Here is a 71868-nt window from a genome sequence, read left to right on the forward strand (position 1 = left end):
GTTGCTTGTGATAGAATTCTAAAGGGGTGTCTGAGGAATCTACCCCTATGACCCTCCAAGAAATAGTGGGTTGGAGAAGATGACCGGATGGATATATATATATGTATATATATATAGATGGTGCTGGTGTGACCATGATGGTTAAGAAATCACACTTTTCAATTTCATGCTTTTGAGTTCAATTTCATTGCGTGCCACCTTAGGCAAGCACCTTTTATTATCATTCTAGGCCAATCAAGAATGTGTATAAGTCTATATATGGGAGAGTAGGTAGATAAACGAGGGTGAGTCAAAAAATAATACCATTTTGTTTAGGATAGGTATAATTACCAACACAGGAACATGTATCATACATCAAAATGAAGCTGGTCCTCTGCAGATCACATCCCTCCTTCTCAACATAGTCACCGTTTCTCTCAATGGCAATGTTCCACCTTCAAATGAGAGCATAAAATTTCCCATAAAATTCTGTTGACTGTTCTTTGAGCCACTTCTTCACTACCTCGTCACTGGAATAATGTTTGCTTCTTAAACCTTCTTTCATGGGGCCGAAGAGATGATAGTCTGAAGGCGCTAAGTCTGGTGATTGTGGAGGTAGTGAAGAAGTGGCTCAAAGAACAGTCAACAGAATTTTATGAGGCAGGGATGCACACTCTAATTCGAAGGTGGAACATTGCTATTGAGAGAAATGTTGAGAAGTAGGGATGTGATCCACAGAGGACCACCTTCATTTTGATGCATGATACATGTTCCTGTGTTGGTAATTATACCTGTCCTAAACAAAATGGCATTACCTTTTGACTCACCCTCAAATGTAAAAAAAAAATTGTGTATCCCAGCATCTGTCCTGTTCATATTCATTGCAACTCCTAAAATTGTGAAATATGGGTTTTGTTTTTTGTTCTCTTGAAAAAGTGCAAGTTTAACCCAGATCCTCTAATTGCAGTGTTTAGCTGTTTCCTTTTGAAAATCCCAGTGGTTGATATCTGCTCCATTTCTATGTAACAGAATCTTGATAACGATGCAATGCTAACTACGTGTTTTCCCTTAAAATCACAATCATTCTCATGTTTCGTTTACCGACTAATGATAACGAATTACTCAAAGTGATCTGTGTTATTTCCTTTCATATGGGGCTAGAGTTACACTTGAATTACAGGTGCATTGAAATAGCCATCGATGTATTATACTTAATGTAGATACAACATTGATAGGCCAGTTACTACAGTATTTTTCCTGAGATAACATCTCTATCAGAGACAGGAAAAGTCATCCCAGCAGCAGCAGCAGCTAGCAAGGGTGCCTGTTGCATTTTGGTCTCTCTGGGCATTCTCAGTGGCACATTGCCAGCTCCTTCCAATCCGTCCAATCTTTGCCAGCATTGAAGAAGGACATGAAATGGTAGTGATGATGATGATGATGATGGTGCAGTTAGCCACATGCTCGGACAAGAATTCATCATCTTTTATATCTTTTATCATCATCATCATCCTCATCGTTTAACGTCTGCCTTCCATGCTAGCATGGGTTGGACGATTTGACTGAGGGCTGGCGAACCAGATGGCTGCACCAGGCTCCAGTCTTGATCTGGCAGAGTTTCTACAGCTCGATGCCCTTCCCAACACCAACCACTCCAAGAGTGTAGTGGGTGCTTTTATGTCCCACCGGCACGGGGTCAGTCAGGCGGCACTGGCAATGATCTCGCTTTCACTTGTTTCAGTTATTGGACTGTGGCCAAGCTGGGGCACTGCCTTGAAGAATTTTTTGCTGATTGAATTAACCCCAGTAGATATTTTTTTTTAATGCTTGGCACTTGTTCTCTTTGTCTCTTTTGCCGAACCACTAATGCACATGGTTGTAAACACACCAACACCGGTTGTCAAGCAGTTGTGGGAGACAAACACAAAGGTACACATAAATATATGCATATATATATGATAGGCGTCTTTCAGTTTTCATCTACCAAATCCACTCACAAGGCTTTGGTCAGCATGTGTCTATAGTAGAAGATACATGCCTAAGGTGCCATGCAGCGGGACTGAACCCAGAACCATGTGATTTGGAAATAAGCTTCTTACCACAACCATGCGTGTACTTATATATATATATCTGCCAGCATGGAAAGCGGACATTAAACAGTGATGATAATGATGATGATACATACATACATATATAAATAATCATCATTTAACGTCCGCTTTCCATGCTGGCATGGGTTGGACAATTTGACTGAGGTCTGGAGAGCCAGCAGTTGCACCAGGCTCCAATCGGCTCTATCAAGGTGGATGCCCTTCCTAACGGCAACCACTCTGAGAGTGTAGTGGGCGGTTTTTATGTGCCACTGGCACGGGAGCCAGTCAGGGAGCACTGGCATTGACCATGTTTGGATGGTGCTTTTTACATGCTGCCAGCACAGGAGCCAGTCAAGGGTACTGGCATCAACCACGTTCAGATGGTGCTTTTTACGTTCCACTGGCACGAGAGCCAGTCAGGCGGCACTTTCTTCAACCCACACTTGAATGGTGCTTATTACATGCTACTAGCACAGGTGCCAGTCAAGCAGCACTAGCATTTGCCACAACTTCGATTTCACTTGACTCAACAGGTCTTCTCAAGCACAGCGTGTTGCCCAGAAATTCAAGGGTACTTTTAAATGGGCTGGTCATGTGACACTGGTATAGGCCACAGCTGTGATCTCACTTTACTTGCTGAGTCTTCTCAATCACAGCATATCTCCAAAAGTCTCAGTCTCTTGTCATTGCCCCTGTGAGGCTCAATGTTTGAAGGTCATGCTTCACCATCTCATCCCATGTCTTCCTGGGTCTACCTTTTCCACAGGTTTCTTTCACTGTTAGGGTGTGACATTTCTTCACACAGCTGTCCTCATCCATATGCAGCATGACCATACCAGCACAGTCGTTTCTCTTGCACACCACATCTGATGCTTCCTATGTCCAGTTTTTTTCTCAAGGCACTTACACTGTCATGTATGCACACTGACATTACACATCCAGCGGATCATACTAACTTCCTTTCTTTCAAGCCTATGCATGTCCTCAACAGTCACGGCCCATGTTTCACTGTTGTGTAGCATGGCTGTTCACACAGAGACATCATATAGTCTACCTTTCACTCTGAGCAAGAAGCCCTTTGTTATCAGCAGAGGTAGGAGCTTTCTAAACTTTGCCCAGGCTATTCATATTCTAGTGACTGTGCTCTCCATGCATCCACCCCCACTACAATACATTGCAAGAATATATTGGTGCTCTCTTAAATGTTAACACAGGCGCAGGAGTGGCTGTGTGGTAAGTAGCTTGCTTACCAACCACATGGTCCTGGGTTCAGTCCCACTACGTGGCATTTTGGGCAAGTGTCTTCTGCTATAGCCTCGGGCTGACCAAAGCCTTGTGAGTGGATTTGGTAGACAGAAACTGGAAGAATCCCATTGTATATGTGTGTGTGTGTGTTTGTCCCTCCAACATCGCTTGACAACCAATGCTGGTGTGTTTATGTCCCCCATAACTTAGCGGTTCGGCAAAAGAGACTGATAAAATAAATACTAGGCTTACAAAAGAATAAGCTCTGGGATCGATTTGCTCGACTAAAAGCACTGCTCCAGCATGGCCGCAATCAAATAACTGAAACAAGTAAAATAAAATAAAAAATAAATAAATAATCTGTTAGAGCAAGCTGTTATCTCCTCATTATGAACTAGGATCTTCTCTCTGTAGATTCAAAACCATGAAGAGCCATTTTGGTCTTTCATGTGCTGCCCATTCTCTATATTCTAAGGCTGTCCAATTCCTCATATTACCTTCTATCGACATAATTCTTGGTTTCCCTCACTCCCTTTTTATCACATTCATTTTCTCTTCTATTAACAATCTCTTCTTTTCTCTCATATCCAAAATATCCTAATTGTCTTTCTTTGATCATGTCCAGTAAAATTTTCTTAGTTTTTTTGCCATTCTTAGTCCTTATTTCAGTGTTGGTTTTGTGTTCTGTCAGCTCATCAAATTCTCATACCTTAAAGGTTTGTCACCTTCATCATTATTTTAATGTCCACTTTTCCATGTTTGTGTGGGCTGGATGGAACTTGTTGAAGATTTCAATGTATCAGTTCTTATATATTTCTTTATTGCCCACAAGGGGCTAAACATAGAGGGGACAAACAAGGACAGACAAACGGATTAAGTCGATTACATCGACCCAGTGCATAACTGGTATTTATTTAATCGACCTCGAAAGGATGAAAGGCAAAGTCAACCTCGGCGGAATTTGAACTTAGAACGTAACGACAGACGAAATACCACAAAGCATTTCGCCCGGTGTGCTAACGATTCTGCCAGATCACCACCTTTATATCAGTTCTTATAATCTATTCATGTCATTTAGAGTTGATGCTATGGAGAATAACCTTTCTTCCTTTGTTTTAGTAAACCATCCGGTTGGAATGTAACCAAGTAATAATTTTATTCTCATATTTATATATTGCCATCCTACCACTGTAAACAACTTGTAGAGTTACCATATTTTTACCTGGTGCCAGTGCTACATAATAAAGCACCTATGCCAGAAACATTTATAAAACGTCCATGCCGATTCTGTATAAAAAGCACCTGTGCTGGCACCTTGTAAAAATCACCCAGTACACTCTGCAAAATGGTTGGCGTTAGGAAGAGCATCCAGCCGTAGAAACCATTCTGAAATAGACTGAAGCCTGGTATAGCCCTCTGGCTGCCAGCTCCTGTCAAATCGTCCAACCCATGCCAGCATGGAAAATTTTACGTCAAATGATGATGTCGTAGTAGCAGTAAAAGACGCATGGGGTATATTAGACCCACCCCAATTCCAGCTGTGCATATGCAAGGGAAGAGTTTTTAGGGCATTGAACTTTATAGGAGACCCCAACTTCGCATATGGAACAATGGGATGATTTCTCGAGACACTTTTTTGGAAAAAAGAGTGCGTCTTCATGCCACCTGATACCATGGTTTGGCACTTCACTGAGCCTTTTTCTTTTCCTTCCCTTTTTACCTACTTAATGCCAAGTCATCTCTGATCGAGCAAATTTATCAAAAGCGTTCCACCCATGTCCATCCTTTCGTTTCGTATATCAGAAACTACACTGTGTGATGATGATGAGGATTTGGCTGTTATTACATGCAGGTCTTCGTTCAAACAGATGTGTCTTGTATTATTTTCAGTGCATAAGGAAGCAAGCTAGCAGAATCGTTAGCACAACGGGCGAAATGCTGAGTGGTATTTCGTTTGCCACTATGTTCTGAGTTCAACTTTGCCTTTCATCCTTTCGGGGTCAATTAAATAAGTACCAGTTATGCACTGGGGTCGATATATTCGACTTAATCCATTTGTCTTTCCTTGTTTGTCCTCCCTGTGTTTAGCCCCTTGTGGGTAGTAAAGAAATAAGTATTTCGTCTGTCTTTACATTCTGAGTTCAAATTCCACCGAGGTCGACTTTGCCTTTCATCCTTTCGGGGTCGATCAAAAATAGTTACCAGTTATGCACTCGGGTCGATATAATCGACTTAATCCGTTTGTCTGTCCCCTCTGTGTGTAGCCCCTTGTGGGCAGTAAAGAAATAGGTATTTCGTTTGTCTTTACATTCTGAGTTCAAATTCCGCCGAGGTCGACTTTGCATTTCATCCTTCCGGGGTCGATAAATTAAGTACCAGTGGTGTACAGGGGTCGATCTAATCGACTGCCTGGTTTCCCCAAAAATTCTGAGCCTTGTGCCTAGAGTAGAAAAAAATTATTTTCAGTGCCTACCGAATATTTGCAAAAGTTGTGTTGCTAAATGTGCCATATTACCTAACTCGAAGATCGAACTTCAGTACTAAACTTAATGAACGTTTACACCCTGCTTCCGTTAATCCTCTAAAAAAGAAAAAAAAAAAAAGCGATCCAGTTGTAGAATACTAAACCGACATGAGAAGTATAGAATCTTGTTTTCACCATACAAAAGGTCTCGGATTTATAGAGAAATAAACATGAGATGTTGTGAAATTCATGCCTGTTCCAAAGTTTATCAGTGCAACTGTAGTAGTTCCAAGCAGTACTCGAAGCTGCAGATTCGGATAGGTCTGGGATTACCTCTTAACTTGCCTTTTCGGATCTTTTCGGTTTGAACGGCAGTTTTTTCTAGTGGTGTCATATGAAATTGTCACCTATAATTATGACCCTAGTATTGATCTATTGCATTTCAATCTGTTTTAGGGTTAGGGTTAGTGTTAGGGGTGGAGGGAAGGGTATCTTTTTTTTTCTTCAGAAATGTAAATAGACCCAATTTGTTTCTTAAACGAGGGACATATTCATACGGCGCAGAATGTTTTTTTTTTTTTACCTCAATAGACGCCATTGATTGGTTGAAATTGCAGAAATTGAAGAAAAAAAACAACAAATATCTTACAAAGTATAGAATTTTCTCAATAAAACCAAAAGAAAAAGATGCTTTTATAAACAGATTCTACCAGTATACGAAGTTTTAAAAGTGTTTAGTTAGGTGGAAATTATTTAAAAAAAAAAACTGCCGTTCAAACCGAAAAAGATCGTAAATATTTAATAGATGTTCGGCCGGGATGGCATTTGTGGAAGCGTTGGAATGGAGTGGCCCGAGAGTCAGAGAGAGTGAGAGAGTGAAGAACGGCCGCCGGTGACGACCGAATGCCGACCTTTGCACACTGCTCTCAATCGACGAAGAAAGCACCAGGCCGAAGAAATCGTGTGCAAAAAATGTCCTACACACGGCACTTAGTTTTCAGCCGAACCCACTCTCGCTGGACGTAGTTAAGGGTTTATCTTGCTCCGCTGTTTATCTCGAGCGTTATCTCCCAACTGAATTCAAAAAAACTTCTATAATTATCTGTGATAATCCAACGTTTTTCCTGCTCGCAACGTAAGTAAACGTTACCGCCATCCTCTCACAACCAACTATTACGCTCTCCTCTGACGGTGATAAGTATTTTCTAGTCTCCTATTCTCTTTTCACCCTTCACTAACTACATCCACTGTTCGCCTTTTAAATGTACTCCGTTAAAGATGTATATATATTCAATGTTGTTTGTGTAGAAAAGAAGAAATAGGGAAGTGTCCTTTCTACATATGTTTTTCCTTTTGGTAATAACCTCATCTCTTGTGTAATTTGCGTCGTCACGTAATATCCGTTATGCTTCTCTTCAACCACCAACCGGTGCACTTTCCCTTTATAAATCATTCCTTTTACAACACTGAAATATTTTTTATCTATGTTTATTTTACTGTTTAAATTATTATTATTATTAATATTATTATAGGTTGGGAACGTTAAAAAAGGGGGGAAAAATACTAATGCTGCATCGATTTAGAAGGTCTCTACTCTCTAGAGTGATAAATCGGAAATGATTAAGAGTACTTGCCAATTAACCGTCTTGGTGCGTGTTTCTATTACTGAGAAACGAATGAGTGTCACAGCCTCCATTTTCCCCCTCCTAACAATCTTTCATCGTAATTCTCGTTTATGTAAGAGATAAACAATAAATATTTCTCCTCTCCTTCGTCATGGCCTTTCCCCGTTAGCCGTGGCTAGCATCTTAGTTCGATAAATGTTTAAAAAAAAATCAAAACCGGACTCTATTTACAAGTAAGCCTCTCACACACTTTTCTCTCCGTAATATTTTCCAAAGCCGCAACTGACTTGAAAACCCAAGACGATGTGGCCAGAGCTAATACCAATAATAACTGAATAAACGATTTAATCATAAACCAGTTTGACTTTACATATAATAAAATATATCCTGCGCCTCTCTCTCTCCCCTCCTCTTTATTCTCTACGTTCAAGCTCTCTTTATTCTCTCTCTCATGACCCATCACATTTATCATTTATTTTCTCTCGCTTTTTTATTTCTCTAAACCCGTAATGTACACGATAATACTCGTTCTCTTTACATATTTATTGGGTTGTGTGAGTAAATTGCTTGTCAAATTATTTGGCTTCTCTTTGTAAGACACGTTACAATCCCCCTCTTTCTCCTATATAGGTGCGTGTGTTTGTCTCTTAGAGATGTGTGAATGTAAGTAGTGTATAGCTTTGTAAATGTATGTGTGAAAGTTAATATATATATATGTATGTATGTGTAATGTATACGTGATCACGCTATTATGTGTGCGTTTATCTTTCAACTTATATCCTACTCCATGACATGTCTTATCACGAGGTGTTATTAAATGGTTGTGGGAGTGGAGTGGGGGGATAACGTAATTATTCTACTCTTGTCTTCGTTTATGTATCTATTATACGATAATGGGGAAGGGGGTGTCTTTTTTTTTCTTCTTCTTTCGTCTATATGCACGTGCTTGCTAAAAACATTCATAAACATAAAACAGGCAAGAAAATGCACGTTACCCATTTATGTGTGTATATTTTTGTGTGTGTGTGTGTGGGGGGTATGTATATTCGTGAATGGTGTGTGTATATTCGTAGGCATAAAGCTTTAAATGTCCTCTTTTCCGCAATATCAACTTTCCGATATTTTCTGTTTGTTTTCGATCGACAAATTTATATCTTAATTCTAGCTTTTGTTTTGTGTTGCTGAGAGGCTCAGGTACAAGGACCATCATCCGTGGCTCTTTTAGGCTCTCAAACTAAGTTCGCAGAGTTGATGCTAAAACTTCTGTAAATCGGTATTTGGCAGTGAAGTCAAGGTGGTGAGTTGGAAGAAATGTTAGCACGCGAAATGCTTCGCGGTATTTCGTTTGCCGCTACGTTGCGAGTTCAAATTCCGCCGAGGTTGACTTTGCCTTTCATCCTTTCGGGGTCGATTAAATAAGTACCAGTTACGTACTGGGGTCGATATAATCGACTTAATCCGTTTGGCCCCTTGTGGATAGTAAAGAAATAGGTATTTGGTAGTGAAGAGCATGCAGAAGAGAGTGCGGTTCCGGGAAGAGGAGACGGCGGTGCCAAGTCCGAAGAGTTGGACTGAGATATAGTATGAGTAATGAGGGGGTGCATAAGGAAAAAGTGGGGGTGGATGGTAATGCTTTTGCATGAGTCGATATACAGCATGTTCATAGAGACTATTTTTTTTAGGAAAAGGAAACAATATAGGATGATTGTGTGAACGAGTGGTGACTGTCGGAATCTCCAAAAGTGAGAGAGAGAAAGATATTAATGTTGATAGAATCAACATTAATATCTTGGACTGATTTTTAATCAATCTTCTGTCTTGGTGATTCTTCTACTAGCATAATTTCGATGATTTAATGACGTGTAGAGAAAGAAGCTAGCTATCAAGTTTTGGGAGTTATGACATTACAGGACTTTCCCCGCAGCTTCTCCAAATTTAACTTCGACAAAACTCAATAAATCGATTACAAATAAGTACGGCTCTCTGCAACTGACTGAAATTGTACATTTTGAATTTTGAGTTTAATTCTGAGAGTTAGTAATTATTACTTGTGGCGGTGGTAGTGGTGGGGTATGTTCTAAAACAATGTTTGTAGAAATAGGAACGATAGATAATAGATAGGTGTGATGGAAACAGATGGTATGTTGCTCAACCTGATAAACGTCTATTCCAGTACATGCACACCAATCGCAAAGCAACGGTATGACAGCAATTTATTTAGAATATGAAGTGGAAGTCAACAGTGTTAGTTCTGGAGATATTAAAATCTATATATATATAAACGGCAAAATGTCTGTCTGTGTGTGTGTGTCCTTTATACAAATCCACAATTTTTCAGTTAGAGGGCTCGCACTTTTTATGGTCATTCAAAACTGTCCAAGGGTGATCGTGCACATCTTTACATTTCCCCAGTCACCTCACAAAGCCATTAAAAAATCAATAGAAGTGACTTTTTTGTGAATTTTCTATCCAAAACCCAATCAAAATGCCCGAAACTTGATACGCCAATTGAATGCCAGCTAGCTGTATGTGATTGGTCGGAGATTTGGACAGTACTCGCATGTATGTGCGCATGCATGCACTAGCACTATGACCCGGTGTTGCCGAGTCATAGTGCTAGTCCTAGATATGACTTTAAACTGCATCCAATAATGGAGGGGTGTGGACCCATCTTTTAGCCAATATTGTTCCCTGGTCTAGCATCCATCAAGGTCCCAGGTATGGGTTAATTAGCAAATGAGTTGGCCGGATGGAGCTTGTTAACTTAGATTTGGGGGCAACCCATTTGTGGAGAAGGAAAGCCTTGATTCCAAACCTTTGCAGCATTGTGACCATACCTAGCCATGGAAAAGGTTTTGGGGATAAACTCTGGTGAAGAATCAAGTCAGAACTCCTGAGACAGTTTCTGGCAACTCTTGCTACAATACAAGCGCCAATGTTGTTTCTTTGGATCCCTCAGTGATGTGGAGATGGGGGACATGCTGCATGGGTAACAACCTGTCATCCATGTGATATTGCCATGGTTTGGATCCTGTTGAATACCCTATCCTGGAGAGAGAGAGAAAGAAGGACACTAAAAGTCAGACAATACTGGTACAGCCCACAAGTGCGGATGATGTGGCAGAGACTACCGTTCACACATTGGTCTGTTCAACCACAGACAACACTGTTACAATAGGGTGGAGAGCTGGGACCCTCCTGTTTGGTAATTAATGATAGACAGGTCGCAAAAGAGGAAGTCTGTAATCCCAGGCCCTGACTGCGTTAATTATGGTCTCCTCTTCTGGCTCATTCAAGGATGATCTCCTCTTCTGGCTCATTCAAGGATGATCTCCTCTTCTGGCTCATTCAAGGATGATCTCCTCTTCTGGCTCATTCAAGGATGATCTCTTCTGGCTCATTCAAGGATGATCTCCTCTTCTGGCTCATTCAAGGATGATCTCCTCTTCTGGCTCATTCAAAGATGATCTCCTCTTCTAGCTCATTCAAGGATGATTTTGACTTGGTTCTCTTGAAATTTAATGCAACCAGTAACAGACTTTTGAATTTTGTTTTTGAAACTGACCGAAAAGAAAGAAGAAATAGGATCTCACAGTTAACAGTGTTAAATTGTCTGCAATGAATAAATAAGCTATCTTTAGTTCCAGGTCAGTCCTGATTGTGTAGATACTCTCTTTTACTCTTTTACTTGTTTCAGTCATTTGACTGCGGCCATGCTGGAGCACCGCCTTTAGTCGAGCAAATCGACCCTGGGACTTATTCTTTGTAAGCCCAGTACTTATTCTATCGGTCTCTTTTTTGCCGAACCGCTAAGTGACAGGGACGTAAACACACCAGCATCGGTTGTCAAGCAATGCTAGAGGGACAAACACAGACACACATACATATATATATATATACATATATATGACGGGCTTCTTTCAGTTTCCGTCTACCAAATCCACTCACAAGGCTTTGGTCGGCCCGACGCTATAGTAGAAGATACTTGCCCAAAGTGCCGCGCAGTGGGACTGAACCCGGAACCATGTGGTTGGTTAGCAAGCTACATACCATACAGCCACTCCTGCGCCTATTATATAAGAAACTATTGTCGTTAGACTGTGTAAAACATAGGCATGGGTATGGCGATAGGTGTGGGTAGGGTTGTGTGGTAAAGAAGCTTGTTTCTCAACCAAGTGGTCTTGAGTTCAATATCATTATGTGACACATTTGGCAAATATCTCCTACTATATCTCTGAGCCAGGCAAAGCCTTGTGAGTGGATTTTGTTCATGGAAACTGAAAGAAACCAGTCATAAATGTTACTTAGTGACCCTGCCTGTGCTGGTGCCATGTAAAATGCATTCAGTCCATACTGTAAAGTGGTTGGCGTTTGGAAGGGCATCCAGCTGTAAAAACCTTGCCTGTGCTTGTGCCACATGAAAAGCACTCAGTCCACTCTGTGGGGTGGGTGGTGTTAGGAAGGGCATCTAGCCATAAAATCCATGCCAAAACTGACACAGAAGTCTGGTACAGCCTTCTGCCTGGCTGGGGTCTGTCAAACCATCCAACCCATACCAGCATGGAAGGTGGATGTTAAACAATGATGATGGTGATGGTATGTTTGTGTATATTCTTGTCTTCGCATCACTTTATGATTGTAAATGTACATCATTGGTCATATGAGCAAAATTCTTTGTTGTTCAGTCTTTTGTAAGAAACGTGTCTGACCATTGGGAAATGTGACAGATGAAGGTTTCCAACAGGAATGGCAACAAGCTGTAGAAAATCTGCCTCGACAGATTCTGTCTGACCCAAAGGCACAGGAGTGGTTATGTGGTAATGAGTTTGTTTCCCAACCACATGGTTCCGAGTTCAGTCCTACTGCATGGCACCTGGGGTGAGCACCTTTTACTATAGCCTCAAGCCGACCAATATATATGTATATATGTATGTATCTTTATGTCTGTGTTTGTTCCCCACCACTGCTTGACAACCGGTGTTGGTGTGTTTACTTAGTGTTTTAGCAAAGGAAACTGATAGAATAAGTACCAGGCTTTCAAAATAATAAAATACTGCAGTCGATTTATTTGGTTAAAATTCCTCAGGGCATCGCCACAGTATAATGACCGATGCAAGTAAAAGACAAAAAATGCGAGCACGAAAACGTGGATGTTATATATTTCTTTACTGCCCACAAGGGGCTAAACATAGAGGGGACAAACAGGGACAGACAAAGGGATTAAGTCGATTACATCGACCCCCAGTGCGCAACTGGTACTTAATTTATCGACCCCGAAAGGATGAAAGGCAAAGTCGACCTCGGCAGAATTTGAACTCAGAACTTAACGACAGACGAAATACTGATAAGGATTTCACCCAGCACGCTAACGTTTCTGCCAGCTTGCCGCCTTTATTTGAGCTCAACGCTCAAAAAAGTGGATGTTATATGATGATGACTATTTTGCTGGGTTTCTGGTGCAGGTTAATATCCTTTAGAAGCTCTGTATGTAATCCTCAGACTGAGCCCTGTTTCTGGGCTTATATCATCTCTATAACAATTGACCTATAAAGGCATGGCTGCAGATCATCTGTGTAGATTACTCTTTCGTTGTCAAGTCCAGATATTTAATCCTCACTAATGAAATGTGAACATCTGCTGAGCTGGCAGAATCCTTAGTGCATCTGAGAAATTGCTAAGCAGTGTTTCTTCCTGTTCTTTGCATTCTGAGTTCAAATCTCACCGAGGTCAGCTTTGTCTTCCATCCCTTCAGGGTCAGTAGAGTACCTGTTGAGTACTGGAGTTGGCCTTGAACCCTGCAATGGACTAATGTTTTCTTCAGAGGAACATTGTGGTCTTATCACAGTATCAACTACGCCATCAGATGCTGTTTTACACAACAGCATCTGATGAGAATATATTTCACTTTGATTTTAGTGTATGCCTTACAGCCGTGTAGTGTACTAATATTACCGTATTTAAGTTTTGAATGGCTCCTTTCTTTCTGGCTGGTATTGCATCTGAAATATTGCAGTCACAAATTTGGCTGTATGGTTAAGCAGCTTACTTCCCCACCAGTTAGTTCCTAGTTCAGTCCCATAGTGTAGCACCTCGGGCAAGTGTCTTCTAAAGCCCTGGGTCAACCAAAGTCTTGTGAGTGGATTTCATAGACAGAAACATTTTCTATACTAACACTATCATGACATGTCTAACTAATTACCTCCACCTTCCAAATAAAAACAGGAAATAACCTAAACAACAACAACAAGTAAATAAACTGACCGGCCAACACACACCACATACACTTTTTAATCAACCCCTAAAAAATTCCATTACAAAAGTGTTGTCATATAGGCGCAGGAGTGGTTGTGTGGTAAGTAGCTTGCTAATCAACCACATGGTTCCGGGTTCAGTCCCACTGCGTGGCATCTTGGGCAAGTGTCTTCTGCTATAGCCCTGGGCCCACCAATGCCTTGTGAGTGGATTTGGTAGACGGAAACTGAAAGAAGCCTGTTGTATATATATATATATATATATATATATATATATATATATGTGTGTGTGTGTGTGTGTGTGTGTGTATGTGTTTGTACCCCTAGCATTGCTTGACAACCAATGCTGGTGTGTTCACGTCCCCCGTCACTTAGCGGTTCGGCAAAAGAGACCGATAGAATAAGTACTGGGCTTACAAAGAATAAATCCCGGGGTCGATTTGCTCGACTAAAGGCGGTGCTCCAGCATGGCCGCAGTCAAATGACTGAAACAAGTAAAAGAGTATACCCAATTCTTCTCTTAGCTTGGCTTCGCTTATGAAAATTAGGAAAGCTGCTGTCCACATCATCTCCTTGCTCATTCATGGCTGATAAGTCCAATGTGGGATCGACATATCTGGCTGCAGTGATGACAGACATATGATTGTCCAGCTGCATCATCAACAATGATGCAGATGTATTATTTTTCACCTCTGACGTTTGTCTTCAAGAGAGGCACTGCAATAGACCTCAGAGGAGGAAACAGCATCATTGATGGTAAGGTGCCAAGCAGCATGGTCAGCTGTTGGAGTGGGCCACTCACGATAATCAATGTCACAAGTGCTAAGGGACTGCTTCAGGCTGTCCTTATAATGTTTCTTTGGTCCTCCCCAGTGGTCTTTCATCCTGTCAATGTGTCCTGCTCAGTGTAGTTATGTCTCAAGTAAGATGGCTTCCAGGCCGGTGACCTTTGCTCGCTTGAGGACCTCATTGTTAGTGGATGTAGTCACTCCAGTAGGTGTTCAGGATGGTATGAAGGCAGTGGTAGTGTAAACATTCAGGGAGCCTGAGAAGTCACACCCACTTACTAAGGTTTTAAATACTGGACTTTTGTACTTTTAACCCTTACCTTATCAAACAAAGGATTGAATTCAATAAGCAAAAAATATTTAAAACTACTGACATGTCCTGTGCCTACCTAACAAGGGACACCCATAAATGCACATACTTGCTTACAAATTTCTACACACTTGTATTAATTCTAAACAATAATATAATCCAAACTGAATCACTAAAAATTTCTCCAAAACACCTCTCCAAAACAACACACCCTAAAACCTAATTATCTTTGCACTTACAACTAAATACCCAAGGGAGATATTTTAACTCAACAGACTTTATAAAGCTAAGATTAACTTCAATGCATTGCACACAGGCGCAGGAGTGGCTGTGTGGTAAGTAGTTTGTTTACCAACCACATGGTTCGGGTTCAGTCCCACTGCATGGCACCTTGGGCAAGTGTCTTCTACTATAGCCTCGGGCCGACCGAAGCCTTGTGAGTGGATTTGGTTGATGGAAACTGAAAGAAGCCTGTCGTATATATGTATATATATATATATGTATGTGTGTGTGTTTGTGTGTCTGTGTTTGTCCCCCTAGCATTGCTTGACAACCGATGCTGGTGTGTTTATGTCCCCGTCACTTAGCGGTTCGGCAAAAAGAGACCGATAGAATAAGTACTGGGCTTACAAAGAATAAGTCCCGGGGTTGAGTTGCTCGATTAAAGGCGGTGCTCCAGCATGGCCGCAGTCAAATGACTGAAACAAGTAAGAGAGAGAAAAGAGAGTTCAATGATGGCCCAACTGGCCAAAACTTTGAAGTCACTATCAATAATATTTTTTTTTAAGATGGTGGTAAGCTGGCAGAAAAGTTAGCATGCCGGGCGAAATGCTTAGTGTTCAAAATCCACTGAGGTTGACTTTGCCTTTCATCCTTTCAGGGTTGATAAATTAAATACTAGTTGTGTACTGGGATCAATCTAATCAACTATGCCCCTCCCTGCAAATATTGGGCCTTGTGCCTAGAATAGAAAAGAATATTTAAAGGCAGCAAGCTGGTAGAATTGTTAGCACACCGGGCAAAATGCTTAGCAGTATTTCATTTGTCTTTGTGTTCTGAGTTCAAATTCCACCTCTGTCGACTTTGTTTTCCATCCTTTCAGGGTTTATAAGTACCAGTTGCATGCTGGGATCGATCTAATCGACTATGTCCCTCTCCAGAAATTTTAGGCCTTGTGCCTAGAGTAGAAAAGAATATTTTGTTTAAGAATAATGTATGTGTGTGCAAGACAGATGAGTGACAACCTGGCCACTGGTGGTGGTGGTGTAACACACCATACTAATCATGTCTGTCAGGCATGTGGAAGAGAGTGTAATTCGGCAGGAGGACTTAAACGACATGCAAATGTACATGAAGCCCAGTTACAACTACAACCGGCTATTACCGGTAAAGGTTTTATTTGCCAATTTTTGTACAAGACACTGTAGATCTTTAGCTGGGCTAAAAAGTCACATTCGATCAATAACAGTTAAGCTTCGTGCAATGGCCATACTCGATAATGAGGGGGCAGCCATAATGTGTGTGTGTGTACCTTTGTGTAGACAAGGGTACACAGAAATGAAGGTCCTTGTGAGCTTTTCGTCTCCATTGAAGTCGGAACTCATTTATGAGACCAATCTTCTGTTGTCACATCCTCTTCATATCTTGGACTTGTTTCAGTCATTGGACTCTGGTCATACTGGAGCACTGCCTCGAAGGGCTTAGTTGCACAAATCAACCCTAGTATTTTTTTTTAAGACTGTTACTAACTCTATTAGTCTCTTTAGTTATGGGGATGTAAATAAACCAACCCTGGTTGTCAAGTAGTGGTGGGAGGCAAACACAACACAAGGACACACACATATGTACATGATGGGCTTCCACATAGTGTCCGCCTATCATTTTCACTCGCATGGCACTGGTCAGCTTCTAAACCACTCTGCCAGTTATGCGGAAGAAATTAATAAGATCAGGCATAGCTGTAGGGTAAGAAGTTTTTTTCCCAACCCCATGGTTCTGGGTTCAGTCCCGCTGTGTGGCACCTTGGAAAAGTGTCGTCTACTGCAGTTTTAAGTTAACCAAAGACTTGTGAGTGGGTTTGGTGGATGGAAACTGAATGAAGCCTTCACCACCACTTGACAACTAGTGTTGGTAACTTAGTGATTTGGCCATAGAAGTGGTCAGTAGAGTAAGTACTGGGTTTGATTTAAAGTGATGCCCCAGCATGGCTGCAGTCCAATGACTGAAACCAGTAAAAGATAACAATCTCTCTCTTGTGTTTTATTATTAATATTATTTAGGTGACAAGCTGATAGACTTGTTGGTGCATTGGACAAACAGTTTAGTGGCGATTTTTCTGGTGCTTGATGTTCTGAGTTCAAGTTCTGCTGAGGTTGTCTTTACCTTTCATCCTTCCAGAGTCAGTAAATTAAGCACAAATTAAGTACTGGGGTCAATGTAATTGACTTACACCTCCCCAAATATTGCTGGCCTTGTACTGAAATTTGAAACCAATATTTTTTTTATTCACCCCTTTTGTTACCATATTTTTGTTGAGATACTCCCTGTTTCTTTCAATTAATCTTAAATATTAAATCTTAAATAACAAAGAATTTAGTAAAATAACTTAGTTATCATTAAGCTAGTGTTCGAGAGGTAAATTGTGACAAAGGTTTGGTGGAAGATTTTTATTCAGAACTTCTGAAAAAGAGACATTTGTACTACAGAGCCAGAGGCAGTTTCAGCCGGGTTGATATCAAAAGGGTTAAGAATTGTTTCTCTATTATATATTTTAACCCTTCCATTACCGTATTTCTATTGAGATGTTCTGTGTTTCTTTTAACCCTTTTGTTACCAACCCAGCTGAAACCGCCTCTGGCTCTGTAGTACAAATGTCTTGTTTTCATAAATTTTTAATTAAAATCTTCCACCAAACCTTAGTCACAATTTATGTTCCTAACACTAGCTTAATGATAACTAAGTTGTTTTACTAAATTCTTTTTTATATTTAAAGTAATTGAGAGAAACACTGAGAATCTCAAAATAAATACAGTAACGAAAGGGTTAATTAATTTTAGATATAACAAAGAATTAGTAAAATAACTTAGTTATCATTAAGCTAGTGTTAGGAACATAAACTGTGACAAAGGTTTGGTGAAAGATTTTAATTCAAAACTTATGAAAACGAGACATTTGTACTACAGTTGGGTTAGTATCAAAAGCATAAAGGCTGCAGACTGATAGAATTGTCAGTGCATCAGACTTAGCAGCATTTTTTCCAGGTCTTTACATTCTGGGTTCAAATGCTGCCAAGGTTGACTTTTCCTGTCACCCTTTTGCATTAATAAAATAAGTATCAGTTGATTACCGGGGTCAATGTGTAATTGATTAGATCCCCTGCCCACAAAATTTTAGCCCTTGTGTCTATAGTAGAAAAAAAATTATTACCATTATAGGCACAGGAGTGGCTGTGTGGTAAGTAGCTTGCATACCAACCACATGGTTCTGGGTTCAGTCCCACTGCATGGCACCTTGGGCAAGTGTCTTCTACTGTAGCCTTGGGCCGACCAAAGCCTTGTGAATAGATTTGGTAGATGGAAACTGGAAGATGCCTGGCACGTTAAAAGCACCAACCGATCATGGCCGATGCCGGACCCCCCTGGCACCTGTGCAGGTGGCACGTAAAAAGCACCCACTACACTCGCGGAGTGGTTGGCGTTAGAAAGGGCATCCAGCTGTAGAAACTCTGCCAGATCAGACTGGAGCCTGGTGCAGCCCCTGGCTTCCCAGACCCCGGTCGAACCGTCCAACCCGTACTAGTGCGGAAAACAGACGTTAAACGATGATGATGATGTCTGTTTGTCCCTGATGCTGGTGTATTTACGTCCCTGTAACTTAGCGGTTCGGTAAAAGAGACCGATTGAATAAGTACTAGGCTTACAAAGAATAAGTCCTGGGGTCAGTTTGTTAGACTAAAGGCAGTGCTCCAGCATGGCTGCAGTCAAATGACTGAAACAAATAAAAGAATTATCGTTAAGACAGCAGGCTGACAGGATTGTCAGCGCGTCAAACAAACTGCTCTCAGCATTTCTTGGATCTATCTACATTTTAAATTCAAATGCTGCAATGGTTGACTTTGCCTTTTGTTCATTTGGGTTTGTGAAATAAGTACCAGTCATATACTGGGGTGGATGTAATCAACTTACTCTCCATCATCACCATCATTTCTTATCCATGCTGGCTTGGGTTGAATGGTTTGGCAGGAGCTGGAGAGCTGCACCGGGCTCCAGTTGTCTGTTTCGGCTGGATGCCCTCCTCAACACCAACCACATTACAAAGTGTCCTGGGTGCATTTTACATGGCACCCATGGGAAGATGAGAAAGTCTTTTATGTTTCGAGCCTACGCTCTCCAACAGAAAGGAACACAAGGAAATAAGCAGAGAGAGAATTTTAAAAAAAGGCTTTAGTGGCTAGTGGTCTATACACACACACATACACACACATGGACTGACCGACCCAGTACTACTTTTGTGGACCACCAGGGGTCTGCAGACCCCAGGTTGGGAACCACTGCTAAATTAGAAAGGATTATTATTAAGTTGTAGTGTTAATGATGTATAATTGGATGAAATTCATGCACTGCTTTGTTCCTTCCCTGCTTCCTAATTTAACTTTATTTCTGTTGCATTACCCTTGATATGTCTCAACAAAGACCTTTACCTTGTTGTGTAACGGGTGCTGGACAGTTTAATAAATTCCTGTGTGTGTAGTTTTTGCTAAGTGCAGTCATTCTGTTTTACTACTTGATAGAAGCTCAGCCAAATATTTGCCAGGATGTTTTGGTCAATAATGGATTACGTTTATCTTCCATGATAAAAATTATTAATTAAAAGAAAGAGCTTCTAATTACATAATTGGTCACAATCACAAGTAATTGACCATCCCATCTATTGACTCTGTGAAGTGCAGCTGCAAAGCAAAATATGGGACACATGTAAATAATCTAATGACAGTCATTGAGATATATGTATTTGTATGCACAGACACCTGCATGGTTGTAAGGTAAGAAGTTAGCTTCTCTATCACTTGGTTTCAAGTTCAGTCCCACTGTATGGCAGGTATTTTAGGCCAATGCCTTCAACTGAGGGTCCAAACCAACCAAAGCATTGTGAGTGGATTTGGTGTACAGAAACTGCAAGATGCCTGCTGGGTCATGGACACACACACACACACACCTACCTCAGAAAGTAAATAGACACCCCCTCATTATACTGTTTCATCTGTGTGGACATTTCCCATTAGTATGATGTCCAAATGGGTTAATTCACAAGGCATCTCTACTAAATACAAGATCAAGTATTTAAGTGCATCAAATGACATTATTTTGTTTCTAGAAATAAAGTTTCCAAAAAATGATGATGTCATCATCTTCATCGTTTAACTTCTGCCTTCCATGCTAGCATGGGTGAGACGGTTTCACATAAGGCGGCAAGCTGGCAGAAACGTTAGCATGCCGGGCGAAATGCTTAGCGGTATTTCGTCTGCGTTACATTGCGAGTTCGAATTCTGCCGAGGTCGACTTTGCCTTTCATCCTTTCGGGGTCGATAAATTAAGTACCAGTTACGCACTGGGGTCGATGTAATCGACTTAATACCTATGTCTGTCCTTGTTTGTCTCCTCTGTGTTTAGCCCCTTGTGGGTAATAAAGAAATAGGTTTCACAAGAGCCGGCCAGGCAGAAACTGGCACCAAACTTCTGTGACTGTTTTGGCAGGATTTTTACTGCTGGATGCCCTTCCTAACACCAACGCCCAGCAGAATGGACTTGGGTGCTTTTTACGTGGCACAAGCCCAGGCGAGTCTGTTTACTTTTAAAGTGTGTGTGTGTATTACTCTCTCCTTTCCTTGACATCGCATGATAGTTGTAAACGAATGTCACTACCATGTAAGCGGTGTCGTTTGTTCCCAATCTTCTGTGAAAACATGTCCGGTTATGGGGACATACTACTTTGCTTGGAAACGGGCGAGGGTTGACGAAGAGAAGGACATCATCCAGCTGTAGAAACCCTTCTTCTACAAATTCCGTCTGACCCATGTAACTGGGAAACCGTTCCTGTGCTCCTTAGAAAAGTAATGTGTGTTAACCCAGGTAACCATGGTAAACTGGGCATTCATCGAAGATGATAAGCAGAACGCTGAATTCTCCATGACTCAGTTTCTGAGAGTGTGTGTGTGGTTGGGAGGTGAGATGCTACAAATTTCTGGATGAATTGATTGTAGAATAATCTTTATGAATTTATCTCTTATCTGTCTAATTATGCCACTCATTAGCCTTACACCAAGCCAACGAGAGCACTCGGTCAACTTTCTGATTCCTCTTATGCTTTTTCTTTCAGTACATCTGCACTTCTTTGTTTTTCATGCACACAGACATGGCACACCCAGTGGAGCATGCTGACTTCCTTTCTTTCCAGCCTTTTGCATGTCCTCTATATTCATGGCCCATGTTTCATTACCATGTAGCATTGTTCTTCATACACGGGCATCATGCAATCTGAGAGACCCTTTGTTGCCAGCAGAGGTTAATAACTCTCAGAACTTTCTCTGACAGGTTCTTATTCCAGTAACTGTGCTTTCAGAATTCCTCAACTGCTAATTGGGTCACTTTGTAAAAGAAACTAGCTACTACCTTTAGAGATCCTCTTTGCACTCTCAAATATACACACACGCGCACACGTAGCATCATCTAATGTTTGTATTCCACATAGGTGCTGGAGTGGCTGTGTGGTAAGTAGCTTGCTTACCAACCACATGGTTCTGGGTTCAGTCCCACTGCGTAGCATCTTGAGCAAGTGTCTTCTGCTATAGCCTCAGGCCAACCAAAGCCTTGTGAGTGGATTTGGTAGACGGAAACTGAAAGAAGCCTGTCATATGTGTGTGTGTGTGTGTGTGTGTATGTTTGTGTGTCTGAGTTTGTCCCCTCCCCCCATCATCGCTTGACAACTGATGTTGGTGTGTTTACATCACCATAACTTAGCAATTCGACAAAAGAGACCAATAGAATAAGTACTAGGTTTGCATAGAATAAGTCCTGGGGTCGATTTGCTTGACTAAAGGCGGTGCTCCAGCATGGCCACAGTCAAATGACTGAAACAAATACCAGAATACTGACAGAGGTTGGACAGTTTGACGGTATTCAACTCGCCTGTGTTGGCCTCCGGTGAGGCCTACTTTGGCAGGGTTTCTATGGCTGGATGCAATCCCTAATGTCAACTACTTTACAAAAGTGGATGGAACTCGTGGAAGGGAGGAAACCCAGAAAGTCATAGGACGAAATAGTGAAGTCTGGCCTCAAGGTCTTGATCCTCTGTCATTTTGTCACAGGAGATGACAGACGACCAAAAGGAATGGTGATTCCCTGTGCTCAAGAAGTGCCTGAGTTCCTTTTGAGTGTTGGGCCTCATGAGGGCAACGATAACGACCTTTGGCATTATGTTGTACTTGAGAAGAAGATCCATCAAGCCGAGCAAGGTACCGGCGTCATGCAAATGGCACCTGTGCCGGTGGCACGTAAAAGCACCCATTACACTCTGAGTGGTTGGCATTAGGAAGGGCATCCAGCTGTAGAAAACCATGCCAGATCAAGATTGGAGTCTGATACAGCATGCCAAAATGGACAACAGACATTGAATGATGATGTGTGATTGTGTGCATGTTTGTCTCCTTATCTTGATGTCACATGATTGTTGTAGAAGTGAGTGTCACTGTCAAATATAATGTAATGTAGCTTGCTAACCAACCACATGGTTCCAGGTTCAGTCCCACTGCGTGGCATCTTGGGCAAGTGTCTTCTGCTATAGCCCCGGGCTGACCAATGCCTTGTGAGTGGATTTGGTAGACGGAAACTGAAAGAAGCCTGTCATATATATGTATGTGTGTGTGTTTGTGTGTCTGTGTTTGTCCCCCTAGCATTGCTTGACAACCGATGCTGGTGTGTTTACGTCCCCGTTACTTAGCGGTTCGGCAAAAGAGACCGATAGAATAAGTACTGGGCTTACAAAGAATAAGTCCCGGGGTCGATTTGCTCGACTAAAGGCGGTGCTCCAGCATGGCCACAGTCAAATGACTGAAACAAGTAAAAGAGAAAAGAGAAAGAGATAATACATTGTAAATATTTATGGAACGCTTGTACCTCTTATATCTTCTCAGGATATGTAGATCATGAAATGATGTCAAATTAAATGCTTATAGGAGAAAAAATGAGAATGTTGAACCTATACCAGTCTCACATAACCAGCCCACTTAAAAAGTACTTTGGATTGTAGGATGACATGCCATGCTTAAGGAGACCTATTGAGTCAAGTAGATCAAAATCAAATCAAATTACAATCAAATGGAAATTGTAGTTGTGGTCCCCATGCTGGTGGCACATAGAAAGCACCATCTGAACGTGGCTCCCATATTGGTGGCACGTAAAAAGCACCATTTGATTGTGGTCGAAGCCAGCCTCCTCTGGCTCCTATGTTGGTGGCATGTAAAAAAGCACCCACTACACTTTGGGAGTGGTTGGCATTAGGAAGGGCATCCAGCTGTAGAAACACTGCCAGATCTGACAGGGCCTGGTGCAGCTTCCTGGCTTCCCAGATCCCAGTCAAACCGTCCAACCCATGCCAGTTTGGAAAACGGGCGTTAAACGATGATGATGATGATGATGACCTGTATTATGGCCTTTATACTAACCTTTTTAAAACCAATTATAGTTCAGAAAAGAAAGGGGAATATTTTGAAATCCAGTCTGTGAGGTCAAATTTTCACTTCAGTATTCATTTAGTGGTGAATTTTTAAAAGTTCTGCTCTTACAATTTTGGAATCTACAGATCATTCTGATTCCAGAGACATGATTTTATAGAGCTAAACCAAAGAAAATGTTATGGCAGTTTAAAATCTGAAACCTCAAAACAATATCACATAACATTGTAGTAGATTTGGCTGTTATTTCTAGCAGGTTAAGTGACTACCAATGGCTCATCTCATTTGATGTGCATTAACAGGTGGATGTAGGATTAAGAGGGTGGACTGGGTTGTTAAATCTAAAGGGAGGTGCTGGAATATACGGTCATATCTTAGTGACGTAAAAATAATTCGGTGGTTTCCAAACAGTGTAGCAAAACCCTAGGGTACCACAAGCAGAAGTTAAAGGTGTCAAGTTGGTGGTAGTTAGGGGTTCCAGAGACTGCAGTTAGAGGTATTAAAGGAATACTGTAAATGGGAGTTAGGGGTGTCATGGACAACAGTTAGAGGTGTCAGAGAAGGCAGTCAGGGGTATCATTGGCAGTAGATATGGGTGTCACATATGGTAGTTAAGAGTATCAGAGGTAGTGATTAAGGGTCCTGTGAGCAGCTGTTCAGAATGTGGTGTGATTTTAGATTTAAAACAACACAATTCACAAATGACATCAACAAGGGGGTCATGTGCTCTTATTTATAGGAAAACAGGATGATGTCATGGAAACATTTGAAAACCACCAAACCAATCTGTTGTTATAATTAATCAATTATAATTAACAAATAATGAGGTTGTCTGATGTTTTTTGATGATTTTGTTCCAAACAAGGCTTGAGGCCATTGTATTGTAAAGGACCACAAAGAAGGAAAAGAAGGGGGCTGCAAATTCAAAAGATGTTGATTGTCAGAAAGCTTAAAGAATTGAATGCTATAGACCAGGGGAATAGAAAACTATGGTGAATCCTGGAGAGGAGCAGTTTGAGGAAAACAGGCAGCTCAAAAGAGAAATGTTGCAACACCAAAGAGAAGCGACATTTTTAAAGGTCTTGACAGAGGGTATTAGACCAGAAAGTTCATCAGGGCAATCATCATCATCTTTTGACGTCTGTTGTCCATGCTGGCATGGGTTGGACAGTTTGACCAGGGCTGGTAACCTGAGGGGCTGTACCAGACTCTAGTCTGATTTGGCATGGTTTTTATGGTTGGATGCCCTTCCTAATGCCAACCATGGAAATGCAGTAGAAGCTCGCAGTACGAGTGCCCCGTTGTACGAGTAATTTGCTGTATGAGCCGAGACTCGTGCAAATTTTTGTCTTGAAGTATGAGCGGAAATCCGCAGTACAAGCGTACAAATCATCCCATCATCATCATCATCGTTTAACGTCCATTTTCCATGCTGGCATGGGTTGGACGGTTCAACTGGGGTCTGGGAAGCCAGAAGGCTGCACCAGGCCCAGTCTGATCTGGCAGTGTTTCTACAGCTGGATGCCCTTCCTAACGCCAACCACTCCGTGAGTGTAGTGGGTGCTTTTTACGTGCCACCGGCACGGGGGCCAGACGAGGCTGGCAAACGGCCACGATCGGATGGTGCTTTTTACGTTCCACTGGCACGGAGGGCAGTTGGGGCCGCGCTGGCAACTGTCACGTTCGGATGGCTCTCTTACGTGCCACCGGCACTGGTATCTCAGCTACAATTTCCATTGATGTTGAACGATTTCGATTTTCACCTTAATAAAACCCGTTTTCATATTTCTTTTGCATTTTCTTTTTTATAATTGTCATTTGACTTGTAAGTACACCTTTTCTGTTTTAAAACCCTTAAGAAATTATTTTTTAGGGGTTTTGTGGGGACTCAAACGGATTAATTATATTTTAGTTAATTTCAATACTCTTTACACTTTTACTTGTTTCAGTCATTTGATTGCGGCCATGCTGGAGCACCGCCTTTAGTCGAGCAAATCGACCCCATAGCTTATTCTTAGTAAGCCTAGTACTTATTCTATCGGTCTCTTTTGCCAAACTGCTAAGTTACGGGGGTGTAAACACACCAGTATCGGTTGTCAAGCGATGTTGGAGGGAGAAACAGACACACAAACACATACACACACATATATATATATATATATATACATATATGAAGGGGTTTCTTGCAGTTTCTGTCTACCAAATCTTGTGCTAGTGTCTTTTTTTTATTACCTCAAGGCCGACCACAGCCTTGTGAGTTGATCTGGTTGACAGAAACTGAAAGAAGTCAGTTATATATTTACATATGTGTGTGTTTGTCTCCTTAACTTAGCAGTTCAGCAAAAGAGGCAAATAGAATAAGTACCTGGCTTTAAAAAAATCAAGAAGTACTGGGTTCAATTCATTTGACTAAAAATCCTTGAAGGCACTGCCCCAGCATGGCCACATTTTAATGACAAACAAATAAAAGATAATATATGATTCATAATTGTGGTAGTTTGTAACGAGATGTAAAAGGTTAATAGTCAACTTTTGATTTATTTTACTTTTTTTTTTGCTCTATTTTGTTTTTGTTTTGTTTTTTTTTCCTTGTTGCTCCGTGAACAAAGCACTTTCGTCTGATCTGTAGACTAAATTTTGTTAGTTGTCTTTTTCACCGAGATTTGTGCCAGAAATATCATGATATCAAGATAATAAACCTGCTTTATCTTGTAGAAATTATTGCATATCTGATATAAAACATTGTGTTTTGGGTTGAGAATCATAATTCAGAGATAAAATTAAACGGTTGGTGTGTAACTATCACTTTCAGTATGTCACCAGTATTGTGTTCCAGTTCTCAATGAATGTAATCTGTGGCCCTGTTTTTGACTTGCCATTTGGAAGCACTTTCAATTGGGAAAGGCATGAACACCACAACTTCCTGCTTTTTTGTTTTTGCTTCAGTAAATTGAGGATTTCCTCATTTGTGTAAGTAGGAAAGCCAGTTACCCATAGAATCCAAACCTATTTCTTTACTACCCACAAGGGGCTAAACACAGAGAGGAGAGAGGACAAACAAGGATTAAGTGGATTACATCGACCCCAATGCATAACTGGTACTTAATTTATCGACCCCGAAAGGATGAAAGGCAAAGTCGACCGTGGCAGAATTTAAACTCAGAATGTAACGGCAGACGAAATACGGCTATGCATTTCGCCCGGAGTGCTAACCATTCTGCCAGTTCGCCGGGACCTAGCACAGCTCTTTGGCTTGCCAGTTCTGGTCAAACTGTCCAACCCATGCCAGCATGGAAAACGGATGTTAAATGATGATGATGGTGATCTCCATCCGTCTCCAATGGACTCCAGTTCCTGTGCCCCTTCTCTCTGTTGTTTTTCGTCTGTCACATTTGTATCCTTGGTGTGAGAAGGTTTCACATTGTGTGTGTCCGTGTGTCCTTGTTTTGACATCAAGCGATGGCTGTCTGTGAGCATCATTGACATGCAAGCGATGGTGTTCATTTCCAGCCATCATCATCATCATCATCATCATTTAACATCCGTTTTCTGTGCTGGCATGAGTTGGACGTTTTGACTGAGGTCTGGAAAGCAAGTGGCTGCACCAGGCTCCAATCTTGATCTGGCAGAGTTTCTACAGCTGGATGCCCTTCCTAACGCCAACCACTCCAAGAGTGTAGTGGGTGCTTTTTACATGTCACTGGCACAGGAGCCAGTCAGGTGGCACTGGCATCGACCATATTCAGATGGTGCTTTTTATGTGTCACTGGCATCGACCATATTCAGATGGTGCTTTTTACATGTCACTGGCACAGGTGCCAGTCAGGCGGACCTGGCATTGACCATGTTCGGATGGTGCTTTTTACGTGTCACTGGCACGGGAGCCAGTCAGTGGGCACTTGCCACAGCTACGATTTGTGCTTTATTTGACTTAACAGGTCTTCTCAAGCATATCATATCGCCTGATGCATCAAGGGTACTTTTAAATGGGCTGGACATGCAACACTGGCTTCGGCCATGGTTGCGATCTCACTTTAGTTGCCGGGTCTTCCCAGTCTTCCATAAAAACATGTCTGGTTATAAGAAAACATTTTTGTGTCTGAAGCAAGTGAGGGTTGGCAAGAAAGGATTGTGGTAATAGAATATCTGCTTCAACGATTTCTGTCTGATCCATACAAGCATGGGAAAGTAGACATTAACTCTTTAGCATTCAGATTATGGTTGTCTGTTTTGGCATAATGTCTACACCTGGATATCCTTCCTAACACCAACCACTTTACTAAGTATACCGGGTGATTTTTATGTGGCACCAAGATGGGTACTTTTTATGTGGTGTCAACATGGGTGGCTTTTTACGAGGCACTGGCACTATTTAGTTTAATTTCTATAGGTTCTTATTTCAAATTTTGTCCTTCCATGGCTGATAATTCTTTTAACAGTGTTTGGACTTGTTTAGTATCTGTTTTCATGAACTCACAGCTGTGACTTTAATTTCAGCAGAATTGATAAACGAAGTCAGTTACCATGATTAATTTAATTGATTATATGCTCTGTTCTTGGTGAGCCAAAAATTAAGCCTTGACCTAATTGAAAGGAATTGTCATTAACGTGAAGACAATTAAGAATAAACTATTTTTTTTTTTTTGGTACCTAGTTCAAAGCCTCATGGTTCTGTGTTGAAATCCTGCTGGTGCTGGACCAATAAAATTTTGGGGTCAGTTGAACTGACTCAAATCTCTCTTTCTCTCTCTCTCTGTCTCTCCCTCTGTCTCTCTCTCTCTGTCTCTCTTTCTCTCTCTCCCTCTGTCTCTCTCTCTCTCTCTCTCTCTGTCTCTCCCTCTGTCTCTCTCTCTCTCTCTGTCTCTCCCTCTCCCCCCCTCTCTCTCTGAATGTGCTCCTCTGGTACTTTGTTAGGCATAGCTGATTGTTACAAAGATGCATTCTCGGTGAACAGATTGAGTTGAAATCATTTCACTCCATTTGAATCGCTGGTATTCTTGCAAGCTGTTACAGTTGTCAGCTTCATTGCTTTGTACTGAAATAGCAAAAGACAAGGAGGAGGGCAATGTGATTGTTTGAGCTCCTAGAAATAGCAACCAAATTTACCTATGAAAGATCACTGTTATTTTTATTTACTAAAGTCTTAATATAAGGACCTTGTTATCTAATATCTTTTTCTTATTGTAAAGGTTGAAAGTGACTGGTGTAAGATTTAGCTGCATTTTCGAGTAGATCAAGCAAACGACTAGAGTTTTCTCATTGACTTATATATCCTGTTACTATTGGCTTTTGTATATTCTATTCTCTTAGTGGTTTGTCATTGGATTCTGGCCTTGTTGGTCTTCCACCCACCTCCAAGGGTATACTTGAGCAGCCATGGTAATCTCACCACTTAATTCCTGCCTAGTACTTATCTCATTCATATTTATTTCTTGAAATACTTGGTTACAGGACATAAACCACACTTAGCCATTATACGTGTACACACACTTGCATGTGTATGTGTGTTTCCCTAATTCTTCACTCCCTCTGCTCCCTACCTCTCTCTGTTCCTCCCACGTGACTGGTGCTCAGCCAAGCATAATCTCTCTTCCTTGGCCTGGCTGCCGCTCGCACAACACCTTCTTTTCTTGTCACCTGACTTTCACTTATATTTCTTGCCATAAGGCTCCCACTTCACACGCCAGCTTTTCCTCTGTTTTCTCTTTTTTTTTTTTTTGTTGTCCATATTGTTGGCACATATTCGCCCGCTTTCTTCCAAAAATTTAATTCCCTTAGCTTAGATTTTTGGGGCCTACCAATTTTGAACAGTCTCAAGTGTAACAGGCCAAAACTGTAGTGATAATTGGAAGCTTGACTGATGAATAGAAATCCATGAATGTTCTGTCCTGGTTTTCTGTCCATATGTTTTCATTGTCATCCGTTACATTCTTGTTACATGTTTTTGGATATATGTTCTGTATATATGTATATATATATATATATATCTATATATAAGAGAGTAACCACTATGTGGTCTACTCTAGCACTAAAAATAGATCCGGTAGGTTTCAGCCACAAAAGAATTGTTTCCGATGAAAGTTAGCACGACTACTAGCGCAAACGAACAGGGCAAATAAACATAACAAAAATGCAGATTAGTTCAGGACAATTGTTTCGCTATTAATAAATTATGTAATTTTACTCACATAACATATATCTGTAGCTCATATATATATATATATATATATAGAATTAATTAAAAATGACAAGTATATCGTTTTGTGAATATTTCTTTTAGTTGTCAAATTTTGATACCACCCTGATTTTTTTGTAGGTTTCAAATATTTAGTTTATGAATTTTATAAATTCTAGCATTGCAGTGGTGTTGAAAATCTATAGGGAAAGATCAAACATAAATGGTTGAATGTCAGTGATGTTGACGTCGCCAGTCTGGGAAAAATCTGCAATGGTGATGGGTATTGTCAGTTCTGAGTTCAAATTCTGCCGAGGTTGACTTTGCCTTTAATCCTTTCGGGGTTGATTAAATAAGTACCAGTTATGCACTGGGCTCGATGTAATCGACTTAATCTGTTTGTCTGTCCTTGTTTGTCCTCTGTGTTTAGCCCCTTGTGAGTAGTAAAGAAATAGGTATTTCGCCTGCCGCTACGTTCTGAGTTCAAATTCCACCAAGGTTGACTCTGCCTTTCATCCTTTCGGGGGTCAATAAATTAAGTACCAGTTACGCACTGAGGTCAATGTAATCGACTTAATCCATTTGTCTGTCCTTGTTTGTCCCCTCTGTGTTTAGCCCCTTGTGGGTAGTAAAGAAATATGTAATATACCCTTCTGTAACCAGGTGTGTTTTTTTTTTTTTTTGTGGGAAGATTGGAAACGAAGGACATCACTCTGAGACACTCATCTACAACTAGTAAGTAATGCCAAGACAAGGAGACACCAACTTGTGCCACACAGACTTATGTTTTGTTTGTTCCTTCTCGAGCCATGCCTGGCTCATAAGATTTGCTTGACGTATAGGTTCGCCACCTGGACAGGACGCCGGTCTGTCGCAGGTGAGCTGCAATATGCAGGAGGAAAGAGTGAGAGAAAGTTGTGGCGAAAGAGTCAGCAGACGTTCGCCATTACCTTCTGCTGAATCCGTGTGGAGCTTAGGTGTTTTCGCTCATAAACACACACATCGCCCGGTCTGAGATTCGAACCCATGATCCCTCGACCGCGAGTCCGCTGCTCTAACCACTAGGCCATGTACCTCCACTACAGACTTATGTAGAAATATATGACAGGCTTCTTTGAATTTTGGTCTTCTAAATCCATTCACAAGGCCTTACCTGGCCTGGGGCTAAAGCAGAAGACACTCGCCTAAGGGTCACTACCATAAATTTCAGTGTTTATAATAGCTTTCATCCTTTCCTGTACAAGCACTGAAATATGCTGTGGGGTTCATTTAATTATGAAAAGCTTCAGTTTTTTTAGTATATATATATATATATATATGTGTAGGAGTGGCTGTGTGGTAAGTAGCTTGCTTACCAACCACATGGCTCCGGGTTCAGTCCCACTGCGTAGCACCTTGGTGAAGTGTCTTCTACTATAGCCTCGGGCAGACCAAAGCCTTGTGAGTGGATTTGGTAGACGGGAACTGAAAAAGTCCATTGTATATATATATATATATATATATGTGTGTGTCTGTGTTTGTCCCCCAACATCGCTACACAACTGATGGTGGTGTGTTTACATTCCTGTAACTTAGCGGTTCTGCAAAACGTGACTGATAGAATAAGTACTAGGCTTACAAAGAATAAGTCCTGAGGTCGATTTGCTTGACTAAAAGGCAGTGCTCCAGCATGGCTGCAGTCAAATGACTGAAATGAGTGAAAGAGTAAAGAGTGTTCATGTGTGTGTGTGTGTGTGTGTATATTTATTATACTTAAACAAGAATATATTACCTTACTTGAAAACAGGTGAGGGTTGATATTGAGAAGGGCCTCTGGTTACAGAAAAACCAGCCTCAACAATCTCTGTCCAACCCATGCGAGCATGAAAAAGTTAAAAATGAAACATAATTACTTTTGTCAAGCCATTGTCAGATTGCAGTGGCCTTATATAGTATCTTTTGTGTTAAAATCTTTGGATGTGTGGCTTCGAGTGGAGTGGTAATTAGGTCTTCAGGGTGTGTTGTTTTGGAGAAATTTTTATTGATTCAATTTGGGCTTATGTTATTGTTCAGAATCTATTCATGTGTGTAGAACTTCATAGCAGGTGTGAATATTTAGGTGTGTCCCTTTCAGTAGGTTGGTATAGGATAGGTCAGTAGTTTTAGTTGTTTTTGGTTTTATTGAATTTAATCCTTTGGTATGTGTGTATATTTATATAATTGTTATTATTATTATTTTTTTTTCTATCAGCAGAAGTTACAAAGTGATTCAAGGATCAAGAATTTCAAGTATAGCACTTATCAAATTTGACTAAGCCCTACATGAAACTCTCACCCCTCGACTCATTTTTGTTGATTTCAAAATGACCCCCCCCCCCAAAAAAAAAAAAAATTTTATTATTAATCTTGCGTTTGGGAGTCAGAGTTTAGCCAGAGTCAGGGTTGAAAATAAGTTTTAGATGACTGGAATCGCTGCTGATATAAAATTGTACTGGTTCTAACCCTATTGTAATACAATATGTTGAGATTTAAACAATATTTTAATCTCAATCTCGGAAAGGAAGTATTATATATCCAATGAGTTTATTTCCTTTTAAAATGTATATCAAGTTACTTTAACTCTTTCGTAACCAAACCGGCTGACACTGGGTCTAGCTCTGAGTAGAAATGTCATGTCTTCATAAGTTTTCAATTAAAATCTTCCACAAAACCTTAGTCACAATTTATGTTCCTAACACTAGTTTAATGATAACTAAGTTATTTTACTAAATTCTTTGTTGTATTTAAAGTAATTGAAAGAAACCCAGAGCATCTTAACAGAAATATGGTAACAAAAGGGTTAAAATATATAATAGAGAAACAATTCTTAACCCTTTTGATACCAACCCTGCTGAAACAGGCTCTGACTCTGTAGTACAAATGTCTTTTCATAAGTTTTCAATTAAAGTCTTCCACCAAACCTTAGTCACAATTTATGTTCCTAACACTAGTTTAATGATAACTAAGTTATTTTACTAAATTCTTTGTTATATTTATAGTAATTGAAAGAAACACAGAGCATCTCAAAATAAATACAATAATGAAAGGGTTAAAATATAGATTAGAGAAACGATTCTTAGTGTCCAGCCGTCTAGTTTTTAGCTGACATACTTTAAATTTCAGAAAAAGAAGGATGTTTCTTTTCGTTTGTAGTCTGGTTGTTTTATACTATTTTTTTTATAGTTTAATTATCATATATCCTGTTACTTTATAACTTTCGTTAAACACAACCTAATTTTTCTTTTTTTTTAGTTAAGTCAGGATTGTTTGTCTCATATGACTCTTTGTGACTTTAATCATACAAACAATGTCGTAACGGTCGTGTTTCAACCAAAACTTCAGGTAGCTTAGGGTGGCTAAAATTAGCTCAAAGATTCCCATTAGTCATGTATGCTCTGTGCTTTCAATCAATATAAGAAATATCTAATTAAGCTTAATTAGGAATAGAGTAATTAGAGATGGTGGCACCATTAATTAACGAGTTGGCGGTACGATTAATTAACGAGGCTTTGTGTACTGACTTCATAACCCGGATCAAAAGATGTTTCTTTTTTTACATAAAATCATTTTTATTCTTCACTCATTGGACTGCGGCCATGCTGGGGCACTGCGTTGAAGTGTTTTAGTCAAATTAATTGACCCCAGGTCCTGTATTTTTTAAAGGCTGGTACTTATTTTATCCGTCTCTTTTGCTGAACTGTTAAGTTGAGAGAATGTAAAAAAAAAAAATCAACAGTAGTTGTAAAGTGACAGCAGTGGGGGACATACATACATACACACATACATACACACATACATACACACACACACACACACACACACACACACACACACATACACACCTACATACATACACACACACACAATGAGCTACCACATTGTTTCTGTCTACCAGATTCACTCCCAAGGTATTGGTCAGCCTGGGGCTGTGCAGTAGAAGAAACTTGCCCAAGGTGGCATGCAATGGGGACTGAACTCTAAACCACATGGTTGCAAAGCAAGCTCGTTAACCACACAGCCATGCCTGCTAAATTTCAAATCTGCGAAACAAATGTATTTTGTATCAGAGAATCACAGGTAGTTTCAGGGTGGATTGGTTTCAAAAGATTAAAATATACATTTACAACATTTTTGTGAAAAATGGGGACTGATAAAAAAAGAAAGCCTTTCCAAAAGGCTTTTAACGTACCCAATGGGTGAGCTTTTAAGAGGTCACATGGTCTGATGGGTTTTTTGTTTACTGTTTGTTGTATTTCTTTTTATCTTTTCCTTGTTTCTGTCATTAGACTGTGGCCATGCTGGGGTACTGGCTTGAGGAACTTTAGTTGTGGAAATCAACCCCAGTACTTATTATTTTTTGGTAAAGCTTGGCGCTAATTTTATTGCACTCTTTTGCTGAGCCACTAAGTTATAGGGACATAAAACACATCAACACTGGTTGTCGAGAGGCACACACACACATTGATATATGTGTGTGTGTGTGTATATATATATATATCCATGAGGGAACGGCGACTTTCGAGTCGAAAAGGTCTGCAGAGCTGGAGGAGAAAAGACGACAACGGAAGGAGCACCAACAACAACCACGTGTGACTCTCCCTTCCGGCACTAGATGTCCGCACTGTGACCGATCTTTTCGAGCAAGAATTGGTCTTATCAGTCACCTACGGACTCACCAGTAAATTTGCGCGAAGACCATCATCCTCGACCTTGAGGGATTGCCATCTGATCATATATATATATAAAATTATAATCTAGGGTAAGAGATACCACCATGCTGGATATAGCAGCCAAAACTTGACTCTAAAACCATATTAAATGTCCATACAGCACCAGGAGAGAAGACAAAATAAAGTAGCAAAAAATTACAAAAAAAACCCCCATTTAATGTGGTTTTAGAGTCAAGTTTTGGCTGCTATTTCCAGCATGGTGGTATCCCTTAGATGCCCTAAATTATAATTTTAATAATTATTACCTTTGAAGGTTTTTATTCCCATGCTGGCCACTTGATAAGATCGTTATTTTAAATTAACAATCTTATCATTATATATATATCGCGTGATCACGTGACCGATCAGGCCATCAGATGTTGTTACACATCGCTGGTCACAATGCGATATATGTGGTCTGTAAAAAGCATAAATCTGAAAGAAGCAGCACCATCGAAGATGTAGAGCAGTATATATTAAAAATGGGGAAGGCCAGTTCATTGGATTACGTTTGTGTATCGTCAGGTCTCAAAACCTGCTGGCCCAAGACCTCTTAAAAATATTTTTAAGAGATTTTGGGCCAAGAGGTTTTGGGATGTTATGATACATCACAAATCTGAACCCTTGAGTGATGTCTTCTACTACAGCCCCAGGTTGACCAATGCCTTGTGAGTGAATTTGGTTGATAGAAACTGTGTGGAAGCCCCCATGGTATTGACCAGACTATTGGATGTTGTTATACATTGCTGGTCACAATGCGCTTTGCATCATTCAGCTTTTGAATGACGCCACCCTACTGGCTAGGCAAGCAGGTCAACATTTGCAGGGTTGCCCATTTACTGCTTAAGTTGACTGTAGCAATGTAAAAGGAAGTGTTTTGCTCAAGAACACAATGTACCATACAGTCTGGGAATTGAACCCATGATCTGGTGATCAGGAGTGCAACACCCTAACCACTAGGCCATACACCTTCACTTTGTGTGTGTGTGGTAGGTGTGTATCTTTGTGTTGGTTGTCCCACCAGCACTTGATGCCTGGGGTTGGTCTGTTTGAGTAAACCCCTCAAGGCTGTCTGATGATTGAAATAAGTAAAAAGTAAAAGGTTAATTAAACCATCATTTAGCACCTGTGTTCCCTGTTGGCAGGGGTTGGATGTTTTGACAGAATCCGATGGGTCCAGACGCTGCATCATGCTCCGCTGTCTGCTTTGGTAGGCTTTCTATGGATGGGTGCTCTTCCTAATACCAAGAACTTTACAGTCGGTACTGGGTGCCATATTTTTTTATGGCACTGGCGCTGGTGAGGTCACCGTGCAGCTCACAAGGCTTTGAAATCCAAAGGTGGGGTAGGGAGCTTTATGCTTGAAGATAAGTGTTAAAGGATATGAGACAGGGATCAGGCAGAGCAGGTACTTGTTTTTTTTTTAATAATATTTTTGCTGTTTTTTTAAAATCTCAGAAAATAATTAAAAATTCACATTTTTTGTCAAATTATTTTATATTTATCTCTCTATCCAACTGTAAACATTATAAATATTTCACTAACTTTTTGTTATAACTTGGCAAAAGGGTACATTTTTTGCCAAAAATTGCTAAATTTGTTCCCACAGTCTTTATCCACAACCGGAATCGTAAACTTTCTCTTGTAGGCTTCTCACATTTAGAAGAGGATAAATAGTGGTGATGATTAAAAGTCATTTGTTGAGAATTCTTTCTGATGGTTTGCTTTCTGTTCTGTCTTTTTCAGAGGGTTCTCATCAATATGGACAAAAAGAAATATTCAGGGAAGACATGTCGCCTGCTTTCAATGTTATCGATGACATCAGCTTTCTTCCTTGTAGAAATCATTGTAGGATATTTCACCAATTCCATGGCACTGGTTGCTGATGCTTTCCACATGCTGTCTGATGTTGTTGCTTTATTCATTGGGTTTGCATCTGTCCGAGTAAGTATGATCGACTCCAGCCGAAACATTACTTTTCTTCTCACACAATCCAAACATGACTATCACTCTTGTTGCATAGATATGATGTTGTAACTTGGTAGAAGTAACGGAAATTGCTTCTGGAATAAGTACTAACCACCGAGATGAGTAAAGATTGGACAAAGTGCTTTGTGGTATTCTCTCCAGTTCTTCACATAATTCCTCATCTCTTAAATATAGAACTGTACAGAGAAGGACGTGTAGCTTTCCTGAGGCAGGATTTGAACTACAAAACTTTAAAATATGAATATTTACAAATGAAATCTAAGCCTAAATTTACAAGAAAACAAAACCTTATTTTCCCCCCCTCTCTCAACTATTGAGCTACCCTCTCTCTCTTTCGGGGAGGCACAAGCACCTACACGCACATATACACACACGGCAGTAACTTCCACCTACCGAATTCAATCACAAAGCTCCGGTGAGCTCGGGGCTATAGTGAAAGACACCTACCCAAATAGTTTTTATCTCATTTCCTGCTGTTCTCACCTACCCTTGTGTAAAGCAGGGTGGCCATATATCTTCTCTATAGCAAGGCACCTGCACTTGTCCCTCTATCATACTGTAGCCTTTCAACACTTAACATAAAGCCCCCCCCCGCTTTTCAAACACCCTTTTATTTAGTTGAGGGGGGCTGTTTCCTTTCTTTACCTTGTCTTGCAAGCTACTTAGTGGCCTCATGTGCACCAATCTTACAAAGGAGAGCACCCAGTACCCTCTGTAAAGTGGTTGACATTAGAAAGGGCCTCCGGCTGAAGAAACCGTGTCAAAGCTGACATTGGGGTCAGCACTTTGACTCATCGAACCCTGTCAAACTATCCAACCTATGCCAGCATGTATGACATGATGATGATGATCTAACTAAGAAAAAGGCGGTGAGCTGGCAGAATCGTTAGCACGCCGGGCAAAATGTGTAGCCGTATTTCGTCTGCCGTTATGTTCTGAGTTCAAATTCCACCAAGGTCAACTTTGCCTTTCATCCTTTCGGGGTTTATAAATTAAGTACCAGTTATGCACTGGGATCGATATAATCGACTTAATCCATTTGTCTGTCCTTGTTTGTCCCCTCTGTGTTTAGCCCCTTGTGAACAATAAAGAAATAAGAAGCTTGCACCAAACTTCTGTGGCTGTTTTGGCCGGATTTTTACAGCTGGATGCCCTTCCTAACACCAACCACCTAACAGAGTTGACTGGCATTCTGAGTGGTCAAGGGTTAAACCAGCCATATCCAGCCCAGATATTCTACTTGTTTTATGTTCAGACTGGCCAGGTCTAGCCTTTTACACCTACCCTACAATGTCATTCTAAAAATAAACAATCCCATCATTGAAATCTCAAAACTGTGAGATAATGCATAATTAATTTGAAACAATCATCATCATCATCATCGTTTAACGTCCGCTTTCCATGATGGCATTGGTTGGACGGTTCAACTGGGGTCTGTGAAGCCAGAAGGCTGCACCAGGCCCAGTCTGATCTGGCAGTGTTTCTACGGCTGGATGCCCTTCCTAACACCAACCACTCCGTGAGTGCAGTGGGTGCTTTTTACATGCCACCGGCACAGGTGCTAGGGGGGTCTGGCAAATGGCCACGATCGGATGGTGCCTTTTACGTGCCAGCGGCACGGGGGCCAGGCGGGGCTGGCAACGGCCACGAACGGATGGTGCTTTTTATGTGCCACCGGCACGAGGCCAGTCGGGGCGGCGCTGGCAACGGCCACGTTCGGATGGTTCTCTTACATGCCACCGGCACTGGTATCACAAAATAAGCAGCATAACATTTAATAAGGAAGTTTGAATGCTAAAAAGGTTGAGGAAATCTTGCTTCTTATTCCGACTCCCAAGAATTTGGTGCCAGCAAAAATTAAATTTATTAAAAAAAAAACTTGTCCTTTCTGTTTTTTTCTTTGTAGATATCAAAATGGAGAACCCAAAAAAACACATTCGGCTGGGCTAGGGCTGAAGTACTAGGTGCCCTTGTCAATGCAGTGTTCCTTGTAGCTCTGTGTTTTTCCATTTTTGTGGAATCTCTAAAACGCCTTGTTGAGAAAGAAGAGATCCACAACCCCAAAATGCTGGTTATTGTTGGGGTTCTTGGTTTAGTTGTTAACTTCATTGGACTTTGCTTGTTTCGAGGCCATAGTGAGTATTTTTCTATGTTGTTTTTCCCATTTGCTTTTTTACATCTTTTACCTTTTTTCTTATTTCAGTTATTAAATTGTGGCAATGCTGGGGCATTGCTAAGGTGGCGAGCTGGCAGAATCGTTAGCACACTGGGCAAAATGCTTAGCAGTATTTCGTCTGTCTTTACATTCTGAGTTCAAATTCTGCTGAGGTCCACTTTGCCTTTCATCCTTTTGGGGTCGATAAATTAAGTACCAGTTGTGTACTGGGGTCAATATAATCAACTGGCCCCCTTCCCCAAAATTTCGGTCCTTGTGCCTAGAGAAGAAAAGAAAAGAATGCTGGGGCATCACTTTACTCTTTTACTTGTTTCAGTCATTTGACTGCGGCCATGCTGGAGCACCGCCTTTAGTCGAGCAAATCGACCCCAGGACTTATTCTTTTTGTAAGCTCAGTACTTATTCTATCGGTCTCTTTTGCCGAACCGCTAAGTGACGGGGACGTAAACACACCAGCATCGGTTGTCAAGCAATGCTAGGGGGACAAACACAGACACACAAACACACATATAAATATATATATACATATATACGACAGGCTTCTTACAGTTTCTGTCTACCAAATCCACTCACAAGGCATTGGTCGGCCCGGGGCTATAGCGAAAGACACTTGCCCAAGGTGCCACGCAGTGGGACTGAACCGGAACCATGTGGTTGGTTAGCAAGCTACTTACCACACAGCCACTCCTGTGCCTATCTTTTACTTTTTTTCTTATTTCAGTTATTAGAGTGTGGCTATGCTGGGGCATCACGAAGGTGGTGAGCTGGCAGAATCGTTAGCACACCGGGCAAAATGCTTAGCAGTATTTCGTCTGTCTTTACATTCTGAGTTTAAATTCTGCTGAGGTCGACTTTGCCTTACATCCTTTCGGGGGTCAATCTAACTGACTGCCTCCTCCCCCAAATTTTCGGGGCTTGTGCCTAGTGTTGAAAAGAATATTAACACATAAGGTGGTGAAATGCTGAGTGGTATTTCGTCTGCCATTACGTTCTAAGTTCAAATTCCAGTGAGCTTGACTTTGCCTTTCGTCCTTTCGGGGTTGATAAATTAAGTACTAGTTGTGTACTGGGGTCAATCTAATCGACTGGTCCCCCCCCCAAAAAAAAATTTTCGGTCCTTGTGCCTAGAGTAGAAAAGAAAAGAATGCTGGGGCATCACTTTGAAGAATTTTTTTTAGTTGAATGATACTCTGTAAAGTGGTTGGCAATTAGGGAGGGCATCCAGCTGTAGAAACCATGCCAACGCAGACATTGGATTATGCCTGTGTGAGTGAGATGCTCATTTTGCAACCACATGGTTTTAGGTTCAATCCTGTTGTAGGATCCCTTGGGCAAGTATTTTCTACTGCAGTCTCTAGCTGATCAATGCCTTGTGAATAAATTTGGTTGAGGGGAAACTGAGGAAGTCCATTGTGTGTGTATGTATGCAGAGTTGTGTTCATCCACATCATCCCTTGGCAACCGGTGTTGGTTTGTTTACATCTGCATAACCTAGTGGTTTGGTAAAAGAGACCACTGCTTGAAAATACGTACGGGGTCGATTTGATTGGCTAAATGTTTCGAGGTCATGTGCCAGCTTGGCTGCAGTCCAGTTACCGAGACAATTAAAAGGTAAAAAAATATACTGATACTTTGCAATATTTGTTCTGCACTGAGTTATTTGAAACTCCCTTGGCAACTCTTAGCATGAGGAATGCCATGAACCAAGTGACTGGTTCATTGGAAATGTGTAAACATGCAGCCAACAATAGTGTCATTCACCAGTTGTAATTTAAATAAATAATTAAATATGTATAACGATGGCATTTTCCTATGGAGATGATAGATAGCCGTTAACAATAGAAAGAGAAATAATTTTCAAAATGTAAAAAAAATATTAAAAAAAAAAAAGTCAATAATATAAAGAATTTCTGTGCAAGCATTTAGAGAATCTAATTCATAATGAAGCTAAATATGCAATTGCAGAGTCAAGTGACATGATTGATAGGAACCGTTGACCTTAAGGGTGTTATTTTTTGTGTGTTGTGGTGGTCGGAGATTTAGGAATGTGACCTTGTTCGGTTACAATACTCAGACGTCATTTTGCATCAGGGAAAACCGATTATTCGACATTATTTTCGTTGGGAATGTTCTTGGGTCAGTTTGATGTTCTCACGGCAACGTATTGTGGAGACTGAGCGTTATGGTATTTTAATATTGTTTTGTGAAATATTTTAAAGGCGGCGCACTGGCAGAATGGTTAGCACACCAGGCGAAATGCTTAGTGGTATTTCGTCTGTCTTTTATGTTCTGAGTTCAAATTCTGCTGAGGTCGACTTTGCCTTTCATCCTTTCGGGGTCGATAAATTAAGTACCAGTTGTGTACTGGAGTCGATCTGATCGACAGGCCCCACCTCCCCAAAATTTCGGGCCTTGTGCCTAGAATAGAAGAGAAATATAATTCTTAAGGCAGTGAGTTGGCAGAATATTATTATTATTATTACTACTACTACTACTACTATTACTACTACTATTACTACTACAACAACAACATAAGGCAGCGAGCTAGCAGAAACGTTAGCACACCAGGCGAAATACTTAGCAGTATTTCGTTTGTCTTTTACGCTCTAAGTTCAAATTCCGCCGAGGTTGACTTTGCCTTTTGGGGGTGGATAAATTAAGTACCAGTTGCATACTGGGGCAATCTAATCGACTGCCTCCCACCATCTCCCCCAAAATTTCAGGCCTTGTGCCTAGAGTAGAAAAGAATATTGTTTTGTAAAATATGTGCCTTTTTTTCTGTTTTAAATTATTTTTACTTGTTTCCGTCACCCTGGGGCACTGCCTCGAAGGGTTTTGTTGAACAAATAAACACCAGCACTTTTTTGTTTTCTTTTTGGTGGGGGCGGGGTTTAAGTCTGATACTTATTCTGTCAGGCTCTTTTGCTGAACTACTAAGTTATAGAGACGTAAACAAACCAACATTGGTTGTCAAAGAGTGGAAGCACAAAGACAGACAGATACACAAGCACATTTATGATGGGCTTCCATGCAGTTTCCATCTGCCAAGTCCACTCAGAAGGCTTTGGTCGGCCTAAAGCTTGAAGACACTTGCCCAAGGTACCATGCAGTGGGACTAAACCTGGAACCATGTCATTGCAAGCTTCAATTTCTGAAGTATTTAGGGTTACTAAAGTAGGCCTATAAGAAAAGGCTTTCCACTCATGACTACCTCATATGTTTTTGTACTTTTTAAGACTGGATTGCTCAATGTGTTCTTCTTTATTTAAGACGATAGGATGCGGTTTGATGAAAATTAGCTGCTATTTCTAGCATGTTAAGTGATTGCATAGAGGTTCTTTTATTAGTTTGTGTCTGTCATAAATTTTGCCCACTGAAGTAGACCTTGTAATAGACTGGCCTATCCAATTATGACCATCCCTCATTGTCTGAGATGCTAACCGTTCATTTTTTGTTCTTTTTACTTGAAGCTCATTCCCACGGCAGCAGTCACGGTGATAAATCTGAAAATGTTGCGTTAGTGGAGAATAAGATTGGTGGTAACAGTGATGATGTCGTTATCAGCCATACAGAAGAAGCTACAGAAGAGGTTCCTGTCAAAATACGTAAGACACTCATTCTTTTTCTTTTCCTTTCACCTTTCACCTTTTCCCTGTTCTTTTCCTGTTGTAAAGGTGACTTAGTGATTAAAGTATTGGGTTGTCTGGAAAGTTCTTGCCGATTTTTAAAGGAAAAAAGAAGGTCAATAAATACTTGCCATTACATTTTTAGTCAACCAAATATGAACATTTTGTTGCACAATGCGTCTCCATCTTTCCTTTAACTTGAAAATATCCTCTTCCCAGAATTGAGGTTATTTCATGGCAAAGAATTCATCAAGGTATCTTTTTGCGACATCCAAGGAATTGAAATTTTTACCATTAAGACTATTCTGCAGAGACCTGAATAAGTGGAAATCTGAAGGAGCAATGTCTGGTGAATATGGAGGGTGGGGTAACACATCCCAGCCGAGCTGCAGCAATTTTTGTCTGGTTCCCAAAGCATCAAGTGCCGAAAATGAACTTTCTTATCTTCCATTTTAAAGGGTTACAGAATTAACACAGGTTATAGGAACATAAACCTTCTTCCACGAAAAGATAGCTTAAACTGTGCTCTAAATGGAGGTATAGTCAAATCCTATTTTATGGACTCAACCATGTTCCAAAATAAGTCGAAAGGTAAGCTTCTATAAATCGGCAGAAACTTTCCAGACAACCCAATATATAGCTCACAATCTTAAAACAGTGAGTTCAATTCCCAGCACTGCATTGTGTCCTTGAGCAAGACACTTTATTTTACATTGCTCTAGTCCACTTAGCTGGCGGTTGGATGGAACTTACACTCGCCTCCTTATGAGAGCTCAAAATCTCTCGTGGAAGCGTCATCCAACCAAAGTACAAATATATGGGAAATTACCACCTGTATCATCTCTTGTGAAAGGTAGAAGAGTCCAGTTTGCTGGACATTGTTGTAGAGCTGAAAACGAGGTAATTTCTACTCTTCTCCTCTGGAAGCGATCTCCTCGTGATACCAGAGGGCACATACTCTCCTACCCTGATGTAATCTCCAGGGATACAGGCATCAAACAACAGGACCTCTGTAATGCTATGATGGACCGTGAAGTCTGGTGTGACAGTAAGTTCCATTGTCTCGACCACGGTCGAACAATGATGAATGATTAGCTGGCAAAAGATGAGAACTACCTGTGTTTTCAAAGAGCCATTCTTGTCACCTTCAGTGTCTTGCTGAATCTCTCTGAAGAGTATGTTATGAGTACGTGTGTCTGTGGAGTACTCAGCCACTTGCATGTTAATTTCACAAGCAGGCTGTTCCACTTGATTGAATCAAGTGGAACCCTCATCGTCATAACCGATGGAGTGCCAAACTATTTCTCCTGTTTTACAAGCTACCTGGTGACTTCCCTCGTACCATCAGCATGAGAAAAGCACCTGGTACACATTGTAAAGTGGTTGGCTTTAGCAAGGGCATCCAGATGTAGAATCCATGCTAAAGGTGAATCCATTGGAGCTTGACACAGCAATGGAACCTTCTGGATCCTGTCAAACCATCCAACTAATGCTAGACAGATGTTAAATGATGATGATGATGATGATTGCAGTTTTCTTGTATATCTTGTTGTTTAGCCCCAGGCAAGCCCTGAATAAGCAGACCCGTGATGAAAGGCTTTCTGGCCATTTACCATTCGATTTATATTTTGGGTTTTGGATACAGAACTGTATTATCCAATTTGTCAATTCCACTTTTTGAAACACCTATTTTATTTATAAAAGAATCTTTTCCCAAAACTTGTATTATTTCAGTACCACGTAAAAAGCACCGGTACCACATGCAAAGCACCCATGCTGGCACCAAGCAAAAAGCACCCAGTACACTCTGTAAAGTGGTTGGTGTTAGGAAGGGCATCTAGCCATAGAAACCTTGCCAAAACAGATGACTGAAGCCTGGTGCAACCCCCTGGCTTGCCAGCTCCTGCAAAACTGTCCAACCCATGCCAGCATGGAAAATGGAGATTAAATGATGGCTTGCTTCCGTGCCGGTGGCACGTTAAAAGCTCCAACCAATCGTGGCCGATGCCAGACCCCCTTGGCACCTGTGCTGGTGGCATGTAAAAAGCACCCACTACACTTTGGAGTGGTTGGCGTTAGGAAGGGCATCCAGCTGTAGAAACTCTGCCAGATCAAGATTGGAGCCTGGTGCAGCCTTCTGGCTTCCCAGACCCCAGTTGAACCGTCCAACCTGTGCTAGCGTGGAAAACGGACGTTAAACGATGATGATGATGAGGATGGTGGTGATGATTTGAATTTATGCTATTGATATCATTAGCGTTTTTCTTTGACGATAATTATTTTCCCTTTGTATTTCCAATGATCTTCTTTGTCTTCTTCTTCAGAATCCAGTTCTCAGTTAAACATGAGAGGTGTCTTTTTACATGTCCTTGGTGATGCTTTAGGTTCAGTAATAGTCATTATAAGTGCGTTAATTATTTGGTTTGCTGAAGGGGACTGGAGATTTTATGTTGATCCAGCAATGAGGTAAGCAGCCCTTACTTTTCACAGTTTATTCTATTCTGTATTTAAATGTCTACAAGACTGAGTCTAGCAATAATGTATCTTGTCTATGGATACAATGTAGTAACTGTGGTAAAATTTGAACTCATGGTCATATGATCCATAATTCATCATCTTAATCCTTTAGCATTTACATTGACCCCGTGATGGTGACACGTAAAAAGCACCATCCGAACGTGGCAGATGCCAGATAAAAATCAAATGGAAATTGTAATTAAGACACCCGTGCCAGTGACACGTAAACAGGTACTGTCCGAACGTGGCAGATGCCAGCACCGCCTGACTGGTGTCGGTGTCACGTAAAACCACCAACCGATCATGGCCGTTTGCTAGCCTGCCTTGGCCCCTGTGCCAGTGGCACGTAAAAAGCACCCACTACACTCATGGAGTGGTTGGCGTTAGGAAGGGCATCCAGCTGTAGAAACACTGCCAGATCAGACTGGAGCCTGATGCAGCCTCCTGGCTTACCAGAACCCGGTCGAACCGTCCAACCCATACTAGCATGGAAAATGGACGTTAAACGATGATGATGATTGACTGTATCCAGTCCAAATTTTCTGTTTTATGCTCAAATTAGTTAGACCTGACCTTGGTGTTAGGAAGGGCATCCAACCATAAAAACTATGCCAAAACAGTGGAGCCCCTTGCAGTTCTCTGGTCTGCTAGCTCCTGTCAAGCCATCTGATCCATGCCAGCATGGAAGACGAACATTAAATGATGATGATGATATTAGTGAAATATTGAAACAACAAGATAATCCATCATCATCATTATCATTATTATTTAATTGGCGTAGGAGTGGCTGTGTGGTAAGTAGCTTGCTTACAAGCCACAAGGTTCTGGGTTCAATCCCACTGCATGGCACCTTGGGCAAGTGTCTTCTACTATAGCCTCGGGCCAATCAAAGCCTTGTGAGTAGATTTGGTAGATGGAAACTGAAAGAAGCCCGTCGTATATATGTATGTATATGTAAGCGTTTGTGTGTTGTGTTTGTCCCCCCCACATCGCTTGACAACCGATGCTGGTGTGTTTACATCCCTGTAACTTAGCGGTTCGGCAAAAGAGACTGATAGAATAAGTACTAGGCTTACAAAGAATAAGTTCTGGGGTCAATTTGCTCGACTAAAGGTGGTGCTCCAGCATGGCCACAGTCACATGACTGAAACAAGTAAAAGAGTTTAACGTCTGTTTTCCATGCTGGTGTGGGTTGGACGGATTGAGAGGAGCTGTCCAGACACCATGGTTAATTCTAAATATTTGGCAGAGTAATCTGAACGCTACAAGGTTAAACCTTGTCACTGTACTTAGTTCAGAAGTCAAAGAATTTCTGTAGAAGCTACATTGTTAGTTCATGTTTACCCTAAGTGTTTATGCTTGCAGTATATAAACTCAACAAGGCGGCAAGCTGGCAGAACCGTTAGCACGCCGGGCGAAATGTGTAGCCGTATTTCGTCTGCCGTTACGTTCTGAGTTCAAATTCCACCGAGGTCGACTTTGCCTTTCATCCTTTCGGGGTCGATAAATTAAGTACCAGTTACGCACTGGAGTCGATATAATCGACTTAATCCATTTGTCTGTCCTTGTTTGTCCCCTCTGTGTTTAGCCCCTTGTGGGTAGTAAAGAAATAGTTATATAAACTCAACAGTTTAAGACAGAAGATTTATAGCAGGCATAGTGGCTGAGTTCCTTTCGAGTGTTGCGTCTCATGGAAGCAGTGACTGAGACTTTTGGCATTATGTCATGCTTGAGAAGAACCACCATCAAGCCGAGCAAAATCGCAGTCGTGGCAGATACCTGTGCCGTGCAAATGGCACCCATGCTGGTGGCACGTAAATGCCCATTACGCTCTCGGAGTGGTTGGCATTAGGAAGGGCATCCAGCCATAGAAAACATGCCAAATCAGACTGGAGCCTGGTACAGCCTTCCAGTTTGCCAGTCCTCATCAAACCTATTTCTTCATTACCCACAAGGGGCTAAACATAGAGGGGACAAATAAGGACAGACATAGGTATTAAGTCGATTACATCGACCCCAGTGCGTAACTGGTACTTAATTTATTGACCCCGAAAGGATGAAAGGCAAAGTCGACCTCGGCGGAATTTGAACCCAGAACGTAACGGCAGACGAAATACCACAAAGCATTTCGCCCGGCGTGCTAACGCTTCTGCCAGCTCACCGCCTTTTCATCAAACCGTCCAACCCATGCCAACATGGATAACAAATGTTAAATAATGATGATAATTATGATTTGTATGTTTCAGTGAGTTTATGTGATTGAAGTTGTCTAAAATTGTAATTAAATAATTTATCTAATGGAATCTAATCTCTACTTGCAGTATAGCTATGGTATTTCTTATTTTGAGCACAACAATACCATTATGTAAGTATTTGGTGTATTTTTTTTTGTTTTGTTTTGTTTCATTTAACTAAATTTATTACTACTATAGGCGCAGAAGTGGCTGTGTGGTAAGTTGCTTGCTTACCAACCTCATGGTTCCGAGTACAGTCTCACTGCGTGGCATCTTGGGCAAGTGTCTTCTACTATAGCCTTGGGCCGACCAAAGCCTTGTGAGTGCATTTGGTAGATGGAAACTGAAAGAAGCCCATTGTATATATGTATATATATGTGTGTGTGTGTTTGTGTTTTTCTCCCCCCAACATCGCCTGTGGACATATGACATATGGCATAGTGGTTAAGAGTGCGGGCTGCTAACCCCAAGATTCTGAGTTCGATTCCAAGCAGTGACCTGAAGAATAATAATAACATTGAAAAATATTTTAGGAATGAGAACCCGGGTTTGAAATTTCCCCAAGACACCTGATAAAGGCTGGAGGGTATATCAGCCGAAACATGTTAACAACAAACAAGATGAGGACAAATATCCCACAAATGTAAATAATCTAAATAATGTACAATATCATGGTGTTTGGAGTGATCACTAGTGATGGCAACTTTATGCCTCCATTCAACTTCCCACATGTCCTCAGACTCAACATGGAGGCCTACATCAAGTGCCTGGAAGAGGTAGTGCTGTCCTGGGTCAAGAGGGTGGCTGCTTGAAGACCCTGTGTCTGGCAACAGGACTCTGCTCCGTGCCTCACAAGCAGAAAACCCAGTCATGGCTGTCAGACAATTTCTGCAACCACATCACCCCCTAACATTTGGCCACCTAACTACCCAAACCTCAGCCCCCCCCCCCCCCTGATTATTATGTGTGGGATGCAGTCGAACAAGTGACCAACAAAATTTATTGTAACACCAAAGATGAACTGAAGGCAAAGATTATGGCAGCATTCACCAACTTTAACAAGGAGTTACAGAAGATTCCAAAGTCATCTGAAGGCAGTGCTTGAAGCCAATGGCAATTTTATTGAATAAATCTACTCTTTGGTATTTCAAGATATTTTTTATGTAATTTTGGTGAATATATATGTCAAAATGAGATGTCGGCGTTATTTTAATTTTTGCATAATTTAGACGACAGTTCATTCACCGCACCCTGTATATGCATGAGCATGTATGCACACACATATTGCAACCAGAAAGTTAAATTCAAAATAATTTCTCGACATTTTTTTTTTTTGTCTCTGAATGCAGTCACTTTTTCCTTTTTCTACTTTCTAAATGATGTCCTTTGTAATTTCAGTGCGGGAATCTGGTTTAATTCTTCTGCAGACAGTACCAACACATATCCAGGTGAAAGATATCAAAGAAAAATTAGAAAAGGTGAGTTTTTTTTTCTTCTTTTTCTTTTTCTTTTATTGATCTGCAACCTGACAGCTACTGACAGCGAACAGTAATGGAATCCTGGTCTGTGGATAATGAGAATGCTTGTGTCTGTCAGTTTTATATCCATGCAGGGACATGTTCTAGATAGAGGTCAATCTGTTTTTTAACCTTCAATAAAAGACTAGGTTGTTGTTTTTTGTATTAAATGTAATTTAAGTTTTTTTCTTTTTTTTTAAGTATGTCTTTGCATTTTTAAGCAATCAAATGCTCAGTTTCTTTTTGTTTTTTTACGTGTTAACTTTAATTTCAGCCATTGGATTATGGCCATGCTTGAGCACTACTTTGGAGGGTTTAGCTGAACAATCAATCCCAGTACTTGTGTGTGTGCGTTCTTTGGCCATGCTGGAGCACTGCCTTTAGTTGAACAAATCGACCCTAGGACTTATTCTTTGTAAGCCTAGTATTTATTCTACCGGTCTCTTTTGCCAAACCGCTAAGTTACGGGTTCATAAGCACACCAGCATCGGTTGTCAAGCAATGTGTGTGTGGGTGGGGTGACAAACACACACACACATATATATATACGATGGGCTTGTTTCAGTTTCCGTCTACCAAATTTACTCACATGGCTTTGGTCGGCCCAAGGCTATAGTAGAAGACACTTGTCCAAGGTGGCATGCAGGGGGATTGAACTTGAACATCATGTGGTTACACTATTAGCTTCTTAACCACACAGCCATGCCTGTGCCTTTTGCAGAACAATTTGGTATTGTTGGTATATGTGATTGTTGACTAATAGTTATGTTTTAGTTTTCCAAATGAGTGTGGTCATTGCCAGTGCCGCCTGACTGTCTCCCGTGCCGGTGGCACATAAAAAGCACCATTCAAATGTGGCTAATGTCAGTACCGCCTGACTGGCCCCCTTGCCGGTGGCATGTAAAAAGCACCATTCAAATGTGACCGATGCCAGTACTGCCTGACTGGCCCTTGGGCCAGTAGCATATACCAAAGCGCCCACTTCACTCTTAGAGTGGTTGACATTAGGAAGGGCATCCAGTTGTAGAAACACTGCCAGATCAGATTGGAGCCTGGTGCAGCCTCCTGGCTTACCAGCCCTCAGTCAAACTGTCCAACACATGCCAGCATGGAAAGCGGACGTTAAACGGCAAGGATGATGATGATGGTCAAGCTACTTAAATAGCAAAGTTACTTTTGATGTGCTTAGGTTAAGACTTCTAATCTGTGAGATGTTTTTTAAGTGCATGGTTAATAAAAAAGATTTTTTTTTGTGCTTTGGAAGGGTCATTGTGCCAATAATAACACATGCACTGGCTGTATTTCACTTATCTATTATTCATCATTAGTATCATTGATTGTGTGTTTAACATTGAAGAGTCAGGCAGGCATGAAGCTGACCTGGAGGAGTGAGGGCATGTCATTGAAGAGGGCATGAATAGCAAAGAAAGGACTGTGACAAACCTAATTGATTGAATGATTAATCAAAAAATTAATGAGTTGATTAGATAATTAATCTATTGACAAAGATTAAAGAAGTGAAACTGAACTAGTGTGTGTTTACTAGCATAATGACCCTCCCAAGATACAAAATTTGTTTCAACACATGGGTTCACATCAAGAATCTTGCAAAGCAAATATAAAAATGAAATAATAAAAATGAATTTCCTCAAATTATTTTATCACTGGTATATTGAGATAAATTTCTCTGTTGTTGGTATTTCTAAGTATTCTCAGTTTTAATCTACTGTGAGGATTGTATTTTTCTGCTTCTTGGAAGATAATATTGGGTAATACCAAGCCAGTAGCAAAGTCTAGCTAAGCATTGATTGGCTGAAATCTAGTCAAATGTAATGGTCAATACATGCTGAAATTAAGGCGGCGAGCTGGCAGAATCGTTAGCATGCCGGCAGAAATGATTAGCAGTATTTCGTCTGCCGCTATGTTCTGAGTTCAAATTCTGCCGAGGTCAACTTTGCCTTTCATCCTTTTGGGGTCGATTAAATAAGTACCAGTTACGCACTGGGGTCGATATAATCAGCTTAATCTGTTTGTCTGTCCTTGTTTGTCCTCTCTGTGTTTAGCCCCTTGTGGGTAGTAAAGAAATACGTATTTCATTTGCCGTTTCGTTCTGAGTTCAAATTCTGCCGAGGTCGACTTTACCTTTCATCCTTTCAGGATCAATAAATTAAGTACTAGTTGCATACTAGGGTCAATCTAATCGACTGGTCCCTTCCCCCAAAATTTCAGGCTTTGTACCTAAAGTAGAAAAGAATATATGCTGAAATTGCTGTAGTGGTTTTCATATGAAACGTGCAGGATGTGAACGTCTGTGGATGTACACGTGCACACACACACGTACACGTAAAATAGACAAATTTTATGTTTTTGGTTCTAATTGTTCTTTATGTCTTGTGTTCCAATGCTTCCAGATTAGTGGTGTTCTTGCTGTTCATGAGTTCCATGTCTGGCAACTGGCAGGCAACAGAATTATTGCATCTGCTCACGTCCGTTGCCAGAACATTGAAGAATACATGCATGTAGCCGTTAAAATCAAAGAACTCTTTCATAATGAAGGAATCCATTCGACGACCATCCAGCCTGAATTTGTTGAAGTAAGTGTCATTTTATTTCCCCTGTTGTTGTTGTTATTTCTTGTACTTAAACTTTTAGTGGTTACTGTTACAGGTTTGTAAATATTTTGCAGCACTCTTTGTGCCGGTGGCACGTAAAAGGCACCATTCGAACGTGGCCGATGCCAGCTCCGCCTTGACTGGCTTCTGTGCCACTGACACGTAAAAAGCACCAACCAATCGTGGCCGCTGCCAGCCTCCCCCGGTGGCACATAAAAAGCACCTACTACACTCATGGGGTGGTTGGCGTTAAGAAGGGCATCCAGCTGTAGAAACACTGCCAGATCAGACTGCAGCCCTGGTCGAACCATCCAACCTGTGCTAGCACAGAAAACGGATGTTAAACGATGATGATGATGTGTGTTACAACACTCTTGGAGTGGTTGGTGTTGGGAAGGGCATCCAGCTGTAGAAACTCTGCCAGATCAGATTGGAGCCTGGTGCAGCCATCTGGTTCGCCAGACCTCAGTGAAATCGTCCAACCCATGCTAGCATGGAAAGCGGATGTTAAACAATGATTATGATGATGTATGTGTGTGTGTGGCTCTGTGTTCAGTTGTCCTTGTATGCCTGTCTACACTGCCAAAGGTTTATTATTCATTTTTGGCAGTCTCACAATTGTACCATTGTTTATGTAACTCAATCTGTGCGCATGTGTCACAGCTACTGCTCCTTTTTACTTGACGTTAATGGTGTGTATCTCAGCCCAATATTCCCTTGTGGGAATAAAGCAACACCAAATATGTCGTCCCAAGGCCGAATATCCTGCGGAAATAAAACACAACACCAAATACGTCGTCCCAAAGTCCAATATCTTGCGGAAATAAAGCAACACCAAATACGTCGTGGCGAAGCCTTAATGTCTTGCGGAAATAAAACACAACTCCAAATAAGCCGTGCCGTGATGACTCATGCCCTTATATCCACAGCTATTTGTGTGTGTGTTTTTAAGGTTGTCTAAACTCGGTAGCAAAGAGGCCGGTGGGTGAGACAGAAAAAGAGAGTTTCTAAGAAGTTATTTATAATTGCAGTGAAAATATGCATTGTTCGTATGTTGCAGCCTGTTTATTGCTTGTACATACAAGTATGGTTGTTAATATTATTTTGTAGCACCAGATAACCGTTGATTAAACAGGCTTTTTTATGGCTCACAGATATTTAACCAACTGACCAGGTGCTCTTCACAGACCTGTTTTTCCAGTTATACCACTATCTACCTGAGTGCTAAATTGCTGCTCACTCTTACATGAATTGCAGTGTGACAGTCTAAACATACTACACTCTCTTCATTGAATGATTTAGTACTTGTACACCTGAAGATTCTAGTGGTGACTACAAGTGAATGGAGGGCAAGGGTGGATTTAGTAAATGTTACAGTCGCTGCCCCTCTTGGCTTGTTAATGGTGTTCATCCCAGCATTGTGTTTTGGTGGGAGAGCCAAGCTTCTTTTTATCTCTTATTCTTTTGCCTGTTTTGGTATTCGGGCAGCGCTTGAGTTTCTTACACCCTGCCCCCCCTGTCCTTGGAGGATGAGTGGGAAGGGCCAATAAATAGGCCTATACAGGATTATACACTAGGCTCAAAATTGCTGCCATCATAGAAGTGCCACTGAGCCAGGCTGTGGCCCACACTGGCCCTATCTCTTAGCTACTGGTTGGGATTTTTTGTCTTATATCTTTTACTTGTTCAGTAATCCAACTGTGGCCATGCTGGGGCACTGCGTTGAAGAATTTTTAGTTGAATAAATCAACCCCAGCACCTATTCTTTAGGGCCTGGTACACAGACACAAACACAGACACACACGTACATACATGTGATGGGATTCTTTCAGTTTCCTTCCACCAAATCCACTCACAAGGCTTTGGTTGGCCCAAGGTTATAGCAGAAGACACTTGCCCAAAGTGCCACGCAGTGGGACTGAACATGGGACCATGTGGTTCCAGGGCAAGCTTCTTACCACACAGCCACACCTAAGGGTCCACGCATGACTGGTATCATTCATAAAGAGCTAATGTATTTTTTCGCTACGCTGTTGTTGAACCCCCCCCCCCACATACATGCGCACACACGCATGGATGCACATGCACAAACACGTTTGTGTTCTGTATATATTTATGCACTTTGCTTTCAGTTTTCTTATCCTGTCTCTGGTGTCCATTGTTGTCCATTTGTAACTCTTTGGCAGTTCTGTGTACACCATGAATGCGACATTGTCGAGTGTGGCGGTCGCTTGTCTTTGATGTTGTCTAGTGTCACCAGTACAAAGGGAAACTGTGGATTTAAGAGATAGTCTTTTTTTTATTTGGGGGCCCACGATTTTATGGAGTCAGTGGAGAGTAAGGCCCTCGTTCAGCTTTGCCTGTAGAACAACAGGCAGGTGGGTGCCTATTATCAGCACGTTTGTATCATAAGTGTGTGGTGTGGGTTTTATCTCGTGCTGGTTGTGTGTGATATATCTATATATAGATATATATATATTATATACTATATATATATATATATATCTTATATATATATATATCTATATATATGCTAATATATATAATATATATATGCTATATATATTATATATATATATATATATATATATATATGCTATATATATATATATATATGCTATAATATATATATATAATATATGCTATATATATATATATATATGCTAATTATATATATATGCTATATATATAATATATGCTATATATATATATATATGCTATATATATATATATATATATATGCTATATATATATTATATATAATATGCTATATATATATATATATATATATATAATATATATATATATATATGCTATATATATATATATGCTATATATATATATATATGCTATATAATATATATTATATATATTAGATATGCTATTATAGATATATATATGCGATATATATATATATATATATATATATATGCTATATATATATATATGCTATATAGATATATATATATATAATATATGCTATTATATATATATAAGATATGCTATATATATATATATATATATATATATATATATATATGCTTATATATATATATTATATATGCTATATATAATATATATATATATATTATATATATATTGCTATTATATATTATATGCTATATATATATATATATATATGCTATATATATATATATATAGCTATATATATATATATATGCTATATATATATATATATATGCTATATATATAATATGCCTATAATATATATGCTATATATATATATGCTATATATATATATATATGCTATAGTATTATATATACTATATATATAATATATGCTATATATATATATGCTATATATATATATATATATATATATGCTATTATATATATGCTATATATATATATATATATATATATATAGATATATATATATATGCTATTATATATATATATATATGCTTATATATATATATATATATATGCTATATATATATATATATATTGCTATATATATATATATATATATATGCTATATATATATGATATATATATATATATATGCTATATATATATATGCTATATATAGTATATATATATATATATGCTATATATATATATATGCTATATATATAATATATATATATATATGCTATATTATATATATATGCTATATATATATATGCTATATATATATATGCTATATATATATATGCTATATATATAATATATATATATGCTATATATATATATTGCTATATATATATATATATATATATGCTATATATATAATATATATGCATATATATATAGCTATATATATATATGCTATATATATATATATATATAATATATATGCTATTATATAATATATATATGCTATATATGCTATATATATATGCTATATATATATATATGCTATATATATATATATATATATATATGCTATATATCTATATATATATGCTATATATATATATAATATATATGCTATATATGCTATATAATATGCTATATATATATATATATATATATATGCTAGATATGCTATATATATATGCTATATATATATGCTATATATATATATATATGCTATATATATATATATATATGCTATATATATATATATATATGCTATTATAATAGCTATATATATAATATATGCTATAGATATATATATATGCTATATATATATATATATATATGCTATATATATATATATATATATGTGTGTGTGTGTTTTCTGATATATGTGATGTACACGTATTAATGTTGTCATAGCTTTGTGATTGTGACCTCTGCTTCTGGACCACGTGGTCTCAGGTTCAATCCCATTCTTGTAAGTGGATTTGCTAGGTGGAAACTGAAAGGAACCCATTGTGTGTATATGTATGTGTGTGTGTGTGAGGGGGGGGTGTCATGTGAATGCCAGCATGGAAAACGGACATTAAATGATAACGATGGTTTATATATGTAAGCTTGCTTACCAACCACATGGCTCGGAGTTCAGTCCCACTGTGTGACACCTTGGGCAAGTGCCTTCTACTACTTGTGATTTGGGAGACAGAAACTGAAAGAAGCCCATTGTATATGTGTGTGTGTGTATGTGTTTGTCCTCTCACTATCGCGTGACAACTGATGTTGGTGTGTTTACGTCCCTGCAACTTAGTGGTTCGGCAAAAGAGACTGATAGAATAAGTACTAGGCTTACAAAGATTTGTTTGACTAAAGGCGGTGCTCCAGCATGGCTACAATCAAATGACTGAAACAAATAAAAGAATAAAAATATATATATATATATATTTAAATGATAAGGGTAAAGATTGGTATTAATTAGATTAATATCAATTTAAACCAGTGGCCTAACATACTGAAAAAATTCCACCTAGTGGTCATTCCTCTCATATGCATGTTTTTTTTTTTTTTTTGCTGAACCACTAGGGGACATAAACAAACCAACACTGGTTGTCAAGTGGTAGTGGAGGACAAACACAAAGACACGCACTTGGATATATTAATATATATATATATATATCATCATCATCATCATCATTTCATTTAGCGTCCGTTTTCCATGCTAGCATGGGTTGGACGGTTCTACTGGGGTCTGTGAAGCCAGAAGGCTTCATCAGGCCCAGTCAAATCTGGCAGTGTTTCTACGGCTGGATGCCCTTCCTAACGCCAAAGGTGCCCTTCCTAATATGTATATGTATATATATATATATATACACGCACACATGCATGACTGGCTTCTTACAGTATCTGTCTACCAAATTCACTGACAAGACTTTGGTCGAGCCAAGGTGCCACGTAGTGGGATTGAACCTGGAACCATGTGGTTGGAAAGCAAGCTTCTTACCACACAACCACACCTGCAGAATGAAATAATTTTAAAACTTTCCTGTTTCTCACCTGCTTACATATTTGTCCTTTTTTTCATTCTTTCTTTTGCCCTTTATTTTTATTTATTTATCGTGTTTTGTTTTTTGTTTTTACAGTTTGAAGAGATTATTCCTGGTCGGGACTGTGCTTTGGAGTGTGGGCCAGACAAAAAATGCTACACAGACACCTGTTGCCCCACAACGCCATCCGCCTCATCGATGAACCAAAATGAAACTGATTATGAGCAAAGTACTTCCAATAGGAACCTGACAGAGTTGCCCAACAATATTGAACAAAATGTGGACCCTAAAAAATTGGTTGTGGCTTATGACACCAACAAAGATGAGACTCGGTCAGAATTAACTTTTAGCTTGAATTCTTCAACAGACTTTGAAAACAAAAGAAGTAGTCAGACCGATTCCCTCAAAAGGACAGTTTAGCTTTGTTACTATGCAAAATACTTATATGGACACACATCACATATACATACATACACATACACACATATATATATACATACACACACACACACACACACATGCCCACATATGTATATGTGTATATGAATATATATATATATATATATATATATATACATATAGATACATACACATGTGTATATATATATATATAGATATATGTATGTATATGTATACACATAGATACATACATACATATGTACACATATACACCCATATATGTATAGATACATGCATACATGTCAAGTCACTCTATACACATGCATATGCATCTAGTATGTATAGAGATTGACTGCCATATATTCCTATATATATATGTGTGTGTGTATATAAGAGGTGAGCCCATAAGTATATGTGGAAAATGACCATTATATATATACATACACATATGTATGTATGCGTGTATATATATATACATATATATATATATATACATATACACACATGTATGTATATATATGTATAAACCCTATATATCTTATGTTTAATCACTATGTGGTGATCTCATCCAAATGAGATTGATATCTAATTAAGGGACTAATTTAATTTTCTTCCATATTTTTTTTACTACTTTCTCATTCAAAATTTGTTGTAATTTTTTTGTAATTTAATTATAAACAGGAGTTATTTATTTTCTCTACTCATTGTTGCCGTTTTTGTTGCTAACGACACAGCACACCTATGCAGCCATTTTAATAATAGAATTAATAATTATTTTTATGGTCATATCTGTGCTGTAGATCGTGAGGGGGAAGTCGAGGGAGAGGTGTGGAGACAGCTAGGTCACTTGCCTGGATAGGCGAAGACTATAAGAGTAGCAAGTCTGGTGGAAGAAATTGTCTTGTGTGTTGATCTTAAACTGTATATAAGTGATTGTGTGTGTGTGTGTGTGTGCATTAATGCAGTTAAGTGAGAAACTAGTTTTGGCTTGTTTTTCACACGGTTGCTTCACCTTTTTACTTTGAATGGTTATAATAATTTGGAGTACAACCATACTCCATGAAAGGGGAAAAAAAAAGGCCATTAAATAAAGAAAAAGAATAATCACCACCTGGCCACGCCCATGGGAAACCCTTTCACAAGACCAATTAGTCATCGACTCTCTCTGAATGTTTGCACTTCAAGGTATATATGGCCTAAGAAGGCGGCGAGCTGGCAGAAACGTTAGCACGGGGGGTGAAATGCTTTGTGGTATTTCGTCCACCGCTACATTCTGAGTTCAAATTCCGCCAAGGTCGACTTTGCCTTTCATCATTTTGGGGTCGATTAAATAAGGACCAGTTACGCACTGGGGTCGATATAATCGACTTAATCTGTTTGTTTGTCCTCTCTGTGCCCTTGTGGGTAGTAAAGAAATAGGTAGACATGGCCTGATATTCAACACATTCCTGTAATACGGTTCTCAATGTCAGATCTTTATTCTTGTTCTGACACAATACCTTCAACTCTGTTCTTCTATTTATATCTTTTCTTTTGTTCTGACTTTTTTTTCCGTTTGTCTTTCTTATATGTCCCTCTCACTCTCTCTCGGTTTTAAGATGCATCCATTAATTTTGATGCAGATCTTGTGTGCCTTTAACAAACTCCTTTCTGCTGCATGGATGCAAGAATTTGGACTAGATCCTGATTTCATATTACCCCATAAGTTGTGCTTTATTCTCTACCCCATTCCATACTAGTCTTGGAGACCCTGCAATAAAATCTAAGTACTGCCCTCCTGCCTTCTGATTAATATATAAACACTTATATACTCCCCTGGCACCTGTGCCGGTGGCATGTAAAAAGCACCCACTACACTCACGGAATGGTTGGCGTTAGGAAGGGCATCCAGCTGTAGAAACACTGCCAGATCAGACTGGAGCCTGGTGCAGCCTCCTAGCTTCCCAGACCCCGGTCGAACCGTCCAACCCATGGTAGCATGGAAAACGGATGTTAAACGATGACGATGATGATATATATATATATATATACACACACACACACACACATACTCTTTTACTTGTTTCAGTCATTTGACTGTGGCCATGCTGGAGCACTACCTTTTACTCAAGCTAATTGACCCCAGAACTTATTCTTTATATCCCTAGTACTTATTCTATTGGTCTCTTTTGCCGAACTGCTAAGTTACGGGGACGTAAACACACCAGCATCGGTTGTCAAGCGATGTTGTGGGGAGGACAAACACAGACACACAAACATACATATATATATATATACGACAGGCTTCTTTCAGTTTCCGTCTACGAAATCCACTCACAAGGCTTTGGTCAGGCCAAGGCTATAGTAGAAGACACTTACCCAAGGTGCCATGCAGTGGGACTGAACCCGGAACCATGTGGTTGGTAAGCAAGCTACTTACCACATAGCCACTCCTATGCCTTTTATAGATATATACATATATGTGTATATATGTATATATATATAAAATATATATGTATATACACATATAAAATACATATACACACACGCATGTGTGTGCTTTAATAGGTTTGTGTTGAGGATAGACTGAAGAACCCAGATACTGTTCATATATTTACATAGACTGTGGCCATACTGGAGCACTACTTTGAAGAGTTTAGTCAAACAGATTGACTCCAGCATAGATCTCGTTCAAGTATGGGAGCATAAACAAACTAACAATGGTTTTCAAACAGTGTAGACACACACACATGCACGTGCATATTATATGACAAGCTTCCACACAGTTTCCATCTACCGAATTCATTCCTAGAACCCCACTGGATGTCCTGGGCTTATTAATGGATGACCCTTGCCCGAGATGCTGTTCAGTGGGACTGAACCTAAAACATTGAAGTCCTAAAGCAATATTCTTAACCACACTACCATGCTTGCACCTATACAGTGAGAATAGTAATAATATTTAATATTTTTAACTTGTGACTGTAACTTCGGAGTTTAACCGTTTTATGTCATAGTGGAAACGCGACCTATGCCGCAAATAGGCATACGAATATTGTATAAATTTTATAATGGAAAATTTACTATATTCTGTACATACGAATATAACAGCCTGCAGGTGCAATAAAATGGACACGCGGGGCGGGGGGGGGGGGGGGCTCCCTGCTTTAATATATACCTGCTGACCCAGAAGCCTACTACAGATCCCCAGCTCCAGCCTCTGTTGTGAGCTTGGACCCTAACAGATTACCAATTATAGAAAACTTACACAGTGTACCCATCGGTTTAGATCATCAGTGAAGTAAACCCCTCATATTCTCTCTCTGTGTATATATATGGTTTGGACCAAGCTCCAATATCTCTCTTACTTGTTTCAGTCATTTGACTGTGGCCATGCTGGAGCACCACCTTTAGTCGAGCAAATCCACCCCCGGACTTATTCTTTGTAAGCCCAGTACTTATTCTATCGGTCTCTTTTGCCGAACCGCTAAGTGACGGGGACATAAACACACCAGCATCGGTTGTCAAGCAATGCTATGGGGACAAACACATACATATATATATATACATACATACGACAGGCTTCTTTCAGTTTCCGTCTACCAAATCCACTCACAAGGCATTGGTCGGCCCGGGGCTATAGCAGAAGACACTTGCCCAAGATGCCACGCAGTGGGACTGAACCCGGAACCATGTGGTTGGTTAGCAAGCTACTTACCACACAGCCACTCCTGCGCCCATCTGCTTATAAAATATATATAAAACCCTAAGTGCTTACCAACTACATGGTTCCGGGTTCAGTCCCACTGCGTGGCATCTTGGGCGTGGCATCTTGGGCAAGTGTCTTCTACTATAGCCTCGGACCAAGACCAAAGCCTTGTGAGTGGATTTGGTAGAGAGAAACTGAATGAAGCCCGTCATATATGTGTATAGTATTGCGATCAATACTACGTGTACACGAGAAAAATGCACATGCAGTTTGCGCAAAAAAAGCCGGCTGGCTTGAAATAATGCCACAAAATGGAACAGTTGAACAAGTTGTTTTGAGAAAATTTGGTTTAAATGTTTAACAACTTAGCACCGTCAATTGGACGGGGCGGGGACGTTTTTTTTGTATATATCTATATATGCATGTGTGTATGTTTGTGTGTCTGTTAGTCCAGTGAGCTAACGAGTCTACCAGCTCGCTGCCTTAATAATAATGATTTCTAATTTTTGCCACAAGGGCATCTTTGAGGTGGGGTTTTACTCTTTTACTTGTTTCAGTCATTTGACTGTGACCATGCTGGAGCATCGCCTTTAGCCGTGCAAATCGACCCCAGGACTTATTCTATCGGTCTCTTTTGCCGAACCGCTAAGTTACGGGGATGTAAACACACCACCATCGGTTGTCAAGCGACTTTGGGGTGGGGGAACAAACAGACACACAAACATATACGCATACATTCATATATATATATATATATATATATATACCAGGCTTCTGACAGATCAAGATTGAAGCCTGGTGCAGCCATCTGGTTTGCTAGTCAAATCGTCCAACCCATGCTAGCATGGAAAGCAGATGTAAAACGATGATGATACATATATACTGCGGGCTTCTTTCAGTTTCCGTCTACCAAATCCACTCACAAGGCTCTGGTCGGCCCGAGGCTACAGTAGAAGACACTTACCCAAGGTGCCATGCAGTGGGACCGAACCCGAAACCATGTGGTTGGTATAACAATATTTGTATTCTTTTATTTGTTTCAGTCATTTGACTGTGGCCATGCTGGAGCACCGCCTTTTTAGTCAGACAAATCGATCCCAAGACTTATTCTTTGTAAGTTTAGTACTTATTCTATCGGTCTCTTTTGCCGAACTGCTTAGTTATGGGGACTTAAACACACCAACATTGGTTGTCAATTGATGGTAGGAGGGACAACACAGACATATACACACACATATGATAGGCTTCTTTCAGTTTCCATCTACCAAATTCACTCACAAGGCTTTGGTCGGCCCGAGGCTATAGTAGAAGACACTTGCCCAAGGTGTCACGCAGTGGGACTGAACCCAGAACCATGTGGTTGGTAAGCAAGATACTTACCACACAGCCACTCCTGTGCTTATAATTAGATTGATCCTAGTGCGTAACTGGTACTTATTTAATCGACCCTGAAAGGAGGAAAAGTAAAAGTCAACCTCAGCGTAATTTGAACTCAGAATGTAGCTGCCATGCTAACGATTTTGCCAGCTCACTGCCATAATAATAATAATAATCCTTTCTACTGTAGGTACAAGACTTGGGATTCTGGGGGAGGAGTTAAGCCAATTACATTGGCCCCAACACATACTGGTACTTATTTTATCGACCCTGAAGGGACGAAAGGCAAAGTTGACTTTGGTGGAATTCGAACACAGAACATATAGATTGATGAAATGCCACTAAGCATTTTCCTTGGCATGCTAACAATTCTGCCAGCTTTCTACTCTAGGCACAAGGCCTGAAATTTGAGGGGAAGGGGCTTGGTGATCACATCAACCCCAGTGCATAACTGGTACTTATTTCAATTGACTCTAAAAGGATGAAATGCAAAGTCAACCTTGGCGGAATTTGAACTCAAAACCTAAAGATGAGCAAAAGCATTTTGCCCAGTGTGCTAACAACTTTGCCATCTTGCCTCCTTCTGAGACCCCCTTTGGTCACAACACTGACCATAGGATTGCACCTAGAAAGTTACCCTCCCAGGCACAAGTCCAAACAAGGTTGTTTATGGAAGACCAGCAGTTGCCCATGCATACCCACCTCTCCTTTCCATGCCACTGATGTTACCCAGGGAAAGGCAAAGGGGCCGATACAGCTTGGCGTCATTGACGTCAAAACTCATTTCTACAGCTGAGTGAACTGGAGCAACATGAAATAAAGTGTCTTGCTCAAGAACACAACACGCAGCCCGGTCCTGGATTTGAACTCACAACCTCACGATTGTAAGCTTCACGCTCTAACCACTGAGCCATGCCACCTTCACTGCCATTAAAATAACATAAATGATTTGAACTATTTATTTTCTTTTTCCTAACATTATTTTTCGATTGGCATATTTTTTAATCCTCTTCAGGTGCTTATTTCCATAAAAGTTACAATACCTATCACTAGGATTGATCTTATGAACTTGTATTAGATTACGAAATCCAAGTTTTGTAGTTCTATATTTAAGAGATGAGAAATTATGTACATTATTTACATTTGACAGGGGGTATATCAGCCGAAATGTTGTGTTAACAACAAGGAATGGGAACCCAGGTTCAAAATTTCCCCAAGTCACCTGATGAAGGTATATCAGCTGAAATGCTTTAACAAAAAGGAATGAGAACCCAGGTTCAAAATTTCCCCAAGACATCTGAAGAAGGTATATCAGCTGAAACGTGTTTACAATGGAACGAGAACCGAGGTTTGAAATTTCCCCAAGACACCTGAAGAAGGCTGTTAACAGCCAAAACGTGTTAACAACAAACAAGATGAGGACAAATATCTGTCAAATGTAAATAATATCCAAGTTTTGTTACAAAATTTTATGAGTTTAAGTCCAATATACGGAATGTTGTATACATCAAAATAAAACACCTGAAGAAGAATTTAGAATATGTGACTTGTGAAATATTGTCAACGATATAAAAATTTAGGTTAATAGTTTTATGATAATTGCTAAGGTTAGATGTCATTGCTGAGATTTTAGAATCTTTACATTTGATTGTGCGACTCTGTTTTGCTTTCTTTATAATTTACTTGTTCGTTTTGTCCTTAAATCTTTATTTTCATCATCATCATCATTTAGCATCCACGTTCCATGCTGTCATAGGTTGGCTGGTTTGACAGGAGCTGGTGAGGCCCCTCACTTCACCAGCCTCTGTTGTCTGTTTTGGCATGATTTCTACAGCTGGATGCCTTTTCTAACATCAACCACACTACAAAGGGTATTGGCTGCCTTTTATGTGGAACCAGGCTCACATGTGGCTGTGTGGTTAAGAAGCTTGTTTCCTAACCATGTGGTCTTCAGTTCAATCCCACTGCATGCCTCCTTGTGCAAGTGTCCTCTACTATATCCCTGGGCCAACTAAAGCTGTGTGAGTAGATTTGGATGGAAACTAAAAGCAGTGTGTTGTGTGTGTGGTTTAGTGGTTAGCGTTTTCAGCTCACAATTGTAAGGTCGTGAGTTCAATTCCCAGCACTGCATTGTGTCTTTGAGCAAGACACTTTATTTCATGTTGCTCCAGTCCACTCAGCTGGCAGTAGTGAGTTGTACCAGTAATTCAACGGGCCAGCCTTGTCACATTCTATCATCATCATCATCATCATCATCCAATGTTTTAAATCTGGGTTTTGTCCCCGTTAATAGGAATGGCCAGATCTACCTCAATGCCATAGCAACTAAGGCAGTCAGGTGCAGCCCACCCCAACCTTTGGGCTGGCTGGTGCCCATTCTCCCTTGCTATCACCAGGGTTTTTGGAGTTGGTTTTTCTACGTGGAACATGCCCTTGCTTACCCTCAACCTCAGTTTCTAGACATGAGTGGTCCCAAGACCAAGGCCTCTATCACGATTTTTAAGAAATGTGGTGGAAAACTGTATGACACTGTAACTGCCGAGGGCATGCGTAGTTACTGCATCTATTGGAAAGGTTGATGGAGCTTGGAATACCAATTAGGAGTGTCAAGTTGGAACATATCATGTACTTAATGTAGAGTGAAGGATATTGGGAGAAGAAAATTTTAAAACAAATTAAATTTAATGATTCCATTATATTTGGGAATCATTTTGGTAGATACTGTTTATAGTTGTAAGTGACTATATTCTTAATGGTGGATATCTTTATATATAAAAGAGAGGTTGTGTGCTGTCTGTCTCCTACAATTTAGATTCCTAACTACTCCCACATTTTGCGGTGCAGTTTAACCAAAACCGGGTATCTTATAGTCGTGATTCATATCGAGCCCTTCTGGGTATTAGCGCGCGTCTACGAAGAGTCTACGATTTAAAAAAAAATTTACCATAAATTTTTCCCATTTTTAATGAATTTTTGGCATATATAAGGGAAGTAACTCTCTAAAAATTTATTATTAAATCTCAGAATGTAAAAAGCTACAGTAACACCCCGCCCCTTGTGGTTAGCCATTTTGAGATGGCTATTATACTTTACATCTCTAAAAATGCTTATATAGTTATTTCCCTTACAAGCCCAAGCAACGCCGGGCGATACTGCTAGTTAATGATATTAAGAGAATACATTAAAGCAAATTTAGATGAAAGATGTATTTAAAAATTTTTTTTCTTCAGTTATTATTAGAGAAGTTACTAATTATGTCTGAAGTCAAACTAAATAAGTAACTGAGGGATTTCTTCCTTAAGACCCCTTTCCAGAGCCCCCCTCCCACGCACACGCACACCTAACTGTATGTTGAAAGCTTTATTATATCTAGGGATAATCATATTTCTGTCAATCACTATACATTTGGCCAACACTTCAGTTTCAGTTATTATTATTATTATTTTACTGTCCTTTGTCTAAGCTCTTTTGTCCACAGTATGGACTAAACAGAACAAGAGGAGACACGTGGGATAAAGAGTGGCTGAAGAGGTCACAAGATGCGTGACAAAAGAGCTTAGACACGTCAAGCTGAACCTCTCTGAGAACAACATTATGGGTTACACGTGTCTGTAGAGTGCTCAGCCACTTATGTGTTAATTTCATTGGCATTGTGTTGTACTTGAGAAGAAGACCCATCAAGCTGAGCAAAGTTGCAGTCGAGGCAGATACTGGAGTCACGCAAATTGGCACCCGTGCTGGTGGCACGTAAGCACACCCTTGTGTCATGCAAATGGTACCCATGCCGGTAGCACGTAAACACACCCCGGTGTCATGCAAATGGTACCCGTGCTGATGGCACGTAAACACATCCAGTTGTCACACAAATGATAACCGTGCCAGTGGCACATAAAAGCCCTCTGGGAGTGGTTGACATTAGGAAGAACATCCAGCCATATAAAACCATGCCGAATCAGTAGAGTCTGGTGCAGCCTTCCAAACCGTCCAACCCATGCCAGCATGGACATCATCATCATCATTGTTTAACATCCGCTTTCCATGCTAGCATGGGTTGGACGATTTTGACTGAGGGCTGGCAAACCAGATGGCTGCACCAGGCTCCAATCTTGATCTGGCAGAGTTTCTACAGCTGGATGCCCTTCCTAACACCAACCACTCCGAGAGTGTAGTGGGTGCTTTTTACGTGCCACCGGCATGGGGGCCAGTCAGGTGGTACTGGCAACGACCTTGCTCGAATCTTTTTACAAATGCCACCGGCACAGGTGCCAGTAAGGCGACATTAGTAACGATCACGCTCGAATGGTGCCCTTTTACGTGCCACCGGCACAGAGCCAGTTAGCCGCTCTGTCAACGATCACGCTCGTATGGTGCTCTTTGCACCCCGCTAGTACGGATGTCAGTCATCGAATTTGATTTTGAATTCACTTGCCTACAGACGTTAAATGATGATGATGATGATGTTGCTCTATTGGTTGGATCAACCAGAATCCTCTGTGCCAGTGTGTGTGTGTGTATATATATGTTTGTGTGTATCCTTGTCTAGACATCATGTAGTGGCTGTAAATGAGCATCACCGTCATACAAGCGAGGTTGTTTGCCTCCTTCCAGTCTTCCATGAAAAACATGTCTGGCCTTGAGGAAATACGACCTTGCCTGGAAACAGGTGAGGGTTGATGACAGGAAGGGCATCCAGCTATAGAAAACTGGCTTCAGCGAATTCTATCAGACCCCTGCAAGTGAGCGCTAAATGATGATGATGATGATCCCTGGAGAAGGACATCATGCTCGGAATGGTCAGTGGCAAGAGAGGAAGAGGTCGACCAAGAACCTGCTGGCTTGACACCATCAGGAGTGATACCGGAATGGACATGGCCAATCTGAAGGAAGCTGCCCAGGATAGAACTGACTGGAGGACACTGATCCAATGAGTGACCGAGAGTCGACTTCGACTGAGCGGATAGAGAGAGAGATAACGATGATTCTGGCATTACAATGTCAAAAGGTAGACTAGTGATATCTCTGCCTTTGTTGCTGCTTGTTTGAACATGTTTGGTAAATTTCTCTTACTCTTTACTCTTTTACTTGTTTCAGTCATTTGACTGCGGTCATGCTGGAGCACCGCCTTTAGTCAAGCAAATCGACCCCGGGACTTATTCTTTGTAAGCCCAGTACATATTCTATCGGACTCTTTTGCCGAATCGCTAAGTGACGGAGACGTAAACACACCAGCATCAGTTGTCAACCAATGCTAGGGGGACAAACACACACATACATATATATATACATACATATATACGACAGGCTTCTTTCAGTTTCCGTCTACCAAATCCACTCACAAGGCATTGGTCGGCCCGGGGCTATAGTAGAAGACACTTGGCCAAGGTGCCACGCAGTGGGACTGAACCCGGAGCCATGTGGTTGGTTAGCAAGCTACTTACCACACAGCCACTCCTGCGCCTATTGTATAACTTGTCTTTCTCTTTTCCATATCCTCCCTGCTTCCTTCTCCCTTCCACCCCCCTCCTCTCTCTCGCCACTTTCTTTTATGTTCATGTGGGTACATGTTAATAGTTTTGCAGGGCCTTTTTTAAAAAATTTTATATACAAATTATTTTGTTTGTTTCTATGTTTATGTATTTGTTTTGAAAGATTCTTATTGTGAAACTGTGTCTTGAAAGAGTTATTGTTATATCTAGGGATAATCATATTTCTGCTAATCAAACACATACACTCCACACATGGCCTACACTTCAGTTTCAATTATTATTATTATTATTATTTTACTGTCCTTTGTCTAAGCTCTTTTGTCCACAGTATGGACTAAACAGAACAAGAGGAGACACGTGGGATAAAGAGTGGCTGAAGAGGTCACAGGATGTGTGACAAAAGAGCTTAGACAAAGGACACTAAAATAATAATAATAATAATGATAAAGTTGAAGTGTGTTTAAATACATCTGTTTAATTGGCACAAATATGTCCATTCCCAAGTACTTAACAATATTTCATTGTATTCTTTTGTTTCAGTCATTTGACTGTGGCCATGCTGGAGCATGGCCTTTAGTCGAGCAAATTTACCCCAGGACTTACTCTTTGTAAGCCTAGCACTTATTCTATTGGTCTTTTTTGCCAAACTGCTAAGTTACAGGGATGTAAACAGCACCAGTTGTCAAGCGATGTTGGGGAGACAGACACAGACACACAAACATATATATATATAAAACACACACACACACACACACACATATATATATATAAGTCCAAGTTAATGGTTTGCGGTGCGAGCAGTGGCGTGCCTCAAGGTTCAGTGCTTGGGCCCTTATTGTTCTTAGTCTTCATAAATGACTTGCCCGACGACCTCACGCAACACACCCTTCTATTTGCCGACGATATCAAACTGGTCGCTCCTCGCGGTGATATAGAGGATCTTCGTCGATGCCTCCACCAAATTTGGAGGTGGTCTAACGAATGGGACCTGTGTCTGAACGTGTCAAAGTGCTGTCATCTGCCTGTTGGCTCTCCTCCTGCAACTCAACTTGATTTCGAGCCGGGTCGTCTGCTGCTGGAGAGGACCGATCAGGTAAAGGACCTGGGTATCTTGGTGGATTCCTCCTTTTCGCCTTCGGCCCAGTGCGTCCATGCTGCCAACAAAGCACGCGGAATTCTGTTCTTGATTCGACGGTCATTCGGAATGCTCACAGCAGCCATATTCCTACCACTCTATGTCACGCTGGTGAGACCCATATTGGAGTATGGGATTCAAGCCTCTTCTCCTTATCTCCTCAAAGACATACAGCATCTCGAAAGAGTCCAGAAGCTGGCTACCTGCATGGTTCATGGTCTCAAAAATTTGTCCTATGAAGAAAGGCTGAGGACACTCGACCTTTATTCTCTAGAAAAACGCCGCCGCCGTGGTGATCTCATTCTCGCCCACAACATCATAAACGGAAAGTGTAACCTCTCGAAAGAGCTGTTCTTCACTCCTGCTCCAGAGCGTCGCCTGCGGGGTCATTCCGAAAAGCTCTACCTGCGACGATTTCATCTCAATCGAAGGAGAGGAGCTTTCTCCGTCCGGGTTGCGGATCCGTGGAACAAGCTGCCAGACGAGATGGTGACGACCGCTTTGTTCAAAGCCTCCCTTGACCTCAAGTGGCCTGAACTCTTTACATGAACACCACCCTGTACTTAACACCATGTCCCCCTACATGGCCTTGCTATTTGCTTTTGAGCCAAATTAACTAACTAACTAACTAACTAACATATATATATATATATAAGGATGAAAAGGAACACGCGAGTTGATATATATGAAAAAACAAGTCAAGATAGAAAATGCTAAAATAATTTTATAAAGAACATTTCAGTACCGGTTTCAGTCATTTTGAGACCTTTTCAACTGTAATGATTAAATAATTAAATTTAGAAAAATTAAAAGAAAAGTTTTTTTAAAAGAATATTTGTATAGTGTTCAAATATAAGTGGTATTTTCCTTGTTTCTGCCTGTCTCTGTCTCTCTTATTTACACTTGTGGGTTCGAGGTTGTTGTGGTTTATACATATATATATAAAAAGAGAGAGAGAGAGCAATAAGAAAATGGAGGGGATCAATAGGTGGTTCATCATCTTTTAGATATTATATTATGTCAGTTTATTTATTTATTTACCAAAATGACAATTACAAGAATATACATACATGTATAACATATTATGCTTTACAAATAAAATATATAAAGATACCAGTAATTATTAAAATATAATGTACAGGACAGTGCCGCCTTGATAGGCTTCTGTGCCGGTGGCACGTAAAAATCACCAACCGATCGTGGCCATTGCTAGCCTCCCCTGGCACCTGTGCTGGTGGCACGTAAAAAGCACCCACTACACTCATGGAGTGGTTGGCATTAGGAAGGGCATCCAGCTGTTGAAACACTGCCAGATCAGACTGGTGCCTGGTGCAGCCTCCTGGCTTCCCAGACCCCGGTCGAACCGTCCAACTCATGCTAGCATGGAAAACAGACATTAAACGATGATGATGAACTGAAAATAGATAAAGTTGTAAATAATAACATGTAAATGTTTGGATTAGAAAATTCCTTTGGTTAGTAAATTCGAAGGCTAAACACATTTTTCTGTGTTTATCAGGTTTATATCTTAATAAATGTGTGTATTTGTGTAGACATACTTTTCTGTGTTCCAATACATTTCATGATGAATTAAATTCTCTATTTCCTTATATTGTCTGATTATACTTGCAATCTTTCTAAGTATTTTTACTCTGCCCCTAAACATGTTTGTTTAGTTTTCTCTTCTAGGCTTCTTTCAATAGGGAGATACATTTTGTTATCACAGACCCAAGTACATTTTTTTTGTCCTTTCTTGACTACAATTGAAACTATAGAGTTCAAAGGTCAAAAATTAACTCTGCAGTTGTATTTGTTGATTCAAGGAGAAGGAGCAGTGCCCATAGCCTTTCTAGGCACTCAAAGACTGACCAAAGTCTGAACAACAGTACTTATAACCAGTGTGGTGCTAAGTTTATTATTGGTGAAATGATATTGTTAAAGACAAAGTTGATCACAGCTGGATTCATTCAGAGTTCACATCCTGCCCTTGTCAACTTTGCCTTTTATACTCTCAGGGTCATTAAAATATAATACATCTATTCTCTTTTATTACTGATCCAAGATGACATGGTCCACTAATTGGGAACTGTGTTATGCTTATCACAAATTAATGTATGATTACATGGGTTGGTGATTGATCAAAAATTCTACTTTAAACATAAAAACATCTCAGTGACCATCCACAATCCTCAAGACAACTTGAGTCTCAGAATGAAACCTATTTTCCCCACTGCTGTATAAAGATGTTATTAAAGTCAAAGCTGACCTCTGTCAGTAGGATTCATCCTGAGTTCACATCCTGCCAATATCTACTTTGCCTTTCATCCTCCCAGGGTCAATAAAATAACGTACATCATCATCATCGTTTAACGCCCGCTTTCCATACTTGCATGGGTTGGATGGTTTGACTGAGGACTGGCAAGCCAGGAGGCTATACAAGGCTCCACTCTAATCTGGCGAGGTTTTTACAGCTGGATGCCCTTCCTAATGCCAACCACTCCAAAGGTGTAATGGGTGCTTTTTACGTGCCACTAGCACAAGGACCAGTCAGGTGATATTGGCATCGACCACACTTTGAATGGTGCTTTTTATGTGCCACTGCCATGGGTGTCAGTCAGGCAGCATTGGCATTGGCCACGTCAAAGACTTCACTTGCCTCAACAATCTTCACAAGTGCAGTTTATTGCCCAATGATTGAAGGGCACCCTTAAATAGGCCGGTTATGCTGCACTGGCATAGGCCACAGTTACAGTCTCACTTGGCTTTCCAGGTCTTCTCAAGCACAGCATACCTCCGAAGGTCTTGGTCACTCATCATCGCCTCCGCAAGGCACAACTTTTGAAGGTCATGCTTCACCACCTCATCCCAGGTCTTCCTGGGTCTACTTCTTCCACAGGTTTCCTCTAATCACTGATCTAAAATGATACAGTATGCTCAGTTGTGAGCCTTGTTTCACTCATCACAGAGAGATCTGTGATGACACAGATTGGTGATCGTTCAAAGAATCTGCTTGGACTGCAAAAAATGAACCCCGAGGACCATCCACAATACTCAGGACAACTTGACAGGTCTCAGAACAAAACTTATTTATTCCATAGGTTCTATTATTCATTTAACATGGTACCTTTTGTGTGGGGGCGGGACCAAACACCTATGATAAACAAAAAGAGACGTAACTGTCAAGTACTGGATTCCCATATTGGTAAGTTACCTATTTTAATACTTGGTTGCAATTCTCTTCTCGGAACCTTCTTTCCTCAATTTGCTGCTTTCTGGAACTCACTACTATCGTCTCGTTTCCAAATTCAGAACTGGGTTGTTAATATATTGGATCCTCTTCTTTCTACTGGGCTGGAATCTT

The 71868-nt window shown here is 40.3% G+C and overlaps 1 protein-coding gene across 3 annotated transcripts; it reads left to right on the forward strand.

Moving 5' to 3' along the window:
- The first annotated feature begins 5938 nt into the window (after nucleotides 1-5938).
- On the forward strand, nucleotides 5939-56968 carry LOC115213977 (zinc transporter 1). Of its 3 annotated transcripts, none has more exons than XM_036504483.1 (9): nucleotides 5939-6102; nucleotides 36132-36329; nucleotides 38281-38509; nucleotides 42021-42155; nucleotides 44501-44642; nucleotides 47015-47058; nucleotides 48326-48405; nucleotides 50856-51038; nucleotides 56519-56968. In XM_036504483.1, the coding sequence occupies exons 2-9, from the start codon at nucleotides 36147-36149 to the stop codon at nucleotides 56840-56842; spliced, it is 1320 nt and encodes a 439-aa protein (XP_036360376.1). In that variant the 5' UTR covers nucleotides 5939-6102; nucleotides 36132-36146; the 3' UTR covers nucleotides 56843-56968. The 3 variants fall into 3 exon arrangements, with proteins under 3 accessions (XP_036360376.1, XP_029638846.1, XP_036360377.1); XM_029782986.2 differs by lacking the exon at nucleotides 5939-6102 and adding an exon at nucleotides 6689-6916; XM_036504484.1 differs by lacking the exon at nucleotides 5939-6102 and adding an exon at nucleotides 6954-6972.
- Nucleotides 56969-71868: the final 14900 nt, after the last annotated feature.

The sequence above is a fragment of the Octopus sinensis genome, linkage group LG7, assembly GCF_006345805.1.
Source record: "Octopus sinensis linkage group LG7, ASM634580v1, whole genome shotgun sequence".
Classification (NCBI taxonomy): Eukaryota; Metazoa; Mollusca; class Cephalopoda; order Octopoda; family Octopodidae; genus Octopus; species Octopus sinensis.

What these genes read in the sequence shown, in the direction of transcription:
- LOC115213977 (XM_036504483.1), top strand. Translation starts at nt 36,147, where the DNA reads ATGGACAAAAAGAAATATTCAGGGAAGACATGTCGCCTGCTTTCAATG. An exon ending in TCAAAGAAAAATTAGAAAAG is followed by an intron (nt 48,406 to 50,855) that starts GTGAGTTTTTTT and finishes CAATGCTTCCAG; the next exon opens with ATTAGTGGTGTTCTTGCTGT. An exon ending in TCCAGCCTGAATTTGTTGAA is followed by an intron (nt 51,039 to 56,518) that starts GTAAGTGTCATT and finishes TTGTTTTTACAG; the next exon opens with TTTGAAGAGATTATTCCTGG.